General features: G+C 43.7%; 1 protein-coding gene across 1 annotated transcript; it reads right to left on the reverse strand.

The window, feature by feature from the left end:
* Window positions 1-10939: 10939 nt before the first annotated feature.
* Window positions 10940-53987, reverse strand: LOC142289045 (semaphorin-3C-like; the record flags this gene model as incomplete). The annotated part of the gene is made up of 7 exons (XM_075333561.1): window positions 10940-11009; window positions 12972-13086; window positions 18634-18776; window positions 30071-30190; window positions 32670-32760; window positions 35308-35427; window positions 53925-53987. Coding segments are annotated over 7 exons (722 nt in total), but the record flags the coding sequence as incomplete, so codon positions are not given.
* Window positions 53988-60453: the final 6466 nt, after the last annotated feature.

Below are 60453 nucleotides of genomic sequence, written 5' to 3' on the forward strand. Positions count from 1 at the left end.
GCACCTACCTAGGTCCGCTCTTCTAGTGGTGCAAAAGAGACGAACAGCAGCGTAAGCCGCACAAAGCTCCTACCTGCGTTCGCTCCACTAGTGTGCGAGGATACGAACCACTAGATATGGCACCTGCCTAGGTCCGCTCTTCTAGTGGTGCAAAAGAGACGAACAGCAGCGTAAGCCGCACAAAGCTCCTACCTCTGTTCGCTCCCCTAGTGTGCGAGGATACGAACAACTGCCAGACGCAGTATAAGGAACGTTACCCTAGCGGCAACGTCCACCTACGAGTAGAATCACAAGGCCCAGCCAGACCATGTGCCTCAGGCACCTGCCTATGTCCGCTCCCCTAAGAGGTAAGGATACAGACAGCAGCCGAAGCTGTATGGTATAAGAACGCTACCCTGCCGGTAGCGCTCACCTAGCATAGACAGAGGAATGCCTAGAGGAACGCGCACAGAGCGTCTACTCATATGCATGAACCAAGAGGACTGAGCACCATGCGGCGTGTGTCAGGGTCTTATATAGACTCTGTGCCTCATCCAAGATGGAGGACACCAGAGCCAATCCGCTGCCAGAACGACAGGAGTGACGTCATGCTGGCCTATCACCGAGCAAGACGTCACAAGCACATGACCAGCGACCAATCGGCATAGAAGGTGTCAGAGACATGTGACCTCGTGTCAGCGATGATGTCACCCGCACATGTGCAATGGCTCCAAGATTGGACTTAGTCTCCGGCGCTCGCACATGTGCAGTAGCAAGAAATCTGGACTTAGTCTCCAGCACTCGCACATGTGCAGTAGCAAGAAATCTGGACTTAGTCTCCAGCGCTCGCACATGTGCAGTAGCAAGAAATCTGGACATAGTCTCCAGTGCTCGCAGCAACCGTAACAGTACCTCCCCCTCAAGGGCCCCCCTCCCGGCGACGCAGGTAATCGGCAACTAAGTCGGGAGCATGGACAGCCTCCTCAGGCTCCCAAGAGCGATGTTCCGGGCCATAGCCCTCCCAATCTATCAAGAAGAACCTGCGCCCTCTAACCATCTTAGAACCAACTATGGCTCGTACCTCATAGCTAGAGCGAGAGGAATCAGAGGCAGGAGAGTGCACTTCACGAGCGTGAGGTAAAATAGCCGGCTTTAGCAGTGAGACATGGAATTTGTCATGAATCCTAAGATGGACAGGTAACTTCAATTGATAGACTACAGGATTTACCTGTCGAAGAACCTCATAAGGACCCAGGAAGCGAGGAGCAAATTTGGCAGAGCTCACTCTAAGTCTCACGTGTTTTGCAGAGAGCCACACAAAGTCCCCTGGAGAAAAGACAGGAGCCGGGTGACGAAACCGATCGGACACCGTCTTCATACGGTCCTTAGCTGCTTGGATCGACTCTTGAGTCCGATCCCAAACCTCTCTGGCATTAGTTGCCCAGTCGGCCACAAGAGGAGGAGGTGCAGCAGCGGGAAACGGTACCGGTACCCTAGGGTGTTGCCCATTATTGAGTACGAACGGTGTCTGCCCAGTGGCCTCAGCCAGCGAATTGTTAAGGGCAAATTCTGCCCAGGGTAGGAGGGAGGACCAGTTATCGTGGTTCTCAGCAACAAAGTGTCGAAGGTATATAATCATAGATTGATTGGTACGTTCAACCAAACCATTAGTCTCCGGATGGTATGCCGAAGAGAGATTCAACTCAATTTGCAGAAGGCTACAAAGATCTCGCCAGAAACGGGAAGTAAATTGCGGGCCTCTATCACAAATGATACGATCTGGCATCCCGTGAAGCCTAAAGACATGCTTGAGGAATAGTTTGGCTAGTACCCTGGAAGATGGGATTCTCGATAACGGTACGAGATGAACCATCCGGGAGAAATGGTCCGTAATGACCCACACAAATCTATGTCCCTGTGAACATGGAAGATCACCCACAAAGTCCATGCCTACCACCTCCCATGGTCTATCTGGCACTGGTAAAGGATGCAAGAGCCCAGCCGGTCTCTGCCGTAATGGACGGTTGCGAGCACACGAGTAGCAGGAACCGACATATCTCTTGACGTGGCTGGCTAAGTGTGGCCACCAATACCACCTCTCCAGTAACTCTCGTGTCCGCCTAATACCAAAATGCCCACCCACCTTTGAGGTGTGGGCCCATGACAGTATATCATTCTGTCGATCAGGCGGAACAAAGGTCTTGCCCGGTGGGATTTGGTCTAACGTCACAGGGGAGAGCGTATGAAAAACCCTGGAGGGAAGGATAAGACGAGGTTCGTCAATCTCTTCCTGGGTAGAAAGCATAGAGCGAGACAGGGCGTCTGCCTTGTTATTCTTACTCCCAGACAGATAGTTGATGGAGAAGTGAAAGCGGGAGAAAAACAAGGACCAGCGGGCTTGGCGAGGATTCAGACGCTGAGCGGTTTGTAAGTACGTCAGATTCTTATGGTCTGTATAGACCTGGAAAGGATGTTTCGCTCCTTCCAGCAAGTGACGCCACTCCTCCAAGGCTAATCTCAAGGCGAGCAGTTCCCTATCCCCAATGGTATAGTTTCTCTCTGCCGGTGAAAAGGTTTTTGCAAAGAAGAAACACGGCCTTTTTCTACCTGCACCATTCTTTTGATACAAGACCGCACCAGCACCCACTGAAGAGGCATCAACCTCTAAGAGGAAGGGCTTACTCTCATCGGGTCTTTGAAGAACGGGAGCAGTTGAAAAGTGTCTTTTTACTGCCTCAAAAGCCTGAGATGTCTCAGTGAGACCAGGCTTTGGGATTAGCACCTTTCTTAGTCAAGGCCACCAAAGGGGCCACCAAAGTAGAAAAATGGGGTATGAACTGCCTGTAATAATTTATGAATCCTAAGAAGCGTTGCACCGCCTTCAAGGAATGAGGTTCGGACCATTGCAGGACAGCAGAGAGCTTCGCAGGATCCATAGCCAGACCCTCTTGTGAGATAATGTAGCCCAAAAAAGGCAAGGATGACTGCTCGAATACACATTTCTCGAGTTTAGCAAACAATGAGTGCTCCCTTAAACGGGAAAGGACACGAACGACATCCTGACGATGAGTCTCCAGATCAGGAGAAAAAATCAGGATGTCGTCCAGATACACCACTACTGAGGATAACAGTAAATCCCTGAACACATCGTTTACGAAGTCCTGAAATACTGCGGGTGCATTACATAACCCAAAAGGCATGACGAGGTATTCATTAGTGACCGTCTCGGGTGTTAAAAGCGGTCTTCCATTCGTCACCCTTTCGAATTCGTACCAAGTTATACGCACCCCGCAGATCCAACTTCATAAAAACTTGAGCTCCTCTCAGTCTGTCAAAGAGCTCCGAAATTAAAGGTAATGGGTATTTGTTCTTTATTGTGATTGCGTTGAGACCCCTGTAATCTATGCAGGGACGCAAATCACCCTCTTTCTTCCGAACAAAGAAAAACCCAGCTCCCGCGGGAGAGACAGACTTACGAAAGAACCCCTTCTCTAAACTCTCTCTTATATAGGTCGACATGGCCTCCGACTCAGGTATCGACAGGGGGTAAACCCTGCCTTTAGGTGGAACCGAACCTGGGATAAGGTCTATGGCACAGTCATACGGCCTATGGGGTGGAAGAACCTCAGCACCCTGTTTGGAGAACACGTCAGCGAAATCCAAATAGGGTGTAGGTATGGGAGAGAGATCAGTTGATGCAACCGCAACGACCTTAGGTGGTAAGGGAAGACATCGGGACTGACATTTTGAACTCCAACTAATAATGCTGTCAGACTCCCAGTCAATGTGAGGAGCATGAGTCCGAAGCCATGGAAGACCCAGAAGGACGTCGTCTATACACTCAGGCAAAACAAGAAAAGAAATCTCCTCTATGTGACCCTGAGACAGGGAAAGGCGCAAGGGAACTGTCCTCAATGTAATGGAGTCAGACAACATAGTTCCATTAACAACACGGACAGGAATAGGCGCCTCTAACATGATAGAGGGAATATTGTGTCCCTTTACAAATCCTGAGGACACAAAAATCCCGTCAGCTCCGGAATCCACAAAAGCCATAATAGGCCATGTATTCTCAGATAACGAGAGCTGACCTGGGATACAACACTTAGAGGGTGCAGAAGACGTCTCTAGTAACCCCCCTCTAATGGTTACTAGGCCAGGGGAGTTTCCCTGACGACTAGGACACTTGTTGGCATAGTGCCCAGCCTGACGACATACGTAACATATAGGAGGACCAGACTTGCGTAGTCTGGAGAACGTATGACCTAACTCCATAGGAGTGGGAGATGTTTCAGATGCTGAGGAAGATGGTAGTGGACCCTCAACAACTGGAATAGCCCGATGCTTAGGGCGTGAGGAAGAGACCTCGAGTCTACGTTCCTTATGGCGTACATCGATCCTTGTTGCTACTGTGATCAAGTCCTCCAGAGAAGAAGGGACCTCACGAGTAGCAAGGGCATCCTTGACATAGCCTGCCAACCCTCTCCAGAAGATAGGAATCAACACCTTCTCTGGCCAATCTAGTTCTGCCACCAGAGTTCTAAAAGCAATGGCATAAGAACTAGTGGATAACGAACCCTGAGATAGATCTAACAGTCTCAGAGTCGCATCATGGGTAACCTGCGGACCCATGAATACCGCCTTAAGAGCATCAAGAAAGTCTTCATGTCTCAGAGTAACCACATCAGAGCGCTCCCATAGGGGAGTCGCCCATTCTAAGGCTTTGTCCTGAAGTAAGGAGATGATAAAGCCTACTCTGGACCTCTCCGTAGAGAAGCGAGAAGAGTTGACCTCTAGGTGTATCTGACACTGACTAATGAAACCACGACATGATCTGGCATCGCCAGAATATCTGTTTGGCAGAGCAAGTTGAGGATCATGTGCAGATGTCACCATGGTCTGAGGTTTATCCTCTATACTCTTGAGCCGTGACTCAAGTACTTGTATGTAATGGTGTAACTGCTGATATTCTGCCATAACTGCCAGACCCTTGGCTCAGTCCTAATGTTACGGGGGGCTGTCTGATAATAACCGAAAGGAGTATCAGACAGTCAGGGTCCACCGTGCAAACACTTTGCTGCAGACTATGGCAGAGTGCAATACCTCTGTTAACTCACAGAAGGATATAATAAGCAAGTAAAGCAATTCCTCCCTTACTTGGAGGGTGTGTGAATGATCTCTGTTAATAATCACAGAGACAAAGGCAATGTGTGCGAAATGGCACCTGCCTAGGTCCGCTCTTCTAGTGGTGCAAAAGAGACGAACAGCAGCGTAAGCCGCACAAAGCTCCTACCTCTGTTCGCTCCCCTAGTGTGCGAGGATACGAACAACTGCCAGACGCAGTATAAGGAACGTTACCCTAGCGGCAACGTCCACCTACGAGTAGAATCACAAGGCCAGCCAGACCATGTGCCTCAGGCACCTGCCTATGTCCGCTCCCCTAAGAGGTAAGGATACGGACAGCAGCCGAAGCTGTATGGTATAAGAACGCTACCCTGCCGGTAGCGCTCACCTAGCATAGACAGAGGAATGCCTAGAGGAACGCGCACAGAGCGTCTACTCATATGCATGAACCAAGAGGACTGAGCACCATGCGGCGTGTGTCAGGGTCTTATATAGACTCTGTGCCTCATCCAAGATGGAGGACACCAGAGCCAATCCGCTGCCAGAACGACAGGAGTGACGTCATGCTGGCCTATCACCGAGCAAGACGTCACAAGCACATGACCAGCACCAATCGGCATAGAAGGTGTCAGAGACATGTGACCTCGTGTCAGCGATGATGTCACCCGCACATGTGCAATGGCTCCAAGATTGGACTTAGTCTCCGGCGCTCGCACATGTGCAGTAGCAAGAAATCTGGACTTAGTCTCCGGCGCTCGCACATGTGCAGTAGCAAGAAATCTGGACTTAGTCTCCAGCACTCGCACATGTGCAGTAGCAAGAAATCTGGACTTAGTCTCCAGCGCTCGCACATGTGCAGTAGCAAGAAATCTGGACATAGTCTCCAGTGCTCGCAGCAACCGTAACAAAGGCTACCATTATTCCTCTACTTACTCACATATATTGTGTCTATTTACAGCTGCCTGCATGCCCTTCTAATACAAGGGGTAAGGTAGTGCTGAACATACTCATTGCTTTTCACATAATGCACAATGGAATCTGCTGACCAGCATGTGAAACATTATTCCTTCTAAGAAAGGAAGGGAAACGAGCAGGGAGCATTGAGGATAAGAAGTATGTGATGTGAAAAGTTCCATATTGTGCAAAGAAAATTATCAGCTGATAGCAACTTGCCCCAAAAATCTGTTTGTATACTACAGGTCTGGGAATCAGACTCACAGAAAGTAATCGACTGCCATGGCATGCTTCATAGGAGACTCCTTATATGCACATGGATGGGCAGATGGCTCCTAAAGGCGGCGTTACACGCTACAATTTATCTGACGATATGTTGGCGGCGGTCACGGTTTCCGTGACGCACATCCGGCATCGTTAGCGACGTCGTTGCGTGTGACACCTACGTGCGACTCCGAATGATTGCAAATAGGTTGAAAATCGTTGATTGTTGACACGTTGTTCATTTTCAAAATATTGTTCGTCGTTTGGATCGCAGCAGACATATACGTGGTACGTGGTACGTTTGACACCCTGCAAACGACGAACAACATCCCCACGACCGCCTTCGTCAAACAATATATCGCTGAATGATTTTGCGTTGCTTGTGCGATCGTTACGTGTGACCGCTAATAAGCGACCTATGTGCGATCTCGGCAAATCGTAACTACGATCTGGGCTTGTCACGTCGCTCATGAGATCGTTAGATAAATCGTAGCGTGTAAAGCGGCCTTAAGTAATTAATGAGAGAATTTTAACTTTCTAAAACACCCATACTCCGGTGTTGTAAAAGAATGATCATGTTATAGAGGAATTACAACATGGTGGGAAATACCATCTGTGATAACAAGCTATTAAAGCCTTCAAAACTCCCTATCTCCTCCATATTCTGGAAACTTCTGTACTGATTACCATTTGGCATGGCGGAATAAAAATTATTATCACCCATAAAATATCATGGGTGATAAGAAAAAAATATCATGCTGTCTGTAAAATAAATATTTCAGCCATAATATTAAGTTAATAATATAATAATACTAATAATAATAAAAATATAAAGTTAGGATGAACTTAGGATCTGCAATAGGTTAAACAAGCTGATATGTAGAATAGCTCAATTTGGATAAAAGTTTGCTGTATATTAATGTAATCCTCACTACGATAAAAGTAATAATCATATTTGATATTTAACCCCTAATCGGCACGCCCGTGATGCGATTGCAGCACACTGATGGGTTATCATGTGTGCTAAAGATCTCTGTGTCTATCATCACAGTACAGTACTCGTGTGAAAACCAGCCCGTCTACCACAGGAGACTGACGTCTGCTACATACAGCAATGCTGTGGCATTGTTAGGATCTTCGTATCCATACTGACCTGAAGAATCATGCTTCTGGGTCATTTTTACAGTAAAATGAACACTGTAAATAAAAAACTGCAGAATTGCACTTTTTTGTTCTTTTGCCAGACTTGGATCTTTACCGCTTTCTATTACGTCATATGATAAATTGTTTGGTGTCAATCAAAAGAATAACTCATTCTGCAAAAAAACAATCCTCACATGGATGAAATGACGGAAAAATAAAAAAGTTATGCCTCCTTAAATAAGTTAGAGAACAAATGAAAGTGCAAACGTTTGCCTAGTCCTTAAAGGGGTTTTCCCATGAACAAAGTCCCCTTTAAAGGGAACCTGTCAGGTGCAATATGCACCCAGAACCACGAGCAGTTCTGGGTGTATATATTGCTATTTCCTGCCTAACTGCCTAAGGGGTGCTTCACACACAGCTAGCTCGCTGCCGAGATCGCTGCTGAGTCACGCTTTTTGTGACGCAGCAGTGACCTCATTAGCGATCTCGCTGTGTGTGACACTGAGCAGCGATCTGGCCCCTGCTGCGAGATCGCTGCTCGTTACACACAGCCCTGGTTCGTTTTCTTCAAAGCCGCTCTCCTGCTGTGACACACAGATCGCTGTGTGTGACAGCAAGAGAGCGACAAATGAAGCGAGCAGGGAGCAAGAGCCGGCGTCTGACAGCTGAGGTAAGCTGTATCCAAGATAAACATCGGGTAACCAAGGTGGTTACCCGATATTTACCTTAGTTACCAGCATCTGCAGCTCTCACGCTGCCTGTGCTGCCGGCTCCGGCTCTCTGCACATGTAGCTGCTGTACACATCGGGTTAATTAACCCGATGTGTACAGCAGCTAGGAGAGCAAGGAGCCAGCGCTAAGCAGTGTGCGCGGCTCCCTGCTCTCTGCACATGTAGCTGCATTACACATCGGGTTAATTAACCCGATGTGTACTGTAGCTATGGTAGGAGAGCAAGGAGCCAGCGCTCAGTGTGCGCGGCTCCCTGCTCCCTGCACACACAGCTGTGCGCTGGTAACTAATGTAAACATCGGGTAACCATACCCGATGTTTACCTTAGTTACCAGTCTCCGCAGCTTCCAGACGGCAGCTCCGTGCAAGCGCAGCGTCGCTTGCACGTCGCTGCTGGCTGGGGGCTGTTCACTGGTCGCTGGTGAGATCTGCCTGTTTGACAGCTCACCAGCGACCATGTAGCGATGCAGCAGCGATCCTGACCAGGTCAGATCGCTGGTCGGATCGCTGCTGCATCGCTAAGTGTGAAGGTACCCTAACCGTCCCTATATAAACTAGCATAGATAAAGAGATCTTTAGAAAAAGTATTTAAAAGGATCTTTTATCGTATGCTAATGAGCGAGGGGCCTAATCCCAAGGGCGTTGCTTCTCATGCCAGTCGACCCCATTAACATGTTAGCAGGCTCCTGTGGGTGTGCAAACATGCTAATGAATGCACAGCGTCAGAGGATGATCTCCCTCACCTCTCCGCCGCCATCGCCGCCCAACGCTGGATTTTGGCTCAGTGCTCATGATCCCGGAGTTTGGGTCATGCGCACTACCTTCAGTTTGAAGCCAGGACGCGTACACCCGGCTTCATAGTGCGCATGACCCAAACCCTGGGGTCATGCACACTGAGCTAAAATCCAGCGTCAGGCTGCGATGACAGCAGAGAAGTGAGTGAGATCATCCTCTGATGCTGTGCATTCATTAGCATGTTAGTACACCCACAGGGGCGTACTAACATGCTAATGGGGCCGACTAGCAAGGGAAGCAATGCCCTTGGGACTAGTCCCCTTGCTCATTAGCATACGATAAAAAATACTTTTATAAAGATGTCTTTATCTATGCTAGTGTATACAATGTAAATCACAAGACCAGGTGGACACGTATTACCCGTGGTGCACAAATTCCAGGATGGGCTCCAAAAACAATGTGAGAAGAAGGATCGACACTCACAAAAATCCTTTTTGCAGAATTTATTCCATTTTTTTCATTAAATTTTCTTTCCAAAAAAAATTATTTAGTACAAGATGATGCGTTTCGGTCAGAAACTACAGACCTTTTTCAAACCATATTCTCACATTGCTAGTGTATACAGGGACGGTTAGGCAGGGATTAGCAGTATGCACCCAGAACTGCACGTGGGTCTGGGTGCACATTGCACCTGACAGGTTCCCTTGAAAGTTGATTTTTATCAATAGATCTTGGAATAATAATAATTTATACAACTGCATTCTTAAAAAAATGTTCCTATGCTGAGATAATCTTATATCTGTGTCGCTGCTACATACTATGCAATAGCCGTGTCTGCACGTAGAGGGGGACATAAGTGGTCTTTGACCTTTCCCTGTGAGATAGGATGCATCATCCATACGGCACTGGAAAGGAGGACGGCGATGGAAGGGAGAAGGCGAAGGACCGAAACCAGCGTCGCCCATTAGACCGGACCCGCCCGCAGGCGATTATAATAAAAGTTGTTTTTTACGTTATACAGAGCGGCCTAGGCTCTTATATACATTATTCTAGAATTGCTGACTGGTGTTCGCAGCAGCTTATAGTGGAAAACCTGCTGATAGGTTCCCTTTAAACTGTGTGCTCAGGGTTGCATGTACACACTAGATCCTAACTGCTCATAACTTAGCAATCAAAGGGTATTGCTGGATTACAATGGCAACTGTGGTCTGCTGAGGTCCACCATGACTGCCATATTGGTGGGCCTGAGGAGCTAAGGCACTAGCTGGGCTTCACTGGAGATAGCGGTTTATATTGTACACCACAATACTGTATTTTTGCAGGTATATAAAACAAGAGATCAGATGATAACATTAACAAAAAAATTGAACCACCCCTATATTCGACCATTAATAATAGAGATTTACAAAAAAAAATATTTAGTATTACCAAGTTTATAATTTTACAGTATAATAAAATAAAAAATTAATTAACACATATGGTAAATGTAAAAAAAAAGAAAAAAATGCAAACAAAATTGCATCTTTTTCAGTCACCACAACTAAAATACAATAAAAGCATTAAGACACTGTATAAAGCTCAGAATAGTATAATTGAAAACAAATAAGTTATATGAATAAATGTTCCATGCCAAAAAAAAGCTCTCACACACAAAAAAATCTAAATGTTGCAACTGTTGGAAAATAGCTACAACACCACAACTGCTTTAACCACTTAAATAAAAAAAAATCTCCGCCTCAATGGTACTGACCTTGAGCATCATGCTATCAGGTCATTGTTATCAAATGAACACCATGAAAAACAAAACCCAAAAACAATAACAGAATTCCATTTTATTTTTTTTCACCATTTCATCCTACTTGTTATCTGTTCACATGTATTGTATGATACAATGAATGATGGCCTTCAATACCACAACTCATCACCCCGAAACATATTGCCCAGTCCTGAATGGGTTAATATATTACGTAACTAAAGCATAAGTATCCTCGTACATCAAAAATGTTATACCTTGACGTTGTGAAGATTCCATAGACGAGAGTAGAGCGGGGATTGTCTGCTTCCATAAGAAAAACATCCTCTACATAAAAAGAAAAGGATTTTATTAGGGTCATCACTTCTGACTATTTTATAGTTTTTATTTTAGTACATTTAGCTACAACTGACTATATTCGTTCTGGTCATCGCTGTGCTGCGAGCAGAAGTACATAACCTTTATGTTAAGAAAAGAAAGCACCATTATTGGCTAACCAGAAGAATTGTATTTACAAGCCTCCAGAGCAGAGCGCCCTCTTCATCAGTATCACTCCTAGAATAATTTTGTTTTTATTTTTTGGGGGGCATAAGGGTATTTACATAGGTCTTTCTGGCTTACTTGGTATTGCAATAAACCGTTTTATTGTACAGCTTGGAAGAAAACAGTTTGTGTCCTCATTGTTATTCAGTCGGGCCACCATCGGATATACAATGAAAACACAGCAGAACATAGAAAATGCTCACAATTGCTATTACAATACCATCTAAGGAATTGTCAGATTTTAAAATATACCATAAAATTCTTTTTTTATCTAATGTGCTTACCTGCATAAACTATCAAGGAATTCCTATGTCTGTGCATTCACCACAGGGCTTGTAGTCCTTCTGCTAAAATAAGTAAAAGGGGTATTCCCATCTCCAAGATCTTATCCTAATATATACAGTAGTAGGTATAATAATATTAATATAAGCAAATACCTCCAATTAGAATTGTTATTAGCCATGTCTCTTACCTCATGTGCAGGGCATTGCAGCTTAGGTACCCATGATTACAGCCACAAGCAAGTAACTAACTGTCACTATGAGTGGTCGTTATCATTGATACCTAAGCTACTGCAATGCCCTACACATCAGGTAAGAGACATAGCTAATCAGGAGAACTATACTACATTTCTAACTGGAGGTATTTGCTATTATTATTATGCCTACTACATATTGGAATAGGATCTTGGAGATTAAGGACTTGTTTGTATGGGACCTACAATAAGGGCTTATGCACAATGCCAATTTACTGAACTTACATAAATCTAAAGGGCCATCTTAGACCTCTGTAATCCTACTATCTTAATATGAAGATATCACTGGGTAAGGGGTAAATACAGCAGTAATAAAGTGCTATAATGACGCATACACAGTGCTGAAGACCCCAGAATATGAAGCTGTAGAGACACTTGGGGAGATTTACCAAACTAAATGTGCCACAATTCTTTCCTAATTTGTACCAAAACAAATTTCTTTCTTGACCTACACCATGTTTATGAAGAGTTTTAGAAACTTTCCATTACTTGCCCGACAAGGAGCATCACTTTGCTGGAATGGGTGCCACAAAGTCAGTCAACTAATAAGTGGTGTAAGCTTAAATTAACCACTATCATAAATCTGGGGCATTTCAATACTGAAGTCTGCGTTGTCTAAGAATAACAGTAATGATAAATTAAACATGTATTTACTGTATTATTGCAGTATTACTTACTCATGATATAATACTGTAGTAATCTGTGTAAAATGAGATTATTTTTAAAAGAAGAACAAAATACTACCTATTATCATATTACTGACGATGAAGTGGAAGGTCTGCTCAACTATGTCAAGTTTATGCCCAGAAGAATGACACATGTCAATGTAGTAAAATGAGATATTCTACATTTTTGCTCAAGTGATTCATTGGTTGGAGAGCAATAAGAGTAAGACGGATAAAGTCCAATATGGTGGCCATTTAAGCCTTTGTTAAGGTAATCTGCAAAATGATGGAGTTGGTGTAAGGAGTATCAGGCATATGCATTTTTCTTTTAAAAATAATCCTACTGTCAATAAAAGTATCACATGAGTGACAATCTAGAAGCATCTAATCCTTTCAGTGCCAAAGTTATCATTCTACTATACTGACTTATCATGGATGCCTATTAGACCATGCTATTCCCTTACTTTATTATTGTTGTATAATTTTCAATCCTCGAGAAAAATCTGTCTTCTGTAGATATTGGACTTGTCTGATCAAGTCACTCACCTAACTCATCAAAATGGGTCTCAGTCCCATCGTCGTCCATCACCGAGCACACAAGTCGAGCCTTTAGAAACGTTGTCCACTTGTTAACAAGGCTTCTCTGTCCGCCAATATCATTCTAGAATGAATTGAATGCAACTTAGTTGTTATTTTAACAGGGTAAAGAAACATCTTATACCCATTGTATCTTCCTGCCTACACTATCATCTTAAGGTAACTGTCAGGCCTTGATCTCTGTATGGTTTTGATGTAGCTGCTGTATTTTTATTAACTGTGTGCTTACTGATATTTTCCACAAATGCAGAAATAAAATAAAGTGAAATGATTGCAATGTTCTTATTAGTATAACATTCATGAGGTCAGAACTTGAGCAGAATAATCTCTAATGTTATAAGAAAATAACATTATTCAAAAAAATAAACAAAAACAATCGGTAAAATCATAAATCCAGACAAGACACGATATTCTACGAAATTCATAACTGGCAACAAAACTGTATGGATCATCATGTAGTCAATTATTTACAGGTCATGTTCTACGCAATAGTCGTCCCCCAATGACTAAATGTCATTAAAGACATTAACTCTATTTTAAGTTTCAAGTTTCTAACGCCTAGAATATATATGGACATACCGTATTTTTCGGACCATAAGACGCACTTTTTTTCCCCCAAATGTTGGGGGAAAGTTGGGGGTGCGTCTTATGGTCTGACTGTGGCTGCTGGGAATGAGGTGCTGCGGTGGAGCGGGTCATCGGGGGCACAAGCAGGCTGTAGCAGCCTGCTGTGACCACGTGTGCCCGCTCATTACATATGCACGCCCATCCTCCCGCCCATTTCTCAGCGCAGAAGCCGGCGCTGACAGGTGGGCGGGAGGACGAGCGGGGACGCGCGCACAGTAAAGAGCCGGTCCGCATGATCACCCCTGGCAATTACAGCCTGGAGTGATCATGTGCGGCTGTATTCACTGCCCCCCGCACGTCATCATCAGCGCGGGTTGCAGTGAATCAGTACACTCACCCGTCCCCGTGTGTGGAGCCGTTCCCCCGCAGCACGCGATGTCTTCCTGTCTGTGCCGGTCAGCTGATCTGTGCCGGTCAGCTGATCGGCACAGACAGGAAGACATCGCGTGCTGCAGGGGAACGGCTCCACACACACAGGTCAGTGGTGCAGAGAGGAAGATGATCGGCTGCAGGGAGTGAGGAAAAGGTGAGTATAAACGTTTGGTTTTTTTTCTCTGTGCGATAGGATACAGGCCATATACCAGGATGGTATATGAGCACAATGGGGGCATATAGCAGGATGGGTGTATATGAGCAGGATGGATGGGGGGTATATGAACAGGATGGAAGTATATGAACAGGATGGAAGTATATGAACAGGATGGGGGTATATGAACAGGATGGGGGTATATAAACAGGATGGGAGTATATGAGCAGGATGGATGGGGGTATATGAACAGGATGGGGGTATATGAACAGCATGGGGGTATATGAGCAGGACGGATGGGGGGTAAATGAACAGGATGGGGGGTATATGAACAGGATGGGGTGTATATGAACAGGATGGGGGGTATATGAACAGGATGGGGGGTATATGAACAGGATGTGGGTATATGAACAGGATGGGAGTATATGAGCAGGATAGATGGGGGGTATATGAACAGGATGGGAGTATATGAGCAGGATGGATGGGGGTATATGAACAGGATGGGGGTATATGAACAGGATGGGAGTATATGAGCAGGATGGGGGAATATGAACAGGATGGGGGTATATGAACAGGATGGGGTATATAAATAGGATGGTGGAATATGAGCAGGATGCTGGTATATAAGCAGGATGGGGGTATATGAGCAGGATGGGGGTATATGAGCAGGATGGATGGGGGTATATGAGCAGGATGGGGGTATATGAGCAGGATGGGGGTTTATAGCAGGATCATATACAAGGCAGGAGGATCATTACCAGGATGGGGTACCTTAGTAGAGAATTTGGGGACATTACCCCCATAACAGTGTCAGCAGCAGATCCTCGCCCCATAACAGTGTGTCATGACCACATTTTTTTGCTTAAAGTTTTATTTTCCTATTTTCCTTTTTTTTTTGAGCCTTCTGTTAGCCTACACCGGACCGAGGTTTTTGAGATAGTAGGCTTGTGGGAGCTATTATGGTTGTTGTGGGGTGCAGTGAATTTGCCCCTACAGTTCTTCCAGTACATCTTCCTGCCAGTTGGCAGGTCTGCTTTTCCTATTTTCCTCCTCTAAAACCAGGGTGCGTCTTATAGTCCAGTGCGTCTTATAGTCCGAAAAATACGGTACATTATTTTGCATTTTCATCTTTACTGTACTTATAACCTTCATAATGGAGCTCCACCATAGAGCGCTGGCAAAAATTAAGAGACCACTGCACAGTTTTATAAAAATCGGCTTCTCTACATGTCTGATTTCCATTCCAGCATCAGTTGAATTCCAACCAGAGTCCACCTCATTCTACTTTAATGTGTTTGTGATTAGGTGATCACCTGAACCAAATCTTATCTAATGAGGGAAAGTATAAAAAAACACTGCTGTGGTCTTCACAATCCTCTTGAAATAGGACAAGCTGGATGGCAAAACAAGTGCTAGTAATATCCCAAAAGTAAAAGAAATGGAAAAATAACTTTTCACCATGCCAAAGGAGTTGAAAAGAAAAGTCTTGATTGAGGAAAAGAAGGCCTCAATTCTGGCTCTACTAGCAGAGGGATACAGTGAACGTCATGTTGCCTCCATCCTTAAAATTTCTAAGACAGCAGTCCATTACAACAAGGTCAAGCATCAGACATTGGGGGCAACAAAGCTACAGACTGATCGAGGGCGAAAGCAACTCTCCACTGACCAGGATGACCGTCAACTTATTCAAATGTCACTCAGCAACCACAGGATGACATCAAGTGACCTACAAAAGGAATGGCAGATGGCAGCTGGGTGAAGTGCATGGCAAGAACAGTTCGTAACAAGCTTCTAGAGGCAGGGCTCAAGTCTTGTAAAGCTAGAAAATAGCCTTTCATCAATGAGAAGCAAAGGATAGCCAGGATGAAGTTTGCCAAAGACCATAAGGATTGGACCATAGAGGACTGGAGTAAGCTAATCTTCTCTGATGAGTCTAATTTTCAGCTTTGCCCAACACCTAATTGTCTAATGGTTAGACGGAGACCTGGAGAGGCATACAAGCCACAGTGTTTTGCACCCACTGTGCAATTTGGTGGAGGATCGTTGATGATCTGAGGATGTTTCAGTAAGGTTGGAATTGGGCAGATTAAACTTTGCGAAGGACGTATGAATCAGGCCGCATACAAGCTTATCCTGGAAAAACAGTTGCTTCCTTCTACTCAGGCAATGTTCCCCAACTCTGAGGACTATTTTTTTCAGCAGAACAATGCGCCATGCCACACAGCTAGTCAATCAATGTGTGGATGAAGGACCACAACATCAAAAACCTGTCATTGCCAGCCCAATCTCCAGACCTGAACCCCATTGAAAACCTCTGGAATGTAATTAAGAGGAAGATGGAGAGTCACAAGCCATCAAACAAAGAACTGCTTACATTTTTTGCACCAGGAGTGGCAAAAAGTCACCCAAAAGCAGTGTGAAAGACTGGTGGAAAGCATGCAAGACGCATGAAAGCTGTGACTAGAAATCATGGTTATTCCACAAAATATTGATTTCTGAACTTTTCCTGAGTTAAAACATTATTAGTATTTTGTTTGTTGAACTTGTTTTCTTTGCATTATTTGAGGTCTGAAAGTAATGCAGTGTTTTGTTATTTTGACCATTTCTCATTTTCAGAAAAAAAATGCAAAATTTATTGCTTGGAAATTCGGAGACATCAGTAGTTTATAGAATACAAAAAACAATTTACATTTTACTCAAAAATATACCTATAAAGAGAAAAATCTGAAAAACTGATAATTTTGCAGTGGTCTCTTAATTTTTGTCAGAGCTGTAGACACTTCTGAAAGTTAGAAACTTTTACAGTTATATATTATCACAGTTTATATTTTACAGTTTTTCCTATGTGCAGACATTAATGGCAATATGTCACAGGTTTTTACTATGTGATGTAGGAGCCGTCTGTTGTAGGGCCTGATTAAAGCATTTTATTTCATACTAAGCTGTGTGTTGCTGTTTCAATAAAATCAGTACTTTACCTGCAATAGATTATCACTACAGCACTAAGTGTTTTGTGACTCCTAGTGAAATTCTGTGTGTAACCATCCCACCACCACTGATTAGCAGGTTTCTGTCAATGTATAGTTTGCACAGAAAGCTGTCAGTCAGTGATGGGAGTGGGTTACACAGATCTCAGCATTCTCAGCACTGCTACATCTCTAGTATAGAGAACAGTGATTGTAGCAAAATGACAGTATGCAGATGAGTAAGTGACAGACCGCTGGAATCAGGGTCTCAGGCCCTACATTATGTTGATCTAACATTAGACATATTTGGGAAAGATAGCTAATGTATAATGCATGAATACTAGTGGTCTAGTTTAACATGTGATTTATACTTGCATCTTAATTGTTTGGCTATTGCACTGACGGACACAGATAGAAAAGGGCCCCTGTACAAGAGCAGTGTACAGGGCCCTTTGCAATCCAATAATCCATCATAATACACAAGTCCACCTCTTTTGTATGTGAAAATGAGCCCCTTTACCTCTTTGGCCCATGTGCGGCTCCACAGGTTGCACCAATGATATATACACCCCTGGGCTATTACATTTAACTATTGTTGAGAGCTTTGCTTGAAATGTGCATACTTTACTGCTACTTCTAATAGAAGCCATCGATGTAAAGGAAAAAAAAAGTTAGATGTCTCAGAAAATGACAACATGATTCAATTATTTTTTTTATTTTTTTTACAAAAAAATAATTTTTACACTAAAAAATAAAAAAAAACCCTCACGTTTGGCATCAACATAATCATACTGACATGAAGAATCGTGGTTTCTAGGTCATTTTTACGATAAACGAAATCCTCCCAAAATCAGTGGCAGAATTGTATTTTTACACCATGTCACCACACCTGGTAAAATTAATAGTATCATTCAAAACTACAACTTTGCTGGCAAAAAAACAAATTATAAGACGGCTATAAGATATGGCTCTCAGAAGTAGGGTAGAAAACAAAGTTAATCAAAAAATGTTACTGTAATGGGAAGGTTTAAAAAAAGTTAAGTAAAAATACAACCATTTGGGGGAATGTATTAAAAATCGCGCACCGTGAAGACTTGCATAGGCAGTGGCATTTATTTATTTTTTTATGTTGCCAACTTAAGAAGTTATTATTAGCAATCCTTGAACTCATCAATTTTTTGTTGAAACCTGCACTGTGCACAATCAGCCGGTCTCAGAAGACATAACAGTGTTCTAATGGAGAAACATCGGGATCTGAAAGCATTTCTTTTCACTGTTCCATTAATAGCCAGTGATTAAATGTAATTAGTTTGGACAAAGTCCAGATGGAAATAACTAGACATTGAAGAAGAGTTATGAGCCGCATGACGTCCTACAGTAGTCCAGGCCTTCATTCTAGGCCTCATCATGGACAGGAAATGGCTTGGAACTAATGGAATGATTAGATTGTATTACAGCGGCTATGACGGCTATAAATGAAGACGTGTCTTACCGGGCAAACCCTGGCGATCATGGAGTGGATCTGCTTGGTGCTGCCGCTGTTGTCCGTCAACCTTTCTTTCAGAAAGAAATAAACCTTTGCATCATTTGGGTCGGTTCCATCTGGCAGAAGCTGAGCATCCACAAAGATTGGTTCTGGAACACAAAATAAGACCTCTTTAGACACACCTGCATCTCTATGTGGACTACATATTATTGCCATGTCAGACTGATAACATTTATTGAGACCTCATGTGCACAAATAAGTGGATGTTTTATCAGTCTCAGGGATAAGGCAAGTGCAGCCAGTGATTGCGCAGACAACAATGAATGTATGCAAGTCCCATAGGCCCAGGCACTGGAAGTCCCATAGGCCCAGCCACTGCAAGTCCTGTAGGCCCAGCCACTGCAAGTCCCATAGGCCCAGCCACTGCAAGTCCCGTAGGCCCAGCCACTGCTAGTCCTGTAGGCCCAGCCACTGCAAGTCCCGTAGGCTCAGCCACTGCAAGTCCCGTAGGCTCAGCCACTGCAAGTCCCAGAGGCCCAGCCACTGCAAGTCCCAGAGGCCCAGCCACTGCAAGTCCCAGAGGCCCAGCCACTGCAAGTCCCAGAGGCCCAGCCACTGCAAGTCCCAGAGGCCCAGACACTGCAAGTCCCAGAGGCCCAGACACTGCAAGTCCCAGAGGCCCAGACACTGCAAGTCCCAGAGGCCCAGACACTGCAAGTCCCAGAGGCCCAGACACTGCAAGTCCCAGAGGCCCAGACACTGCAAGTCCCAGAGGCCCAGACACCGCAAGTCCCAGAGGCCCAGACACCGCAAGTCCCAGAGGCCCAGCCACTGTAAGTCCCAGAGGCCCAGCCACTGCAAGTCCCAGAGGCCCAGCCACCATCACCTTAGGCTTTATGCACTACGTAAATGACTACACAAAAACTGAATGCACTTTAACCCCTTCGTGACGCAGACAATTTTAGTTTTTTTTCCTCCCCTTCTTCCCAGAGCCATAACTTTTTTATTTTTCGGCCCACATAGACATAGACATAGAAAGCTTGCACCAAACATGTCCAGTTTTTTTTGTGCTGAAAAAGTTATACACTAGCCCCCAAAAACTCGGGGGTTGCATCACCATTTTCCAATACCCGTAACATTTTCATTTCATTTTTCGCTTTGTGATGGGGTTTTTTTATGGGACAAGACAATGTTTTTATTGATGCCACAGTGGAATAGATATGAAGTTGTTACAGCATTTTTTGTTTAAAGTGTTTACCAATTGTGTTAATTATTTTTGTATTTTGATAGATCAGACTTTTCTTAAAGCGGCGACACCACATATGTCTATTTTTATTATCTCCATTTTTAATGGGGTAAAGGAGGGGTGATTTGAACTTTTATTTTTGTTGAATTTTTTCATAATTTTTTTCCACTTTTTACTGTTATAATAGTTCCCTTGGGGGACTGTGATCTTTTGATCGCTTCTGCTATACGTAGCAATGCCCTAGAATTGCTGCATATAGTGAAAATCACAGTCTCCTTTGAAGCCCTGGGAAAAGGGTGCTGCTAAAACAAACACAAAGGTCTTCAGGAGACCTCCTGCTGTCATAGTAACCCATTGCTGACCCGAAATCACGTCAAGAGCGTGCAAATGGGCGCTTCAAACAGCAAGCCTCTATGATGGCCCGAGTTTGACAGCGGGATTTATCAGGTTAACAATTGTGGGTGCAGCTTCTGTGATGTTTAGGGTACTTTACACGCTGCGATCTCGCTAACGATATATCGTCGGGGTCACGTCTTAGTGACGCACATCCGGCGCAGTTAGCGACATCGCAGCATGTGACATCAAGGAGCGAGGATCAACGATCGTAAAAACGTCCAAAAATGTTGATCGTTGACACGTCGCTCCTTTCCTTAATATCGTTGCTGCTGCAGGTACGATGTTGTTCGTTGTTCCTGCCTCAGCACACATCACTATTTGTGACACCGCAGGAACGACAAACATCTCCTTACCTGCGTCCACCGGCAATGAGGAAGGAAGGAGGTGGGCGGGATGTTACGTCCCACTCATCTCCGCCCCTCCGCTTCTATTGGACGGCTGCCGTGTGACGTCGCTGTGACTCTGAACGAACCGCCCCCTTAGAATGGAGGCGGTTCGCCGGCCAGAGTGACGTTGCAGGGAAGGTAAGTCCGTGTGACGCTGCCATAGCGATACTGTTCGCTACGGCAGCGATCACCACATATCGTGCCAAAGACGGGGGCGGGTGCTATCGCTCGCGACATCGCTAGCAATCGCTATCGATGTCGCAGCGTGTAAAGCGGCCTGGCTGTAACACCCAGCCATTACTTGCTGAGTATGGGGCGAGATCACCTAGTGAGCCCGCTCCATATACCCGCTTCCGACTTGCGCCGTACAGGCACGGTGGATTTCATGAAGGGGTTAAAAGTATTCTGTCATCAGAAATTTATCTTTTCTTTAAATCAGGTTTTTGTATTCAATGTAATTTTTAATCAAAATTGGCAATGTTTTTTTTTTACATATTGCAATCTATTAAAAATAAAAATTAAAAAGTCTTGTAATTTTTACACTAATCATGGGGCTTTTGTAGAATATAACTTTCTGTTTCAGGAATTTCACACGCATATTAGTAGCAATCAACAGACTAAGGCCCTGTGCGCACGCTGCGGATTTACTGTGGATTTGCCGTGGATTTGCTGCAGAAAATGTGTCTAACATTGCTGCAGTCATTCCCCAGCAAATCCTATGGGTTTTAAAAAATGCTGTGCGCACACTGCATTTTTTTATACCCACGGATTTACCAGCAGATTTTCTGCTGCCGAATTAATGAGCATGTCACTTCTTTTCCGCAGGTACCTGCGTTTTTTGCCATAGATAATGGTAAAAACCGTGGGGACTAACTTGCAGAAAATCCGCGGTAAATCCACAGCAAACCACGGCAAAACCGGGGCAAATTGCGGCAAAAACGCGGGTGCGGTTTTAACCGCAGGTGTGGGATTCTTTCAGAGGGTCCGTTGTTTTCTTAAGAAAAAGGCACTTTCTAGTGCGCACATAGCCTTAGTGCGATATTTTGTATTGATGTATCCATAGTGAAAGGAGAATCAGCAGGGTGAGCTGTACCATCACCTATTGTGAATAGTGGATCCTACACTATCAGCTGTGTATGGAGGTGTTATCTGTCATTGTAATCCTACCTCTGATGATAAGGTGACTACTGAAAACTGTTCTTAGGGTACCGTCTCACTAAACGACTTACCAGTGATTCCGACCACGATATGACCTGGTCAGGATCGCTGGTGCGTCGCTACATGGTCGCTGGTGAGCTGTCAATCAGGCAGATCTCACCAACGACCAGTGACCAGCCACCAGCCAGCAGCGACTCGTGGAAACGATGCTGCGCTTGGTAACCAAGGTAAATATCGAGTAACTAAGCAAAATGCTTTGCTTGGTTACCCGATATTTACCCTGGTTACCAGCGCACACCGCTTAGCGCTGGCTCCCTGCACTCGTAGCCAGGGTACACATCGGGTTACTAAGCAAAGCGCTTCGCTTAGTTACCTGATGTGTACTCTGGCTACGTGTGCAGGGTGCCAGCACTGGCAGCCTGAGAGCGGCGTACACTAGTAACCAAGGTAAATATCGGGTAACCAAGCAAAGCGCTTCGCTTAGTTACCCGATGTGTACCTTTGCTACGTGTGCAGGGAGCAGGGAGCCGGCTTCTAGAAGCTGCGGACGCTGGTAACCAAGGTAAATATCGGGTAACAAAGGAAAGCGCTTCGCCTAGTTACCAGATGTGTACCTTGGTTACCAGCGTCCGCAGAAGCCGGCTCCCTGCACATTCAGATCGTTGCTCTCTCGCTGTCAAACACAGCGATGTGTGCTTCATAGTGGGAGAGCAACGAGCAAAAAATGAACCAGCACTGTGTGTAACGATCAGCGATTTCACAGCAGGGGCCAGGTCGCTGCTTAGTGTCACACACAGTGAGATCGCTGATGAGGTCACTGGTACGTCACAAAACCTGTGACTCAGCAGCGGTCTCGCTAGCGATCTCACTATGTGAGAAGTACCCCTTAGGATAAGGTCAAATGACTATATTTACTCCACCTGAGAAAAACAGTCTGATGATGCTAATCAGACTCTGTTCCAAGCTTGATCAGAGTTTGAGCTGAGTGGTATATGTTTTTCTTGGATGTGAAAAAAAATGTAATTAAAAATTCTCCATCTCCATTCTGCCAGTCCATGATAATCGTACCGCATTCAGATGTCATCCGAGTGCAGTCCGAGTCTTTTCACTAACCAATAGATTTGAGTAGAAGAATGTCATCTGATTCATGGAGGCAAATCATGCATGCTTCAATTTTTTTCCCTGGACCACTCAATTTGTGGAAGAAAATCGGCCATGTGCAGTGCCTCATTGAATAACACTGGTCTGAATGCGATCTGATGTTTAATGGACTGACACCAAGGTTGTCTGCACAAGCCTTTAATAAGTAAGCCTAAATCTAAAAAAGCCTCAGTGACCAGTGTGAGAGCTGCAAGATTAATAATGTAGGGGTTTTTTTTTAATGAAGATCTTCATATGAAAAGAAACTGACTCAGAAAAATACATCTAGGGGCGCTTTCACACTTGCGTTGAATGGCATCCATCACAATGCGTTGTGTGACGCATGTGACGGATACGTTGTAAATAGTGTGATATAAAGGCAACGGATTCCTGTGAAATAATGCGTTGCGTTTAAAGCCGAGAGAGAGAGAGAGCCCATCAACACTGCACACACCGCGGCACTACCGCTCCCATCATCACCGCACACACTGCCGGCACTACCGCCCCCATCATCACCACACTCACCCCGGCACTACCGCACTCATCATCACCTCACACCGCAGCACTAACGCCACCATCATCACTGCACACACCACGACACTACCGCCCCCATCATCACTGCACTCACCCCGGCACTACCGCACTCATCATCACCTCACACCGTGGCACTAACGCCACCATCATCACTGCACACACCACGACACTACCGCCCCCATCATCACTGCACTCACCCCGGCACTACCGCACTCATCATCACCTCACACCGCAGCACTAACGCCACCATCATCACTGCACACACTGCGGCACTACCGCCCCCATCATCACTGCACTCACCCCGGCACTACCGCACTTATCATCACCGCACTCACCGGCACTACCGCCCCCATCATCATCACTGCACTCACCCCGCACTATCGCACTCATCATCACTGTACTCACCCCGGCACTACCGCTCCCATCATCCCTGCACACACGCAGGCACTACCGCACCCATCATCACCGCACACACCCCGGCACTACCGCCCCATCATCACCGCACACACGCAGGCACTACCGCTCCCATCATCACTGCACACACCGCTGGCACTACCGCTCCCATCATCACTGCACTCACCGAGACTCCTTCCCCCATCATCATTGCTGCACTCACCCCGGCACTATCGCACTCATCATCACTGCACTCACCCCGGCACTACCGCTCCCATCATCCCCTCACACACGCAGGCACTACCGCATCCATCATCACCGCACACACCCTGGCACTACCGCCCCCATCATCACCGCACACACGCAGGCACTACCACACTCATCACCATATACACACCGCACTACCGCACTCATCATCACCGCACACACTACCTCAGTGACGTCTCCGCTGACTGCGCGACTCACTTCAGTTGCTGCCTGGAACTGACAGAGAGCGGCGGTGTTCTACGGCCACTCCTGTCAGCTTCATGTAGCAGAGCTGGATGCGTCGTGGGACCTTGTGTGGATTACGCCGGACCTGGAGGGGTATTTGGGGATTAAAAAAGTGCTGAAAGAGGCTTTTTTTTATCTTTTATTCCAAATAAAGTATTTTTTCGGGTGTATGTGTTTATTTATTTTCCCTTACAGGTTAATCATTGTGGGTGTCTCATAGACGCCTGCCATGATTAACCTAGGACTTAGTGGCAGCTATGGGCTGCTGCCAGTAACTCCTTATTACCTCGATTGCCACCGCACCAGGGCAATTCGGGATGAGCCGGGTAGAGTCCCGGGACTGTCGCATCTATTGGATGCGGCAATTCCGGATGGCTGCTGTCTGATATTTTTAGGCTGGTGGCTCCCCATAACATGGGGCTCCCCATCCTGAGAATTCCAGCCTTCAGCTGTGTGGATTTACCTTGGCTGGTATCAAAATTAGGGGGGACCGCACGCCGTTTTTTTAAATTATTTATTTATTGCACTACACGATATAGACCCGCCCACCGGCGGCTGTGATTGGTTGCAGTGAGACAGCTGTCACTCAGTGTGGGGGCGGGTCCGACTGCAACCAATAATAGGCGCCGGTGGGCGGGGGAAGCAGTGAATACTAGATGGAATAATGAGCGGCCGGCATTTTCAAAAGAGGAAAAGCCGCCGGAGATTTGTGACAGCTGTGCAGCGTTGTGCCCGTGATCGGTGAGTATGAGAGAGGGGAAGAGAGGGGAGAGAGAGACCAGGAGTGATTTTAAACGATTTAGATCGTTGACGGAATCAGTCAGCGGATTCATCCGCTTAGCACATAGCGGCGGAATCCGCCACCATAGACAATCATTAGACACCTTGGCGGATTACAATGGAATCCGTTAAGGTACGTTATTTTAACGACCCAAAAAAACGCTACATGTAGCGTTCCCTCCGCCCGACGCTGCGTCAAAATAACGACGCAGCGTCGTCCAGTGGATGAAATGCAGACACTACAAGTCTATGGAGAATAGCGCAGTGCGTTAACGGACTGCGTTATTCTCCATAGCGGCGGATTGTGCTGAACGCAAGTGTGAAAGCGGCCTAACACAAAACTTGATTTAAACAACAGGTCAATTTCTCACAATACACCTTTTTATTATATTTATGTTCACCTAGTGGCTGTTTTAGTCATTAGTACTTATTCTACATTGACTGTCTTAAGGTTGTGCGCTCAGGAAAGGAAATGGTTAAACAACATATTAAAGAGGATTAAGGAGCCAAATAACAGCTTTTTGTAAACTTGCAACTTTTAAGGCCTGCGACACACATCCGTGCCGCCGGCACGTGTTTGTCATTTTTTACACGTACCGGCGGCACGGAGACACGTACAGCAATGCTACCCTATGGTAGCAGGCACACACACGTAAAACCACACGGAACGTGTGTCCGTGTGCGTTTGTACGTGTGTGCGTTTTTCAAAGCGCTGACATGTCCGTTTTTTCTCCGGCAGCACGGGTGTCACACGGCCCGTACCCGTACTACACGGGTGTAGTGTGGATGCGGTCCCGTGTGACACGCGCTGGAGAAAACACACGTGTCAGTGAAAAAAAAAAAACATTAACTCACCTTCTCCTGCCTTCCTGTCTCTGCCGCTGCTGCCTCTTGCTGCCGACCGCCGCTCATTAATCTCATAGAATATTCACTTCACTGCCTGGCAGCAGCAGCAGCGGGGAGACGGGAGGGCTGGAGCTCGAGGATCAGCACCACGGACAGCAGCGCGGACATCAGGAAGGACCAGGTGAGTATGATAATTACCGGTTCTACACACGTGGCCCGCACGTACCAGAGACACGTACTTACCTGCACGCAACACGCAGGGGAAATACGTGTCTCTCGGCACGTGCGTGAATTTCACGTGAATGTGGCAGAGGCCTAAATCCATCATTTTGGTGTAAATAAGGAGCATGGTTCTTGACCAGCCCTGTGGAGCTCTCATTGACCTTCTGCTCAGTAAAGCCATCTTGGTCTTGTCTTCAGTTCTGCACTATGCTGTTCACCTATTGACACTCCCAAGATATACACTTTTTTCTCCCTTTATTTGAGATGTGAGCTAAACAACCATTTGTAAGCAGATCAGATGGCTGTGATCTGGGTCTCAATGCCATCAGGAACCACATGCACTAATGAGGGGTACTTCGCCTTGTTCCTCATCAATTAATTCAAAGAATTAAACATTGAGTACAACTTTGCACTCATATCCTGGAGCAAGAACAGTTCCAAGATCATATGAAAATGGGTCTGCAACACAGAAAATGGTGTTTTAGACGCAGGAGCCACCATTTTAAGTACAAATACAGTTAGGTCCAGAAATATTTGGACAGTGACACAATTTTCGCGAGTTGGGCTCTGCATGCCACCACATTGGATTTGAAATGAAACCTCTACAACAGAATTCAAGTGCAGATTGTAACGTTTAATTTGAAGGTTTGAACAAAAATATCTGATAGAAATTGTAGGAATTGTACACATTTCTTTACAAACACTCCACATTTTAGGAGGTCACAAGTAATTGGACAAATAAACCAAACCCAAACAAAATATTTTTATTTTCAATATTTTGTTGCGAATCCTTTGGAGGCAATCACTGCCTTAAGTCTGGAACCCATGGACATCACCAAACGCTGGGTTTTCTCCTTCTTAATGCTTTGCCAGGCCTTTACAGCCGCAGCCTTCAGGTCTTGCTTGTTTGTGGGTCTTTCCGTCTTAAGTCTGGATTTGAGCAAGTGAAATGCATGCTCAATTGGGTTAAGATCTGGTGATTGACTTGGCCATTGCAGAATGTTCCACTTTTTTGCACTCATGAACTCCTGGGTAGCTTTGGCTGTATGCTTGGGGTCATTGTCCATCTGTACTATGAAGCGCTGTCCGATCAACTTTGCGGCATTTGACTGAATCTGGGCTGAAAGTATATCCCGGTACACTTCAGAATTCATCCGGCTACTCTTGTCTGCTATGTCATCAATAAACACAAGTGACCCAGTGCCATTGAAAGCCATGCATGCCCATGCCATCACGTTGCCTCCACCATGTTTTACAGAGGATGTGGTGTGCCTTGGATCATGTGCCGTTCCCTTTCTTCTCCAAAATTTTTTCTTCCCATCATTCTGGTACAGGTTGATCTTTGTCTCATCTGTCCATAGAATACTTTTCCAGAACTGAGCTGGCTTCATGAGGTGTTTTTCAGCAAATTTAACTCTGGCCTGTCTATTTTTGGAATTGATGAATGGTTTGCATCTAGATGTGAACCCTTTGTTTGTATTTACTTTCATGGAGTCTTCTCTTTACTGTTGAGTTAGAGACAGATACACCTACTTCACTGAGAGTGTTCTGGACTTCACTTGATGTTGTGAACGGGTTCTTCTTCACCAAAGAAAGTATGCGGCGATCATCCACCACTGTTGTCATCCGTGGACGCCCAGGCCTTTTTGAGTTCCCAAGCTCACCAGTCAATTCCTTTTTTCTCAGAATGTACCCGACTGTTGATTTTGCTACTCCAAGCATGTTTGCTATCTCTCTGATGGATTTTTTCTTTTTTGTCAGCCTCAGGATGTTCTGCTTCACCTCAATTGAGAGTTCCTTAGACCGCATGTTGTCTGGTCACAGCAACAGCTTCCAAATGCAAAACCACACACCTGTAATCAACCCCAGACCTTTTAACTACTTCATTGATTACAGGTTAACGAGGGAGACGCCTTCAGAGTTAATTGCAGCCCTTAGAGTCCCTTGTCCAATTACTTTTGGTCCCTTTAAAAAGAGGAGGCTATGCATTACAGAGCTATGATTCCTAAACCCTTTCTCCGATTTGGATGTGAAAACTCTCATATTGCAGCTGGGAGTGTGCACTTTCAGCCCATATTATATATATAATTGTATTTCTGAACATGTTTTTGTAAACAGCTAAAATAACAAAACTTGTGTCACTGTCCAAATATTTCTGGACCTAACTGTATATATCTTTGAGTGAACAAGAACTAACATGCACTGTGGGACCCTAGCGAGCAGCCGGTGTAAAATATCCTGCAATAATTTACTCACTTGCTATTAAGTAAAAAAAAATAACTGACCCTAGCACCATTACCTCTGATGAAGCCACATGTCAGAGGTTGGTGACCTTTGACTAATGGTTTAACACATGAACTGGGGTCTCTTCTCTAGTAATCATGGCTGGACCATCATTGTAAATAAGTGTAACTCCCACCTCACTCCATTGTAGATTGTAAGCCCTTACGAGCGAGCAGGGCTGCCTTTATTTTTGCTTTAATTAATGTATTCTCTATATCTGTTACTTATGTTTGTTTCTATTTGAAACTCTGAATTGTAAAGTGCTGCGGAATATGTTGGTGCTATAGAAATATAGATTATTATTATTAATAATCGGTTTCGTGCCTAATGCAGGCGAAGGCCAACAACACAGCCAGCTAGACATACAATGGGTAGAACTGCCTGACTAATGTTATACAAGCTGATATCTTACCAATAAATGAAGTAGCGGTTTCAGTAGGCTTTAATTATATTTCTGTGATTTCTAATAAATCTTACAATTTTAGTGAGAATATTAGTGAGTAGCAGACTAAGTTAGCTGCACTAGTAAATATTTTTTGCCCAAGTTTGTAAACTAACAAGGTCTTATAGGGTATGTGCTCATAATGTCTATTAGATGCTAGCATACCCTCACCCTAATTAGAGCAGAAACGCTTCAAGAAAATGCAGTGTTTTTTGGGTTGTCTTTTCTGATGTCTTTTTTTTTACATTCCAAACATAAAATTACGGAGTCAGTACCAATGGACCAATGGACCAGTAGCTTTTTTTAGCCGCTTCATGGATTTTGAAGCCTGAAGAGATTGAAAGAAGTGACAAACAATAAAACATACACACTGCAAACCATTTTGACATTACAGTGCATATGTTCAATTTTTTTTTTACAGCTTTTCTTTTGCAGGTGGAATCCTAGAAAAGACATTGTGTGCACATACTCTTTTTGGGTTGGAAAGTTTAAAGGGAACCTGTCAGGTGTAATATGCACCCAGACCCACGAGCAGTTCTGGGTGTATATTGCTAATCCCTGCCTAACCATCCCTGTATACACTAGCATAGATAAAGGGAGTATAACGAGCTGTGGCGCACATATTTGTGTCTGCTGTCACCACTGATCAGAAGTCCCAGAACTTCCGGTCATGCGAGGTAGACCTCTTTGAAGCTGGGACGCGTACACCCGACTTTATACTGTGCATGATCAGAAGTGTTAGGCATTCAGATCAGCGGTCACGTACGCATGTCATCGCTGGTGATGCTACTTTGAATAGCATGTTAGTGCACCCCTGTCGGCATGCTACCATACTAAGAGGGGGGAATGAACACCGGAACTAACATATCATAGAGGATCTTTAGAAGTACTTTTTCTAAAGATCTCTTTATGTATGCTACTAGATACAGGGATGGTTAGGCAGGGATTAGCAATATGCACCCAGAACTGCTCGTGGTTCTGGGTGCATATTACACCTGACAGGTTCCCTTTAACCTGTGGGAAATGATACTAGTAAAGCATAAGTTAAGGCTGCGTACAAATATTCAACATGATTGTTTTCATAGTATGTGTAATGTGCTTAAGATGCCAAAAAAAACCCCTTACCACTTAACCATTTGGAGTTGTGTTGATCTGTTCTCACCGGATTCCGTTTTGTAAGACTGCGAAAAATGGCCGAATCAGTGCCCATGAAATCAATATACATCCCAGAAAAGAGCTCTTCATCTATAGAACAGAAAATTGTCAGAATGAAATATCATTTATAAATATGGTGGAAAATGTTACAATACATAACAGCACACTACATGCCATAAATTATCCGACAGCTACACGGTTACTCTAGATGATTAGCAACAGACACATTTCCCTTTAACAAACTCAATTCACAGTGAAAGAAAAAACAAAGCAGAGTTTGGAAGCTTTGCTGCAGGTTTTTACAGTCTCAATTGCTATTTAATATTGGTAATTTGTTTTATGACATAATAATTTCTAGTCATGTAAATGGCTACATTTATACGTTGATATTAACTTGGGGCACGCAACCCACTCATTAGCCGCATTTCACATTAGAGAACAGTCCACCTGTTCTGTGCCATAGCTGCGGATTACCTTTATCACTAGAAATCAAGCTTTCACATATATATATATACAGTATATGTATATATATATATATATATATATATATATATATATATATATATATATGGCAACGGACATACAAAGCGGTTTTATTTCACAACAGTGTCACTGCTTTTTCCATTTTATAACATGCATTGTTAAATGAAGGGGCTGCGTGCTTATATGCCATCAGAGGGCTGAACTTTTGCTCCCATTTGTGAGTCCAGGAATAATATAACATTAATCAGTCTATAAGCATTAGTAGAATATTACATGTCTGCAAACAGACATTTCATTTTCACCAGGGACATGACCAGAAATTCTATTTACACCTCTTATAGAATGACAACGGGTGACATTTTCTGTATAATCTGTACATGTTTTAATCTACGATATTAAATCTGGAGCTCTGATCATTGCCGAAACAAGTTCCCATTTTCTATGGCAAGTTTATAGAAACTGTAATTTCACTATGCTCCTATTAGTTTTATCAGAGGGAACAGTGTAATTTGGAGCACGTGCAGTCACAGTGCTATAATGGTATATATGTTATATGTAAGGTATGGGCAAGTAAAATCAGTTTCCAGAATACTTGTAAAGAAGTAACTCCAACCAGAAAACACGACGAGATCTCTGGCAATGGCTACGGCCACCTATAGTCATCTGCCTGTTATAAGAATATAAGCTCGGCATAGTCTGACAGTTAATGGTTATAAAGGTACAAGAGTTGTGACTGGAGAGCCGAGGTTGGAAAGCATTCGTCTACAGTATCTAGAGTATTGTTTTTAACTTCTACACCTTTAAAGATCCATTTGCATGGACCAATTGGAGGAACAATACGACCGCCAATGCGTAAACTTTTCCTGATCAGAAGTTGTTTAAAGGGAACCTGTCATGGTGTTTTTTTATATTAAACTGCCCCCCAATGTGTTTTCAATCATGCAATGTGCATCACTAACATGGTTTTAAAAACAACAAATTCCATGTATTTATCTTAAAAAAAGATTTTATATGCTTAGCTGATTGCAGTACATACCTTAGGTTTCAGTTATAGGGGTGGAGCTTTTACTGGGTTCAGTCACTGTCATTTAATTTCAGGTACTATTCTATTTTGAACTTAGTGATGCCCCACCACCACTTCCCATTTGCTGAGCTCCACCCGTGACATGCATGGTTGTAACATCACCACAGCTCCTGCACCACCACTTCTCTGCTGCGTTCTGCCCATTATGGTGACATGGTTGTAACATCACCACAGGTCCTGCACCACCACTTCTCTGCTGAGTTCTGCCCATTATGGTGACATGGTCGTGACATCACTAAAAGTCTTGCACCACCTCTTCTCTGCTGAGCTCCTTATTTTGGTCACATGGTCGTGACATCACCACAGGTCCTGCACCACCATTTCTCCTTTGCTTATCTCCACCCATTACATTCATATGGTCATGACAACACCAGAGGTCCTGCACCACCACATCTCCTCTACCGATCGCCGAAGCTCAGCAGCAGAGAAGAGGTATTGCAGGACCTGTGGTGAGATCATGACCATGTAACCACAATGGGTGGAGCTCAGCAGGGAAGTGGTGGTGTAGGACCTGTGGTGATGTCTCAACCATCCATATATGATTTGCATGTCAGTTTTTACCATCTGTTTTTCTAAAATACAAAAATATAAGTAAAAATGTAAAGCTTCTCCTACCCATTAAACTATAATAAACAAATAACACTTTGAGGACACACGGATGGCGACAATGTGATATTTCTTACACAGAACCATTGACTTGCATTGGAAAGTTTGAGCAAAAGGGATCAAAACCAGACATGTCCTGACTGGAGTATGTATTAAATAAAAAATTTAAACTCCGTAGCGCTCCCGTCTGCTGTGCGCTTCTTGGCGTGGGGACCGTTGAGCGATCAGTGGAGGTCTCAGGAGCCAGATAACCCCAATCTGCTTGTATTTACGGGGGCATTGAAATATGAAAAATAAAAACGTTTTGTCTTTACTGCACACTACTTTCACTCCCACATGGTATAGATACACTAAAACATGGCTGCTGCATAATGTGTAATTCGCATAAATACTTACTAATCATAACAGAAACAGTGTTCACCCTGGGGTTAAAAGAACAGCGCCCTTTTCCAGATTCATTCTTGGTGTCGATTAAAAGTATTTGATCCTAGAAAATATGAGAACATGTTTCATTGTAATGTAGACAGATCAGGGAGGTGACAATTAACACTGATATGGTCCAAAACGCGCCACTCAACTTTTACCTTGATTTACAACAGGGATAACTCTATAGCAATCATCGCCTCACTCTGTACATGGAAATCCCTAGTGATTTAACGTCACTGACTTGCTACAATGTTTGATACTTTCTAGCCCACAAATCTGCAGCACATGCTTTTAAATAGGCTTTTGTTCTGAAAATTATGAATAGCGTCTTTGATTTTTAGCGTGACTGTGCAGAACGAAGGCTTCCTGTGACCTTTCATGAAGTGCATTCTTGTAGTGTCAGACATAAACCTAATACAGAGGGCAGACTGGTAAATGCCTCCAATGTCTCCTAATGGAAGACACAATTAACCAGGCAGTATGTATTTCATGAATGGACCAGCCTTGTCGTAGAAGTGATGAGTAAAGTTCATCTCTCCATCCAGCATGTGTTTATATATAATACCATACACAATGTTCTATTTGAGGCACTACACTTCTTATTGGGCATTATGCTAGAAATGGTGGTGCCACTACATACACAGGAGTCAAGTGCTGGCGGAACTGCACAAGCAGCATGGTGGCTCAGTGGTTAGCATCGCTGCCTGCCAGCACTCAAATCCTGGGTTTAAAGGTAACTTGCCACCAGGTGTTTCCCTTATAAGCTACGGGTTATAAGTATTATAATACAAATAAAAATATCCAAAATTAAATAGTAGGAAAAGGAGAGCATTTTACCTACATGGCACACTCTAAAGAATTAGAGAAACAAGGAGAACAAGAACAAGAGTATAGTGCAAAATATTCAATGTTTATTACAGGAAGACTGGCACAGAAAAAGAAGTCAGCAGCACAAATTGAAAGGCATGTGTATAACAACAAGTATAAAATTCTAAAGCATGGAGTTTACAAGTACAGTACAGATAGGATCTACGGGTCAAAATGTGGTCAGGGCATAAAGTACTGCAGAAAAAGCCGTAGAGGGTAAAATGGGTAATAAATTATCATAGATTCAGAAAAGAGGAAGGTTAGTACTGTAAATAGTAGAATACCCCGTACTTAGTACTAGTTAAATAGCCCTATATTGCACATAGCCCAAATAGCAGAAAATACAGAAAATTATAAACATCATGCAAAAATACAAGTCATAACGCTCTGGCCAAGAGGTCAGAGGGGTAAACGACAGTGGGCAGCGTAAACCATGTTGTTCAAATAAGCATACCAATAGTCGTGACACCGCCAAAGGATTGGCAGCAGGGATGTGCCCTTGGAACAAGGACCCCATCGTACGTTTCACGATCTCACAGCAAATTGGATCATTTCATCAGGGGGAAGGTGCCACCGTACGGCTTTTTCTGCAGTACTTTATGCCCTGACCACATTTTGACCCATAGATCCTATCTGTACTGTACTTGTAAACTCCATGCTTTAGAATTTTATACTTGTTGTTATACACATGCTTTTCGATTTGTGCTGCCGACTTCTTTTTCTGTGCCAGTCTTTCTGTAATAAACACTGAATATTTTGCCCTATACTCTTGTTTTTGTTCTCCTTGTTTCTCGGGTTATAAGTATTGTAGTGCGCCTGCGCAGGTGGTCATTGACCTTTCCTCGCGCCTACGCATTACAGCACTTTGCTCTGCTCTCAGTATCACAGATCATAGTGAGCATGCGCAAGAGCGCAATGGCAGCCTCTGTGTGGATCGTGTCATCCACATGGGGCTGGGAAGGAGGATGGCGATTGCACAAGATGGAGGAGATACCGGACCGAGAGCATCGACGCCCATTGTACCCGACTGCCCCCTAGGTGAGTATAATAGAGGTCTTTTTAACATTATACAGCATGGCCTTGGCTCTTATATATATATATATATATAAATATATATATATATATATATATATATATATATATATATATATATATATATATATATATATAGTATTCTAGAATATTGTCTAAAAGGACTTATTGGTGGTGACCGCAGCTTGTAAGGGAAAATCCTAGTTTAAATCTGGCCAAGAACAACATTTATGTGCACTTTGCATGTTCTCCCTAAGTTTGTGTTGGGTTCTTCAGCTTCCTCCAATGTTCTAAAAACAAACTCATAGGTAATTTGTCTTTAGAGTGTGTCAGAGGTAGAAAGGTTAAGACTGTGAGCACCACTGAGGACAGAGACCTGATTACAGCCACTGTACAGTACTGCGGAATATGTTGTCACTATATAAGCAATGGGAAAAATAACTCATTGTTATGTAATCTAGCATCAATATCAATAATCTAGATAACGTGTAATATTGTATAAAAACATGTCACTATGTAAGCAATGGGAAAAATAACACTGTTATATAGTCAGTCATTTAACTTGTAATGTTGCATAAAAACTGACCCTTTCATTTCAAAAGTATATGTGTAATTGCAGAAATAAGCAAGCATAAATCATACAAACTATAGAATAACATGAATGGCATTCCTATGCTATGATAATATGTAAGAAAAGAATGTGCAATACCTCAGACCTGCGCCCTCGGTTGACATATGTGCAAATAGGACTGAAGGCTCCGCTTCCACAAATGTACAAGTGAGTCCGATTGAAGCTCTGAATTACACGGACAAAATTACCACAGCCATGCTGTAAAAACAGACAGAAATACAATTATAATCAATATATACTTTTGTACATTTTTAAAACAGCCTCAAAAGAGCTGGATGTGTTGTTAATTTACACTATGCACAGTTAAAGGGAATCTATTAGTAGGATCAACCCTCCTAAGCAATCTATATGGACATGTAAATGAGCTGTTATCTATGGGTCGGATATAGATCTCCCTGAGAATCAGTCTCAAGAGCTTATTTTAAATGATGGAGGGAATTATCAGTGTAAGGGTATGTGCGCACGTTGCTTTTTACCTGCTTTTTACCTGCTTTTCTTGCTGCTTTTTCTTCTGCGCTATTTAATGCCAAAATAGATGTGTTCTTCTATTCAAGCAAAGTCTAGGGGAATTTGGGTTTCTTGTTCACACTATGATGTTCAAAATGCTGCCTTTTTGTGGCAGAACTTTGGTCAAAAACTCAGCTTTTCAAAGAAGCAACATGTCAATTGTTTTTGCCATTTGGGTTTTGCACTGCAAAGCTGAGTTTTTGACCAAAGTTCTGCCACAAAAAGGCAGCATTTTGAACATCATAGTGTGAACAAGAAACCCAAATTCCCATAGACTTTGCTTGAATAGAAGAACACATCCATTTTGGCATTAAACAGCGCAGAAGAAAAAGCAGCAAAAAAGCAGGTAAAAAGCAGGTAAAAAGCAACGTGCGCACATACCCTAAGACATGTAATGACTGACAGTCTGCTCTCCTGATCTACATGTCTCACATTGTCAACACCCCCTTACATTTAAAATAAGCTCTGGAGAAACATGGAGAGAAGAGGGTGTATAAAATGGAGCATCACCCAGTCGGATGCTGGCGTGCGGAACAATGACGCATGCATTGCCTCAGCAACGGGGACACTGTTCACCCACCGCGTCATATCCCATATGATCACAGGGTGTATGACGCAGCAGGTGACTGGCGTCCCCATTGTTGTGGCGATGCATGCGTCTCATTGTTCCGCATGTCGGGATCCGATTGGGTGATGCCTCTTTATATACACCCCCTTCCCTCCATGACGCTGCCCCCGATGAAGGCTTCCCAGCCGAAACGGACATTGGGGTGGACACCATTCCTGCAACCTGCAAGCACTTTCCAACCCTGACTCTACATAGGGGAGCACAATAGGCTTTTCCATTCTGCCTCTAACTGTATTTTTATAATTGATCTTTACATGTCCCTTGATATTCTTATCCCTCCATATACAGATTCACTCATAATACGGTGTATACTGGTTGGGTGCTAAATACTGGGGTACTTTATAATGTGTATTGTTTTACCACAAATTGTTATTTACTTTTTTGCTGGAATGTGTGCCCCCTACATGTTTGTCTGTGTAACACGCTGTCACCTACACCCTTCTTAATAAAGATTTTCCACTGTTTCATGTAATAGGCGTTTGATCGCATCTTTTTTTCTCTTTTTCTGTTTATATTGAATTAGCGATTAGTCCAGGTCCACACTGCCTGCATGTCACCTTGGCAGTATATATGCCTATATGTGTAATTATTTACAATCATGCTTTGGGATTGATTGTTGATTTTGATTTCTTATCCCAATATGTAGCAGGAATAATAATAATAATAGAGAATACCTCCAATTAGAAATGTAGTATAGTTCTCCTCATTAGCCAAGTCCCTTATCTCATGTGCAGGGCATTGCAGCTTAGGTATCCATGGTTACACCCACATACAGTGCTTTGCGAAAGTATTCGGCCCCCTGAATTTTTCAACCTTTTCCCACATTTCAGGCTTCAAACATAAGGATAAAAAAAATGTAAATTTTACGGTGATGAATCAACAACAAGTGGGGCATAATTGTGAAGTTGAACAAAATTTATTGCTTATTTTAAACTTTTATAAAAAATAATAAACTGAAAATTGGTGCGTGCAATATTATTCGGCCCCTTTAAGTTAATATTTTGTAGCACCATTTTTTTCTGCGATTACAGCTGCAAGTCGCTTGGGGTATGTGTCTATCGGTTTTGCACATCGAGAGACTGAAATTCTTGCCCATTCTTCCTTTGTAAACAGCTCGAGCTGAGTGAGGTTGGATGGACAGCGTTTGTGAACAGCAGTTTTCAGCTCTTTCCACAGATTCTCGATTGGATTCAGGTCTGGACTTTGACTTGGCCATTCTAACACCTGGATAAGTTTATTTGTGAACAATTCTATTGTAGATTTTGTTTTATGTTTTGGATCACTGTCTTGTTGAAAGACAAGTCTCCCTCACAGTCTCAGGTCTTTTGCAGACTCCAACAGGTTTTCTTCAAGAATGGTCCTGTATTTGGCTCCATCCATCTTTCCATCAATTTTAACCATCTTCCCTGTCCCTGCTGAAGAAAAGCAGGCCCAAACCATGATGCTACCACCACCATGTTTGACAGTGGGGATGGTGTATTCAGGGTGATGAGCTGCGTTGCTTTTACACCAAACATATCGTTTGGCATTGTGACCAAAAAGTTTGATTTTGGTTTCATCTGACAGGAGCACCTTCTTCCACATGTTTGGTGTGTCTTCCACGTGCCTTGTGGCAAACTTTAAAGGACACATTTTATGGATATCTTTGAGAAATGGCTTTCTCCTTGCCACTGTTCCATAAAGGCCAGATTTGTGCAGTGTACGACTGATTGTTGTCTTATGGACAGACTCTTCCACCTCAGTTGTAGATCTCTGCAGTTCATCCACAGTGATCATGGGTCTCTTGGCTGCATCTCTGATCAGTCTTCTCCTTGTTTGAGATGAAAGTTTGGATGGACGGCTGGGTCTTGGTAGATATGCAGTGCTATGATACTCCTTCCATTTCAATATGATCGCTTGCACAGTGCTCCTTTAGATGATTAAAGTTTTGGAAAACTTTTTTATAACCAAATCCGGCTTTAAACTTCTCCAGAACAGTATCACAGACCTGCCTGTTGTGTTCCTTGATCTTCATGATGTTCTCTGTGCTTTAAACAGAACAATGAGACTATTACAGAGCAGGTGCATTTATACGGAGACTAGATTACACACAGGTGGCTTATATTTATCATCATCATCAGTCATTTAGGACAACATTGGATCATTCAGAGATACTTAATGAACTTCTGGAGTGAGTTTGCTGCACTGAAAGTAAAGGGGCTGAATAATATTGCACGCCCCAATTTTCAGTTTATTCTTTTATCCCAAAGTTTAAAATAAGCAATAAATTACATTGAACTTCTCAATTGTGTCCCACTTGTTGTTGATTCTTCATCATAAAATTTACATTTTTTATCTTTATGCTTGAAGCCTGAAATGTTGGAAAAGGTTGAAAAATTCAAGGGGGCCGAATAATTTCACAAGGCACTGTGTATAGTCACAGTTAGTTAGCTGCAACTGATTAACTTTAACTATATCAGCCCTAAAAAGTCCTGCTCATGAAGCACATTAGAGACCAATTTTTGGCCCCATGTATTCATTTCTGTCTAGTATAGAGCTATGCAGCCTCTGCGGTTTACCAAACAGGCTCTGTCAGGCAACGCACTGCCATTTCAATTTTGTTTTAGTTTATGCAGTAAATACAAAATTCAACTGCCACCATCAAAAAATCAAGAAGCTGCTCTTTCCATTATTATGTGACAGTGATGAGTACTTTGAATACAAAATGGTATACTGCATGATACAGGTTGTGGGTCACACATGTTGGCTCTAAAATACCTTAATACTGCATACTAGTCATTGATGTGCAGAAGTATTTATGTATCAGTAAGTAATATATTATCTGGACTATTTGGTGAGCTCAAAATCCATCAAGTACCGAAGTGTTATATTGAGCTGCTCATGGGTTCCAGATATCAAAATCTTCTCTATACTGGAAAGTATGATAAATACTGAAATAAAAATAAGTTAAACCACCAAAAGCGTATGATAAATAAATGATATTGCATTAATAACGTGGTGTTAACGCACACCGAGTCTATGGTATCTTATTATGTTTCCAATAGTCAAGGACATCTCTCTGTTCATCATGTATCACGGCTCTTAGTAATATGCAGAGCACACCCATACAGCTGCTATGTACCCATGTACCTGCTATGTTGTTACATGCCATAATATATTTTTCTAATGATAATTTATAAATTAGCACATGATAAATAACACAATTCCCTCTAGATAATTCTGTTAAATATCAGACGTAAATTGTAAATGAGCTCAAACAGGAAATTGCTCACATTGGAGTCACTCTTTACATTAACTTCACCCTCCTGCAGAAAAAATAGAATTCCAGGGAATGTTCAGTAGACATGTAACTTAGATGTTTACTTGGATTAGTCATGTTTGCATACGCAAGGCTTTATTGCAGAATGCTGGAAGATTCTGTCAGGATTTAAACAAGAAATCCAAGTCTGGAGCATACCGGAATCCTGATTGTGTGATGTCACGAAGACAGACTGAAACAGCCCAGAAGATCACGCACATATTCCACTGCTGCCACCAATTTGTCAAGGACAACACTCTGCTGCCCCCAAATGTCAGGACAATTACGCAATTAACCGATGATTAATGGATGAGGTTGTTTCAACTATGAGGTCATTATTGCGAAGCTCACAGTGAGAGTATATAGTACATATACAAACTTTCAAAGAATGGAATATATATATAAATATATACGGTATATACGGTATATGTACAGTCACTGCCAACTCCAAAATAACAAAAGAAACTATTAGCTGCCCCCACCAATCACCTTACAGGCCTGCAGATAGCGTATGGCTTTGGGGATGCAGATAATAGATCCAGAGGAACAAAACTATTACATTTTATATATTTAATCTGAAAGTAGGCAGTGTTTATAAAAATATACAAAATATGTTACCACGGAAAACAAATATTACACAATATATAATTACATAGAATAATAAGGATAAACAAAATAAAAATTACTGAATTTGAGGTCCCTCAAAGGCTTTAGATTTATGGAGGAAAGGACTCCAATGATACATGGAACAATCCTTCATGGCAATGTACTTTCCTAGCATTGAACAAGGAATCAATTCAAACTTCCCTATTTATTAACGAAATGTCACTCCTACATACCTCCTCATTTGTGGGATGTGCTAAGCCTTTCAGAATTTTATGATATCGACAGCTTGTAAGATATTTTCACATCTGGACACCCTAGGTGGGAGATATTCCTGTCATCTTTCCTATCACGATTTTATCTATTTATAAATAGGGACATGGCATAAATATTGTCATTAGTAATGAGTGAGCACTATCATGCTCAGATGCTTGGTATTCGTTAAGAGCAGTTGGATGCTTGGCTGGATATGACTCGAGCAGCCGAGTATAATGTAAGTCAATAGGCGACTGGAGCATTTTTCTAGGAAATCTTCCGGAAAAATGCTCAAGTGCCCCTTTGATGCCCATTACACTTGGATGCTTGAGTCGCATTCATCCAAAAATCCAACTGCTCTTAACAAGTACCGAGCACCTGAGCATTGTAGTGCTAGTTCATCACTAATTGTCATGTCTCTGGTCAATATCCATTCCGTGGGACTCCGGCCTTCGCCCAGCGATGCAAAACCATGCCTTGCGATTGCCATTTCATAATATTTCCAAAACTATGATTTTCTTATCTATTACATTGATGCAATTCATAAAACTTCACTTCATAATTTAATTTTTATAAGAGGAAATAAAGGATTTGAATTTATCTGCTAGTTTCCTGTTCAACTGCTGCTCTTATTTCTGCCGATCGAAAATCTGCCTTTCTCCATATTTTTGTGCATTGAAGCTGAGGCTGGGTTCACATTTGCTATCTATTTAATTACCTGGATCTCAAAGGAGGGGGTCAGCTGTATAGAGGTCACGTGGAGTCGAGTGTTAAATTGCAGGCTCCTCCTCCTTATAATTAGTTTATCCCTTTTGTTCAATGTGGGGGGTGAATTTGTCCCCTATCCAGAGACCAAAGTGAGATCTTATGAATTTTCTAATTTCTCTATGACATTTGAACACTGACTATTTTGGCAAAAACCTCATTATTTGGTCTGATCAATGCAGTAGGCAACAGGTACTGTAGAACAAGGAAATAAAGCCATCTGGAATTGCCGGGGACTTCCAGTGTTATATCAGGCAGGTATTAGTAATGGCAGCACGTTTACATTTCTCCCCTGAAGTTAAACAGCTATGACTTACATCAGACATTACAGTAATATGAGGTAAGCCATCTGCTATTACTAACACCGCAAACTGTTCTTTGTAGGAACAGTAGGCTTAATAGTTTATGCTGGTTACTGTTGTATTCCAGTAAAAGGAAATGTCTTATCACCATAAAACTAAGGGCAGATAATTGAGGTTTTTCATGCAAGAAAATTGGATCAATTATACTACTCAGATTATGATCAGAGTTTTATCAGACTGTGATCCGATTTTCTCGGATGTGGAGAAGATCCGAAAAATAATTTCTCTATCTTCTCCATTTTGTCAGTCCATGAAAATTGGACCGAACTCTGATGTCATCCGAGTGCAGTCCAATTTTTTACACTGAACGCATGGCTGAATGCAATCCGATTTACAGAGGCAACTTGAATATTCTGAATTCTAGAAGTACTAAGATAACATGTTTATTAAGTAGTAAGTACACTGTCAGAAGGAAGATTGCTACACCTGCAGATCACAGCTCAGATATTTTCAGAAATGGAGTGACTGACACAGTGCTTGACATTATAGGGGGCTTCTAAAGAGAAAATATGCTATTTACAGATAATTATTAAACTTTTAGTGTGGAGATTGTTAAAACCTTACATTTTGTTGTCCAATTTTTTCATTAAATATCAAAACTGATTATATTTTGTATATTGTTCATCACAAAGTTTGAGACATTTTCATGAACCTTTTTTAAAAGCAACCTGTCACCTCCAGAAACGTTACTTACCTACAGATACAGTGGTCAAGAAGTATTTGGGCAGACATTGAATCTTCATGATTTGGGCACTGCATACCACTAATACTTAAAATGGAACAACTGAGTTGCAATTGAAGTGTCAATTTTCAGGTTTAATTAGAGGGTGAACAAAAATATCCTGTAAAATGTTTAAGAATTGCAGCCATTTTTCTACAAAGCCTCCTCATTTCAGGGACTCAAATGAAATTGGACAAATTGACTTTACCAAAACAAAAAGTTCATTTTTAATACTTTATAGAGAATCTTTTGCAGTCAGTGAGTGCCTGAACTCTGGAAGCCATGCACATAACCAAATGCTGGGTTTCCTCCTTTGTGATGATTTGCCAGACCATTACTGCAGATGACTTTAGTTGTTGCTTCTTCATGGATGTTGCTGCCTTAAAGGGGTTATCCGGCTTCTTTTGACTTTTTTTCATTATTACACTATTGGGCTACATTGGGGCAGGTAAGTAGATAGAGACCACTTACCTGCCCCGCTGTCAGCCCCTCTCCCCCGGCTCAGAGCGGTCATGTGACCCCTCCTGCCGCGATTTTGCTGCTTCCGGCCTTTGCACGTCTACATGGGCAGGGCCATGTTGACATGCAAATCTGGGACAGCATGTCGCCTCCCTGCTGGGCTGTACAGTGTTTGGAGTAAACGCCCCCGTTCCCTGCCCCCTCCCACACATTCCCCCGCACCCCGTACTCCACCCACAACCTCCCACACACGCCGTAGTCTCCCTCCTCCGCCTCCTGTGCCCAGCTACGTGCGCCCTGAATTGCAGCCGAGTCAGTGTCCAGTTCAATAAGGCAAGGAACACTTGTTGTCCGATACACTGCCAGCGCTGTGTCCCCAGCGCTTTATTATGTGGACTGCCTGACGCCCTGGGAACTGTTCCCCCCCCCATTTCACCCACCCCCGCCCCCCCCTGTCAGTGTTTGCCCCCCTCTGCAGTATAAGCTGCCTCTCATTCTCAGCCTGCAGTGCGTGCATCCACGGGGATGACGAGCGCTGCTTCACTGCCCGTGCAGTCTGTGTCCCGCTCCCTGCCAGCCCCGCAGCTGCCCGCACTGCAATGTCAGTGTCTGCCCGCAGTATCTGCAGCTTCTCACGCCGCGGGGCTGGCAGGGAGCGGGACACTGACGCTCTCCCGCTGTGACGCACAGATCGCTGTGTGTGACAGCGAGAGAGCGACGAAATGAAGCCAGCAGGAGCCGGCACTGGCAGCTGCGGAAAGCTGTAACCAAGGTAAACATCGGGTAACCAAGGTGGTTACCCGATATTTACCTTAGTTACCAGCCTCCGCCGCTCTCGCTGCCAGCGCCGGCTCCTGCTCTGTGCACATGTAGCTGCAGTACACATCGGGTTAATTAACCCGATGTGTACTGTAGCTAGGAGAGCAGGGAGCCAGCGCCCAGTGTGCGCGGCTCCCTGCTCTCTGCACATGTAGCTGCAGGTTAGATTAGATGACATAATTACCTGCAGTAACGATCTCCTGCCTCCTGACGTCACCGCGGTCACTGCCTTCTCTGCCCGTCTCGCGGGCGGCCCGAGACTGTCACTAGCAGTGACGTCACGGGCTCTCGCGATACTGCGTAGAACGCGGCGGGCATAGAAGTCAGTGACAGCGCTGACGTCAGGAGAGCATGAGATCGTTACTGCAGGTAATGAACTCATCTAACCTCCTGACGGCAGCGCTCGGCATCCCCTGCAGTGACCTGGGCTGACCTATTGATGTTAGCTCAGGTCACTGCACGACTCTCCCAGCCAATGGGGAACATTTTGTTCTTCATTGACTGGGAGTCTCATTGACTATGGTATGGATCGCCGTGCGACACCCTTATTGGATTACGCCGGACCCGGATTTGATTGTTCTTGTCAATAAATTGTTGAAAGAGGGAATGTGGGGAGTGTTTTTTCAAATAAAAATTTTTTGGTTGTCTATTTTTTATTTCTTACTGACTGGGTTGGTGATGTCGGGTATCTGATAGACGCCTGACCTCACCAACCCCAGGGCTTGATGCCAGGTGACATTACACATCTGGCATCAACCCCATATATTACCCCGTTTGCCAACGCACCAGGGCGCGGGATGAGCTGGGGCAAAGCGCCAGGATTGGCACGTCCAATGGATGCGCCACTTCTGGGGCAGCTGTAGCCTGCTATTTTTAGGCTGGGGAGTGTCCAATAACGGTGGACCTCCCTAGTCTGAGAATAACAGACCACAGCTGTCCGCTTTACCTTGGCTGGTGATCCAATTTGGGGGGGACCCCACGTTTTTTGTTTTTAATTATTTATTTAATTTTAAATAACAGCGTGGGGTGCCCTCTGTTTTGGATTACTAGCCAAGGTGAAGCTGCCAGCTGTGGTCTGCAGGCTGCAGCCGTCTGCTTTACCCTAGCTGGCTACAAAAGATAAGGGGGACCTCACGTCGTTTTTTTTTTTTATTAATTCTTTATTTATTGGCTAAATACAAGGCTAAGCACCCCTTAGTGCCACATGAAAGGCACTAAAGGTGGCTTTACACACTGCAACATCGCAAACGACATCGCTGTAACGTCACCGGTTTTGTGACGTTACAGCGACCTCCCCAGCGACATTGCAGTGTGTGAAACACATCAGCGACCTGGCCTCTGCTGTGAAGTTGTGATCGCTAGAAATCGTTCAGGACCATTCTTTGTTCCTTTTGTTTCCCGCTGTGCAGCAAAGTCTCAGTGTGTAAAGGGGACTTTACAGCGACCACGCGGCTCTGTCTGTGTAGCGTCATGATTAGCGGTCACCTGTGAAGGATTCACCGGTGACCGCTAATCCCCCGAGTGACTGAAGTTTCCCCCCCTCTCTCATACTCAACGATCCCCGATCCCCGGCTCTGCACGGCATTCACACTGCTCCAGCGGCTTTTCCTTTTTTGAAAAAGCCGGCCACTCATTAAACAATCTCGTATTCCCAGCTTTTCCCCGCCCACAGGCGCCTATGATTGGTTGCAGTGAGACACGCCCCCACGCGGAGTGACAGGTGTCTCACTGCACCCAATCACAGCAGCCGGTGGGCGTGTCTATACTGTGCAGTAAAATAAATAAATAAATAATTAAAAAATCCGGCGTGAGGTCCCCCCTATTTTAATACCAGCCAGATAAAGCCATAAGGCTGAAGGCTGGTATTCTCAGGATGGGTAGCCCCACGTTATGGGGAGCCCCCCAGCCTAACAATATCAGCCAGCGCCGCTCAGAATTGCCGCATACATTAGATGCGACAGTTCTGGGACTGTACCCGGCTCTTCCCGATTTGCCCTGTTGCATTGGCAAATCGGGGTAATAAGGACTTATTGGCAGCCCATAGCTGCCAATAAGTCCTAGATTAATCATGTCAGGCGTCTCCCCGAGATTCCTTCCATGATTAATCTGTAAATTACAGTTAAAAAACACACACACCCGAAAAATCCTTTATTAGAAATAAAAAACACTAACAAATTCCCTCATTACCAATTTATTACCCACAACAAAGCCCTCCTTGTCCGGCGTAATCCACGTTCCTCCAGCGTCGCATCCAGCTCTGCTGCATGCAGGTGACAGGAGCTGCATAATACACAGCCGCTCCGGTCACCTCCACGCAGCTAATGAAGACAGCCGCGCGATCGGCTGAGCTGTCACTGAGGTTACCTGGATGCAGCGGTGGCCGCGGGTAACCTCAGTGACAGTCCAGCTGATCGCGCTACTCAGCCGCCGCTCCTGTCAGCTCCACACAGCAAATGAGGTGAGTATCGCGATCAGCTGAGCTGTCACTGAGGTTACCCGCGGCCACCGCTGCATCCACCGTGTGTGTGTGTATGTCCGCTAAAGGAATAAGCTCTCATTTACAATAACGTTTTTTTGCACAGATGACCCATGTGACCCAGGGAACGTAGTAGACTACGGTTTCACATGAAAATTTAACCCTGCGCTTTACAGTCACTCTCCAAAAAACATGACTCCATTAAAGTGAATGGAGCCTGGAACTACAGTTTATTAATCTCAGCTGTGATTGGTTACTATAGTATCAAAGGACAGTGTTAGTATAAGAGGTAATAAGATGTCAGTGGGGAGACGGATAGAGAGAGACAGACAGGGAAAGAAAAGAGACGGAAAGCTAGAGACAGACAGAGACAGACGGTGAACGAGACAGACGGTGAACGAGACAGACGGTGAACGAGACAGACGGTGAACGAGACAGACGGTGAACGAGACAGACGGTGAACGAGACAGACGGTGAACGAGACAGACGGTGAACGAGACAGACGGTGAACGAGACAGACAGAAACAATGTTGATGCCATTGAAAGAGTGATGCTGTGAGGGACGGGTGGCTATTACCAGTGCGGAAATGAAAGCCACCTCACAGACCTGCATCATGCTAGTAGTGACATAGGCATGCTGTGATGTATGACAGCATGACCAAAATACCATGTAGCCCAAGGAAAAAATAGTGGTCGAGATTTTTCACAAAAATCTGCAGTAACTATATTTTATTGTAGATGATGATTATTATTATTATTATCGCACTATATCTTGCTTGCTGCTACACAGTGTAGATATGTGAATCCTCACAGCACATGCAGCAGACACAGTTGTCGACAGTCAGAATGAATGGTCATGTGACCACTCGTATGCCAGCTGCACACTCCACATTCTGAGCCCAATGTGTCAATTCATATAGTGACACATAGAGGGATAAGCCTGGAGAATCTATGTGTGTGTATATATATATATATATATATATATATAATGTATATGTATACACATAACTATATGACACAAACCACGCACACACACACACATGTACCATACATACATGGCGTATATATCTACTATAGACTCACATTGGGTGCTATATATAGTCAGCCTTACACAGTATTCATTTATCTATAAGGGGTGAGGAACATCTCTTTCTGTTACCATTGTGGATGTGAGCTGATTGCTGTGTCACAGATGAGAGAAGCTGGATCTCTGCTCTGTCACATGCTGAGAGGTCAGGTGCTGGGCAGAATACTGACAGCCATTGAATGTGCAGAGGGAGGGCAGGGGGCGTTCCTGTACACTGAGGCCGGGCAGGGGGCGTTCCTGTACACTGAGGCCGGGCAGGGGGCGTTCCTGTACACTGAGGCTGGGCGGTGACAGCTCTGACTGAGGTTTGTCAACCAAGAATACAGGAAATTGTCATGTTTGTTGGAGCTAAATGTAAACAAGAGCTGCAGGGAATAAAGTGTGAATTCAAGAGAAACAAAAGTTAGAAAACAGAAAATAACAATGTAGGGGTGATTTATATGACAATACAGCACAGATTAGCTTACAATTTGTTTTGGAGTGTATGTCGGATAACTCCTTTAAGTTTTGTCTTAAGCATGTGAAATACATGCTCGATGGGGTTGAGATCTGGTGATTGAGTCAGTTATTTCAGAATATTCCACTTCTTTGACTTAAAGAAAACTCCTGTGTTGTTTTTGCAGTATGTTTTGGGTCATTGTCCATCTGTACTATGAATCACCGTCCAATCAGCCTTGCTGCATGTGGTTGAATCTGAGCAGAAAATCTCGCCTTGTACACTTCAAAAGTCATCCACCTGCTTCTGTCTTCAGTCACATCATCAATAAACATTAATGACCCATTGCCATTGGAAGGCATGTATGCCCATGCCATCAAACTGCCTCCACCATGTTTTACAAAGGATGTGGTGTGCTTTGATCATGAGATATTCCAAGCTTTGTCAATACTTTCTTCTTACCTTCTTTCTGGTACAGGTTGATCTTAGTTTCATGTGTCCAAAGAATGCTTTTCCAGAACTGAGCTGGCTTCTTTAGAAGTAATTAGGCAAAGTCTAATCTGACCTTTCTACTTTTAAGGCTAAAGACCCCGTTACACGCAACGACGTATCTAACGAAATATTGCCGTCGTTGCGTGTGACACCAATGAGCGGCCGTTAATGATGGAAAATACTCACCAAATCGTCCATCGTTGACACATCGTTCATTTTCAAAAAATCGTTGATTGTTGAGGACGCAGGTTGTTCGTCGTTCCTGAGGCAGCACACATCGCTATGTGTGACACCTCGGAAACAATGAACTACAGCTTACCTGCGTCCACCGGCAATGAAGGAAGGAAGGAGGTGGGCGGGATGTTACAGCCGCTCATCTCCGCCCCTCCGCTTCTATTGGCCGGCCGCTTAGTGACACCACAGTGACGTCGCTATGACGCCGAATGCACCTCCCCCTTGAGGGAGGGATTGTTCGGCGGTCACAGCGACCCTCTGCTTCTATTGGGTGGCCGCTTAGTGACGCCGCTGTAACGCCGCTGTAACCCACTTCTAAGGGGGCGGTTCGCCGGCCACAGCGACGGCGCTAGGCAGGTAAGTCCGTGTGACGGCTCCTAACGATATTGTGTGCCACGGGCAGCGATTTGCCCGTGACGCACAAACGACGGGGATGGGTACGCTCTGTGTAAAGCCCCCTTTATTCTTTATACCTTGTGGTGAACCTTCTGCATTTACTCCCATGCAGTCTTGAGCAACAGGGGCTCAATGGTTAGCATTGCAGTCTTGCAGCTCGGGGGTCCTGGGTTCAAATGTTACCAAGGACAACATCTGCAAGTAGTTTAAATGTTTTAGGGCAATAGTACCAAATACTAATGAACTATATGTAAACTTTTGACTTTGCAGAAAGTAATAAAAATGCCTTAAAACATTCTCTCTCATTATTCTGGCATTTGGCAAATTTAAATTATTTTGGTTCCTAATTGACCTAAAACGGGAAAGGTTTATTCTGATTTCATGTCAGATAGTGAGAAAAACAAGCACAGGTGTGTTTTTAGATAGTGTATGGAAACTTCTGTAAGTAGAGTTTCTTGAGATGACAGGTTCCCCTTAAATGTGATATATCACGTCTGATGCATTTCATGTATGAACCCCTTACTGTCTAGCATACTATGAAAAAACATTTACAGATCTGGGTCTTTCCTTGCCCAGCATCACAACTATTGCCAACAGAGTTAAAGGATAATAAATTAATTTTCATTAGGTGTTTCTGAGATTTACCACCAGGATTGCCGAATTGACAGGAATTTCTTTTATTTAGTGGTAACAACTGCCTCCTTGACCTGAAAATTAGCAGGAGGTTATAAATACAAGTGGTTACTGCTACCACTAAATACAAGTATAGCCTCCTACACAGCCCTGACTAGAAACAAATACAGATGGAGCATTTACTAACAGCTCACCCGACCTGACACTGGCAGAGGTGCTGTATCAGCAGCCATGATGGCTGTCACTGGGTAGTAGCTGTGGTCATGCACTGGAGACTATGGCAGCGATATCTGAGTATATAAAAGGGGGTACCGCTGTTCAGGATCCTGATATATTAGCTAGAGGAGAACAGATTTACCATGCTTCTCGACCTGTTCTATTACATGGTTTTCCCATGGATTTAAATGAAAACTGCAATGCTTTATTTCTCTGGTGGAGGCACTGCAAGAACATTGAACTCGAGCCCTGCTTTGCTTGGATCCATAATGGGGTATTTCCTCTACCTCTATTAGCCTCCAATCTCATATAGGGCCATACAGAATTTTTGTATTGGATTTCATACAAGCCAACAGAAAAAAAATGTTTTAATAAATGTTTGATGTACATTGCATATTATGAAAGCTAAGTAAGTTGAGCAGAAATATTCCGACTAGACGTGCTCGGCCTCACACAGCTTCATTTCTATTGAGGGAGGCTGAGCACATCTCTTTGACACTGTATGCCAATCACATACTTGCAGTCATGTGACGGCCCGCTCTCACCAGCAACACGAGAATCATTACTGCATGTGGTGCACACATTGTAAGGATTTGGAAGTGTGCAGTCATATATGGTGATGTCAGACTTACAGTATATCAAAAGACCAGATAACTCCTATAACTAGTTGAAGCTGTTGACTGGCTGGTACTGCTAATACATTTTATGATAAGGCTTATTGTAGTATATATTCTTGCCTGTAGCAGCATACACAGTATGGGGCCTCCATAGCTCCCGACACACAGTATGATGCATCCACAGCTCCCGACACACAGTATGATGCATCCACAGCTCCCGACACACAGTATAATGCCTCCACAGCTCCCGATACACAGTATGATGCATCCACAGCTCCCAAAACACAGTATAATGCCTCCACAGCTCCCCCAAACACATTATGATGCATCCACAGCTCCCGACACACAGTATGATGCATCCACAGCTCCCCCAAACACATTATGATACATCCACAGCTCCCGACACACAGTATAATGCAGCCACAGCTCCCGACACACAGTATGATGCATCCACAGCTCCCGACACACAGTATGATGCATCCACAGCTCCCGACACACAGTATGATGCATCCACAGCTCCCGACACACAGCATGGGGCCTCCACAGCTCCCCCAAACACATTATGATGCATCCACAGCTCCCGACACACAGTATGATGCATCCACAGCTCCCGACACACAGTATGATGCATCCACAGCTCCTGACACACAGTATGATGCATCCACAGCTCCCGACACACAGTATGATGCATCCACATCTCCTGACACACAGTATGATGCATCCACAGCTCCCGACACACAGCATGGGGCCTCCACAGCTCCCCCAAACACATTATGATGCATCCACAGCTCCCAACACAGAGTATGATGCATCCACAGCTCCCGACACACAGTATGATGCATCCACAGCTCCTGACACACAGTATGATGCATCCACAGCTCCCAACACACAGTATGATGCATCCACAGCTCCTGACACACAGTATGATGCATCCACAGCTCCCGACACACAGTATGATGCATCCACAGCTCCCCATACACAGTATGATGCATCCACAGCTCCCGACAGACAGTATAATGCAGCCACAGCTCCCCACACACATTATGATGCATCCACAGCTCCCGACAGACAGTATAATGCAGCCACAGTTCCCCACACACAGTATGATGCATCCACAGCTCCTCCCCACACATAGTATGATGCATCCACAGCTCCCCATACACATTATGATGCATCCACAGCTCCCCATACACAGTATGATGCATCCACAGCTCCCCATACACATTATGATGCATCCACAGCTCCCCATACACAGTATGATGCATCCACAGCTCCCCATACACAGTATGATGCATCCACAGCTCCCCATACACAGTATGATGCATCCACAGCTCCCCATACACATTATGATGCATCCACAGCTCCCGACACACAGTATGATGCATCCACAGCTCCCCATACACAGTATGATGCATCCACAGCTCCCCACACATTATGATGCATCCACAGCTTCCGACACACAGTATGATGCATCCACAGCTCCCCATACACATTATGATGCATCCACAGCTCCCCACACACAGTATGATGCATCCACAGCTCCCCATACACATTATGATGCATCCACAGCTCCCCACACACAGTATGATGCATCCACAGCTCCCTCCCCATACACATTATGATGCATCCACAGCTCCCCATACACAGTATAATGACTCCACAGCTCCCGACACACAGTATGATGCATCCACAGCTCCCGACACACAGTATGATGCATCCACAGCTCCCCATACACATTATGATGCATCCACAGCTCCCCATACACAGTATAATGCCTCCACAGCTCCCGACACACAGTATGATGCATCCACAGCTCCCCACACATTATGATGCATCCACAGCTTCCGACACACAGTATGATGCATCCACAGCTCCCCATACACCGTATGATGCATCCACAGCTCCCGACACACAGTATGATGCATCCACAGCTCCCGACACACATTATGATGCAGCCACAGCTCCCCATACACATTATGATGCATCCACAGCTCTTGACAGACAGTATAATACAGCCACAGCTCCCCACACACATTATGATGCATCCACAGCTCCCCACACATAGTATGATGCATCCACAGCTCCCCACACACATTATGATGCATCCACAGCTCCCCACACACAGTATGATGCATCTACACCTCCCCACACACAGTATGATGCATCCAAAGTTCCCCATACACAGTATGATGAATCCACAGCTACCGACAGACAGTATAACGCAGCCACAGCTCCCCACACACAGTATAATGCATCCACAGCTCCCGACAGACAGTATAATGCATCCACAGCTCCCCACACACAGTATAATACAGCCACAACTCCCCACACACATTATGATGACTCAACAGCTCCAGACACACATTATGATTCCCCTCTACATCTCCACACATACAGTGAAGATAGAGACTTCACCAACAAATGGACAATAAAGAAAATATCTAGATACAATAAGTGAAATTTTATTTTGCTCTGGCAAGAAAAGGTCCAACATTTTGACCAACAACGGTCTTTATCAAGGACATAATGGAAATATATCAGATTCGTATAGAAAAGCAAATAGAATTGGCAAAAAAATACTAAGTGGTCAATTGACAATGCTCATCTCCCCCCGTTTAAGGTGAAATGCTGCAGGGCTTTAGAGAAAACATACTTTGGAGAGCCGGCCAGGGTCTTTGTGTCAGGACTGACTAATCTGGTGTGCGCCAACTTATCTTCTCAATTATAGTTATATTGAAGATTCAATCATACAGTTTAGTGATAAAATATCAACTGTTAATCATATTATTCTAAGATGTGTGATGCTACAGCAGAACAGCACTGATTGTGTGATGCTACAGCAGAACAGCACTGATTTAGGACATTCAGATTGTGTACAATCTTGCATGTTGAGACACTGCAGTGAAGGAGAAGGATGCCTACATACCTGTGTGATGGGTCAGGGGTAATGGATGCTGGCAAGTCCAACGCCGTCCCCGCAGCGTTTCAGAGTAAAACATACCTCACTGCAATCACACATGTATCCGATGCATGGTGCACATGGTTCGGGCAGCATGAATCTGATAACAGGTCATTTTCGCTAAACTGAAATTCAGTAATGCCTGGCAATTAAGAGGATCTGAAGTGCTTCCCATCTGTTTTGCATGACAGCACTTATGGCTTTTGCTCTTGGTACAAGATTTGTCGTTTATTACGGACCTATTTATGTAAAAGCCTCTTGTCTCTACAGGGAGATATCCTGAGCTGCTAATACAAACATGGACACCTACCCAGGGAAAATATTTTAAGATCCTCTATAACTATTTCTTGAAGTAGCTTTGTGTTTTGTTTTGTTTTTTCATTTTTTTTTTTTTTTTTTTAACACAGCATGGTTTACATGTAATAGCTGTAAGATAAAATGTGCTAACATGCACATATATTAATATTCATAAGCATTAACATACATTTTATGAGAATTAATTCAGGAATTAACGAACGCCATCTGTTTTGTCTGATGAACGTACATATTAATTCCTCAATTATGTGTACAGCACTAAATTATAACCCACAGGTTGTTCCTTGGAAATTAGTGCTCAAACGCTATCACTCCACAGGGGATAACTAGTAAAAACTACACCCTTTATTTCATTTTCCCTTGGCTGTAGCGGCCTCAACCTGACTCACAGGACAAGTATTTTCCTCACTGACTTACTGTGGGATCTTTGCCAGCCATCTTGCACTCTTCAACTTTGTTTGTAGAAGCCGGCCAGAAAACCTGATTGCAAACGAAAAAGAAAGAACATATAATATTATTATAGAAAGACTGAGCTGCATTTGTACTATGGACGTCTTGTCGAAATTTGGTATACATTTTATGATATTTTGGCAATAGCATATAAAAAGGAGTATGATGAAATTCTTATTCTGCCTTTTACAGAAAATGTAATAAGTATCAATATGTCTATATATTTATGGTCTGCATGATGGAGTCTCCATATGAACATTTCGTGCCGCTCTTATATAGGGTAGCACAGCCTGATGATAGGTTCGCTTTCATCATCATATACAGGTCCATTTAAAGGGAACCTGTCACCAGTTTTTTCCTTATTGAACCAAAAATATCACCTTCTGTAGCTCCTGGGCTGCATTCTAGGAAGGTGCACCATGTTGCTGGCCCACCTTGCAGACCCCTAAAAGAACTTTATAAAATCTTACCATTTCCTATGCAAATAAGTTTGGTTGGCCAGATCGGCGGGCTCTAATTCGGCTGCTGTCCCCCCTCCTGCCGCTGTTCGCCTCCCCCAGTCATGATTTACATGGATGACGCCGCCCCCGTCATCGTCCATGCTGCTGGAGTCTCGTGCTGGCGCATTTCACTGTGCCCCTATCGCGAGGTTGAGCATAAAGTTTCCCTTGCGCAAGCGCTGGTGATGTAGTTGCGCTTGCGCGAGATGATGGGCGGCGCTGTGTATGACCTCACCAGCGTCATCCTTGTACCCGCCCATCATCTCGCGCCTGCGCAACTACATCATCATGACTTTTACATTGATGGCCTATCCTTGGGATAGGTCATCGATGTTTGATCGGCCGGGATTTGACACCCTGCACCCCTACTAATCAGCTATTCTCCTGGTGGTGGCAGCAGGAAGCGAAAAATGCTCAGCTCCGGCGCTGCTCCATCTTCTGATAGTGGCCAAGGCTGGGTACTGCACATCCACCTCCTATTGATTAGAATGGGAAGCAGATTTGCAGTAGCTGGCTTCTGCCAAAATCAGAAGATAGAGCAGTGCCGCAACTGAGCATTTCCAGCTGCCTGCTGCCACCACCAGGACCAAGAACAGCTAGTGGAGGTTCGGGGTGTCGGACCCCGGCCAATCGGACATTGATGACCTATCCTAAGGATAGGCTATCAATGTAAAAGTAGTGGATAAACCCTTTAATAAGGGGAGTGTATTTGTATATACAACTGACATCAGACACTGGTGAGAATGGTAGAGGAGTGAACTCTGTAACCAAATGATTGCCTGAGAGAACGGTAAAAAGATGAATTGCTACCTTTTAATAATTAATTTACTGTCTTTGGTTTTCTGTAGAGGAGCATTCAGACTGTATAGTACTAAGATGCATAAGATGCAGGAAAACTGAGCATAGCTAATGCCAATTATGCACATACAATAGCTGATGGCAGAGTGCTCCTTCTCTATTTCAACTCCCTACCACATATACATGTGAATGTAAAGGCCCCGTCACACACAACAAGATCGCTAACGAGATCATTGCTGAGTCACAGTTTCTGTGACGCAGCAACGATATCGCCAGGGATCTCGTTATGTGTGACAACTACCAGAGATCAGGCCCCTGCTGTGAGATCGCTAGTCGTTGCCGAATGGTCCAGACCATTTTCTTCAAAGGTGATGTCCTGCTGGGCAGGACGCATCGTTGTGTTTGACACCTACCAATGACCTCCTAACACTGTCCCAACACCTGCCGAGATCGTTATACAGGTCGCTGATCGCGACTGCGTCGTTGGTAAGATCTGACTGTGTGACATCTCACCAGCGACCTCCCAGCGACTTGCCAGCGATCCTTATCTGGTCGTATCGTTGTTGGGATCACTGGTAAGTCCTTGAGTGTGACTGGGCCTTTAGACTTGGACAACGTTTATGTATTTTTAAAGTACAGAGTAGAAAAAGCCGCTCCTAAACAGCAGCTTATCTCCTGGAAAACAAAAAGGTTCTGTGTTTCTAAGAGGTTAACACTAGAAGTCCCAGAAATTTCGACCTCCCCCCTGTAGTCCCGAAAGACGGTCAAATAACCCTTAGTCCAAACTGAATAGAACTAACTAGAAACTAAATGGCTAAACTCAATGGAATACAACAACCTCCTGTGGTGCGACAGTAATGGCCTTAATTACAGAAAAAAGACGGTGATTATAGGATGTTAGCTAAAATCCTTCAGGTCATTCGACCCGTCTTTGGGTTCCAAAGGTAGAAATGTTAAATTACCCCTCTCTAGGACTTCTAGTGTTAAGAGTGTGCCTGTGTGCACAATTGGTTACTGTGTAGTGATGAGCGAGCACTACCATGCTCGGGTGATTGGTACTCGTAAGGAGCAGTTAGTGCTCAGTTGGGCTCAACTCGTATACAGAGTATAATGGAAGTCAATGGGGAACGCAAACATTTTTGCAGGACATCTTCTGGAAAAATGCCCGACTTCCATTATACTACAGTGCTTGAGTCTCGCAAACCCGAGCATTAACCCCTTCAGCCCCGGGGGACTTTCCGTTTTTGTTTTTTGCTCCCCTTCTTCCGAGAGCCGTAACTTTTTTATTCTTCCATCAATCTTGCCATATTAGGGCTTGATTTTTGCGGGACAAGTTGTACTTTAAAATGAAACCATAAGTTTTACCATATGGTGTACTGGAAAACAGCAAAAAAATTCCAAATGCGGAAAAATTGCAAAAAAAGTGTGATGGCACAATAGTTTTTGGGATGTTTTATTCACGGTGTTCACTATATGGTAAAACTGATTTATCTATGTGATGCCTGAGGTCGGTGCGAGTTTGTAGACACCAAACATGTATAGGTTTACTTGTATCTAAGGGGTTAAAAAAAATTCACAAGTTTGTCCAATAAAAGTGGCGCACGTTTTGCGCCATTTTCCGAAACACGTAGCGTTCTTATTTTTTGGGATCTATGGCTCAGTGACAGCTTATTTTTTGCGTCTCAAGCTGACGTTTCTAATGGTACCATTTTTGCGCAGATGCTATGTTTTGATCGCCTGTTATTGCATTTTGCGTAAAACTTGCGGTGACCAAAAAAAACGTAATTTTGGCGTTTGGAATTTTTTTGCCACTACGCCGTTAACCAATCAGATTAATTGATTTTATATTTTGATAGATCGGGCATTTCTGAACACGGCGATACCAAATATGTGTATATTTATTTATTTTTTAACCCTTTAATTTTCAATGGGGGGAAAGGGGAGTGATTTGAACTTTTAGGTTTGTTGTTTTTTTTTTAAACTTTTTTTTTTACTTTTTTTTTTATTTTACTAGTCCCCCTAGGGGGCTATAGCGATCAGCAATCCGATCGCTATTATCTATCTGCTGAACCCAGCTATACAGCTGTAAACAGCAGATACAGTCACTTTCTTTTTCCCTCTGCTCTCGGCCGAGGGAAAACGAAAGTGAAACATCATAGCTGCAGGCGTCATCACATGACCCTGTGCTACGATGGCAACCACCGATAGTCACGTGATCATGCACGTGACTTCCGGTGGGGGCGGCGGTAAGTAAAAAACATGGCCGCGCGCATTTAGATCTTGCTGCCAGACTTTGGCAGCAAGATTGAAGGAGTTAATGGCCGCGGGTGGAAGAGATTCCACCCACGGCTAGCAGGCACACATGTCAGCTGTTGAAAACAGCTATGTGTGCCGACCGCCGCCACCTGCCCGCGGCAGGGGGCGGGGCTTAACGGGACACGCTCCATGACGGATATATCCGTCCATGGTCGTGAAGGGGTTAAAGGGAATCTGTCAGCAAGTTTCAGTTATGTGAGCTGAAGACAGCATGCTACAGGGGTTAATACAAAGAATTCAAGGATGCCTGTCTTGTCAAGATCCAATCTGTTGTTTATTTGCTATGTTTAAGCAGAAGGACACTGCAGAACTACAATGTCACGCGCACAGGAGTCTGACGCCCCTTGCGGTGAATGACACCTCACTGTCGCTTTGCCTATATCATGCTGCTCTCAAATGAAGTAGCAAAAACCTGTTGACAGATTCCTTTTAATTGCTTGATGTGACTACTGACCACCTGAGCATGTTAGTGCTCGCTCATCACTATTAACATGTCCAATATCGAGTAGAATTGATAGTCACTTATTAGAAATCATCATAATTCCATTATACAATTACATTTACATAAGACTAAATAACCCACTAAATATTGATATCTTCAGCCAACTCATATTTAGCTAAATATAAAATATGTCACTGTAGCCTAAAACAGTAAGTTTGCTAATGATGTTATACGCTTTGTGAAATACTATGCTTTTTCGTGTAAGTTTACCATGAGTCCTTCAATATGGAAACTCTAAAGGCCACTTTACACACACAGATAAATCTTTGGTAGATCTGTGGTTGCAGTGAAATTGTGGACAATCAGTGCCAGGTTTGTGGCTGTGTACAAATGGAACAATATGTCCATGATTTCACTGCAACCACAGATCTGCCAAAGATTTATCTCTGTGTGTGACAGGGCCTTAAGTCACTGGACTTGTGAGCGCACCAAAACAATTATATTACTTACCTGCCTTCCTCTATTCTGCAGAACCCCTATACATCTCTGATACCCCTAAATCCATCAGCCAAGTAATAATGCACAGAATCACTGCAAGCACTGAGCATTATTCTGGATTGCAAGGTTCATGCTTCATAAATCTTCAAAAGGGAGAGGCACTTATTAAAACCTGGTGATAGCGCTCATGAAATATTGCACTTCTCAACAATGAAAGAGGCTTTTGTTCACTGAAAGGATATATCAAAGCTCAACAATCCTCCTATTTTTTTAAATATCTTTTATTACTAAAACGCAATTAAATGTAACCCTACGTGTTCGGTTATACATGTAATAAAAAAGTAGCTGTGCATATTCCTGAGGTACCGTACAATGCTATATTAACTGTCAACCCCTTAGTGATCAGGCCTGAAAGGCCGTCCCTGATTAATTTAATATTTTTTTTTTCATTTTTGTTTCTCCACTTTGCAGTAAACAATTTTTTTTATCAATAGAGCGGTGAGGCATTTTATGTGGGACGAATTATAATATTTTTAGTGCCATTTTGGGAGGTTCATAAAATACTATATAATTTATATGCATTTTTTGCAATACAAATATAGAAAAAAAAATATATTTGCTTCTTTTTTGGACCATATCTTTTACTCTTTATGGTGAACAACAAATAACTCATTCAATTAATTTTCCAGGTTATTATGGTCACGTAGATACCTATTATCTGTGGTTCTTTTTAAGTACCACAACCACATGTAACATGTAGGTCATATAATAATTAAAAAAATCTGATTTTTTTTTGTGTTGGGGATGTTTTGTTCTCTAACTTTTTTTGCAGGTGTTTTATAAATGAATATATACAGTTGTGGCGGAAAGTGTTGGCACCCTGAAAATTGTTCCAGAAAATTAAGTATTTCTCCCACAAAATGATTTCAATGACAAATGTTTTGTTATGCACATGTTTATATCTTTTGCTTGTATTGGAACGCAAAAAAAAGGGCAAATTGGACATAATTATACCCAAAACTTAAAAAATGAGTAGCACAAAATTGTTGGCAACCTCAACTTAATATTTGTCTGTGTACGCTTTTAATAAATAACTACAAATAATCACTTTATATAACTATCAACAAACTTCTTACACCTCTCAATGGGAATTCTGGACCACTTTTCTTTTGTAAACTGCTCCAGGTCTCTCGTATTTGAAGGATGCCTTCTCCCAACAGCAATTTTGAGATTTCTCCACATGTGTTCAATGGGATTTAGAGCTGGCCACATCACAACTCTCCAGCGCTTTGATTCCATCCATTTCTCAGTGCCACTTGAGGTATATTTGAAATCATTGTCATGCTGGAAGACCCATGACCTAGGGTGCCAACCCAGCTTTCTGACACTGGGCACTACATTGCGACCCAAAATCCTTTGGTAATCTTCAAATTTCATGATGCCTTGCATACAGTCAAGGCAACGAGTGCCAGAGGGAGAAAAACAACCCCAAAACATCTTTGAAACTCCACCATATTTAATTGTAGGGACTGTGTTTTGTTTGTAGGCCTCATTGCGTTTTCAGTAAACAGAATGATGTGCAAATCACCAAATCACCAAAAAGACCTATCTCGCTCTTGTCTGTTCACAAGTTGCTTTCCCAGAAGGATGCTTGACAAAGACATTCTATGTCGAAATGGTGCACTGTTTTTTGCACTCTGATGGAATAAAAAGAAGGAAGATTTTTCACTCAAGTGGACGCTGTCATTCTTGTTTTCTGCATGGTATGTGAAACCAAGTGATCCCTTGGTACTGGACGAGCGTCCTAATACCGCCAGTTTGTGTGTTTACACAGGCGGTCAGTGACTTTAGGTGCTGCAGTTGTTTGGTATTTTTGTGTTTGGTTTGTAGACCTCATTGCGTTTTCAGTAAACAGAATGATGTGCAAATCACCAAAAAGACC

This window comes from Anomaloglossus baeobatrachus, unplaced genomic scaffold (assembly GCF_048569485.1).
Source record: "Anomaloglossus baeobatrachus isolate aAnoBae1 unplaced genomic scaffold, aAnoBae1.hap1 Scaffold_887, whole genome shotgun sequence".
Lineage (NCBI taxonomy): Eukaryota > Metazoa > Chordata > Amphibia > Anura > Aromobatidae > Anomaloglossus > Anomaloglossus baeobatrachus.